This window comes from Mesoplodon mirus (assembly GCF_964341445.2).
Source record: "Mesoplodon mirus genome assembly, chromosome: 1".
In the NCBI taxonomy this organism is placed as follows: Eukaryota; Metazoa; Chordata; class Mammalia; order Artiodactyla; family Ziphiidae; genus Mesoplodon; species Mesoplodon mirus.
In genome coordinates, this window is record NC_138976.1 from 139,249,864 (window position 1) to 139,321,952 (window position 72,089).

The window sequence follows — 72,089 nt, forward strand, 5'->3', positions numbered from 1 at the left end:
TCTGATGTCAATTAAAACACTTGGTTATTCATTTTAATAAATCTTTTTACTTATAAAGATTTGAACTTTTGAAGATTCCAGCTTACTTGTACGTTTCTAAGGGTCAGGTCCTCTCCATTGTTGCCGGCCTAAGGCTTAGTTCACCATATAGCAATGTATATATTGACCTATTTTCCCCTCGACTTTCCGTGATCCCCTACGTCTCACCTTTCTTTGCAGACAAGCCATTTGAAATACCCTTAACTTATTTCACAGCCAATAAGGCTTTGAAATAATGTGTATTTTTTAGGGAAATCTTCTTATATAATTAGGCAGAAAATCTGACCTGCCATAGTTTTCAAAACAGCTTAACTTCACTCTTCTCAATGATTAATCTGTTGTATTACACAACCTTGGTGTATTTAGCTTTAGCAATGACATGTCCTTTAAAAATGTTTTAGAGATCCTACCAGTCTTTGAAAACATCCTCGTGCCTTGTTTCAGTTCCAGTTTTATGTATATTTTCTGCCTTGCACCCGATTGTTCCTACATCTGATGGATGGCCTTGGGAATCTAATTCTGGTATTGATTGTTTTGGCTGATTGTCTCCCCTTGTAGCTGCTTTCTTCATTTTTGTGTAAATTTAGATCATGAGCTCATGTTTAGCTAAACAGCTGACCTTGTAAGAGGTTTAGGTGTGAACGCTCGTAAGTTTCAGCAGAAAGTCGGCAAAGATTTATTTGTGTCCCTCCAATGAGTGGCCCTCAAGGACCCCGTTTTCTACAAGTGTTGGTCCAATACTCCCTCTAGAGGCAGGGGACTCAGACAGGGCTGCTTTGAGGCCCCCGATCTGGGGCAATGGCGGTTGGCGGCCTGTGGCCCGGGAAGGAGCCACTCCGCGTGTGTCCCAGGGACCCATCTGCCTGTGAGCCTCGGTCACCTGGCAGGAAGCTACGATGCCCAGACCTATGCTTAGCTGTGCAGCGAGGTGTACTGCGCGGACAGGTTCCACACACACTTCAAGTAAGAGGGCGGCCTGAGTGGAAAGGTGAGAGTTTGGGCAGCTGTGCAGACAAAGAAAGCGCCCTTTGGCCTGGGCCTAAATGCTTGTGACACTCCACTGGGCATGCCGGGCTCTGAGGGCCCTGCCCTGGGCCCCCTGCTCCCCTGCCCTTTGTTCAGTCAGAGCAGAGATGGCCACACCCATTCCCTCAGTGAGGGCAGTGTTCCAACCTCCCTCAGCCCCGCCCCCTCTCCGCAGGTTACCATGGACTACAGAGGCTGCATTCTGAGGCCAGGGAGTTCCGAGAATGCCAAGGGCAGACATGATGACCTTAAATGATTTCCTCTTGTGTCACTTTTGGTAAACTTTAGGAGCTAGGAAATGGTCCACTTGACAGAAATGTTCAAATTTACTGGCATTTAATATATTCTCTGCTCTAACATTGTCCTGACTCTTTCTGTATATTCTTTACTTATGTTTTGGTTTTCCTTAATCAAAGTGTGTCTTTTAAATCTTTTCAAAGAAGATTCTTTGGACTTACTAAATCACCTGAATTTTATACGTTTTCTGTTGTATTAAGTTCTGCTCATATCTTTATTTAACTTTTTTCTATGTTCTCAGGGTTTATTGTTTTCATCTTCTGATGTCAATTAAAACACTTGGTTATTCATTTTAATAAATCTTTTTACTTATAAGAATTTGAACTTTTGAAGATTCCAGCTTACTTGTACGTTTCTAAGGGTCAGGTCCTCTCCACTGTTGCCGGCCTAAGGCTTAGTTCACCATATAGCAATGTATATATTGACCTATTTTCCCCTCGACTTTCTGTGATCCCCTACATCTCACCTTTCTTTGCAGACAAGCCATTTGAAACACCCTTAACTTATTTCACAGCCAATAAGGCTTTGAAATAATGTTTATTTTTTAGAGAAATCTTCTTATATAATTAGGCAGAAAATCTGACCTGCCATAGTTTTCAAAACAGCATAATTTCACTCTTCTCAATGATTAATCTGTTGTATTACACAACCTTTGTGTATTTAGCTTTATCAATGACATGATCTTTAAAAATGTTTTAGAGATCCTACCAGTCTTTGAAAACATCCTCGTGCCTTGTTTCAGTTCCAGTTTTATGTATATTTTCCTCCTTGCACCCGATTATTCCTACATCTGATGGATGGCCTTGGGAATCTAATTCTGGTATTGATTGTTTTGGCTGATTGTCTCCCCTTATAGCTGCTTTCTTCATTATTTTGTAAATTTAGATCATGAGCTCATGTTTAGCTAAACAGCTGACCTTGTAAGAGGTTTAGGTGTGAACGCTCGTAAGTTTCAGCAGAAAGTCGGCAAAGATTTATTTGTGTCCCTCCAATGAGTGGCCCTCAAGGACCCCGTTTTCTACAAGTGTTGGTCCAATACTCCCTCTAGAGGCAGGGGACTCAGACAGGGCTGCTTTGCCGCCCCAGACCTGTGGCAGGGGCAGTGGGCAGCCTGTGGCCCGGGCAGGAGCCTCTCCGCGTGTGTCCCAGGGACCCATCTGCCTGTGAGCCTCGGTCACCTGGCAGGAAGCTACGATGCCCAGACCTATGCTTAGCTGTGCAGCGAGGTGTACTGCGCGGACAGGTTCCACACACACTTCAAGTAAGAGGGCGGCCTGAGTGGAAAGGTGAGAGTTTGGGCAGCTGTGCAGACAAAGAAAGCGCCCTTTGGCCTGGGCCTAAATGCTTGTGACACTCCACTGGGCCTGCCGGGCTCTGAGGGCCCTGCCCTGGGCCCCCTGCTCCCCTGCCCTTTGTTCAGTCACAGCAGAGATGGCCACACCCACTCCCTCAGTGAGGGCAGTGTTCCAACCTCCCTCAGCCCCGCCCCCTCTCCGCAGGTTACCATGGACTACAGAGGCTGCATTCTGAGGCCAGGGCGTTCCGAGAATGCCAAGGGCAGACATGATGACCTTAAATGATTTCCTCTTGTGTCAGTTTTGGTAAACTTTAGGAGCTAGGAAATGGTCCACTTGACAGAAATGTTCAAATTTACTGGCATTTCATATATTCTCTGCTCTAACATTGTCCTGACTCTTTCTGTATATTCTTTACTTATGTTTTTGTTTTCCTTAATCAAAGTGTGTCGTTTAAATCTTTTCAAAGAAGATTCTTTGGACTTACTAAATCACCTGAATTTTATACGTTTTCTGTTGTATTAAGTTCTGCTCCTATCTTTATTTAACTTTTTTCTATGTTCTCAGGGTTTATTGTTTTCATCTTCTGATGTCAATTAAAACACTTGGTTATTCATTTTAATAAATCTTTTTACTTATAAATATTTGAACTTTTGAAGATTCCAGCTTACTTGTACGTTTCTAAGGGTCAGGTCCTCTCCATTGTTGCCGGCCTAAGGCTTAGTTCACCATATAGCAATGTATATATTGACCTATTTTCCCCTCGACTTTCCGTGATCCCCTACATCTCACCTTTCTTTGCAGACAAGCCATTTGAAACACCCTTAACTTATTTCACAGCCAATAAGGCTTTGAAATAATGTGTATTTTTTAGGGAAATCTTCTTATATAATTAGGCAGAAAATCTGACCTGCCATAGTTTTCAAAACAGCTTAACTTCACTCTTCTCAATGATTAATCTGTTGTATTACACAACCTTGGTGTATTTAGCTTTAGCAATGACATGTCCTTTAAAAATGTTTTAGAGATCCTACCAGTCTTTGAAAACATCCTCGTGCCTTGTTTCAGTTCCAGTTTTATGTATATTTTCTGCCTTGCACCCGATTATTCCTACATCTGATGGATGGCCTTGGGAATCTAATACTTGTATTGATAGTTTTGGCTGATTGTCTCCCCTTGTAGCTGCTTTCTTCATTATTGTGTAAATTTAGATCATGAGCTCATGTTTAGCTAAACAGCTGACCTTGTAAGAGGTTTAGGTGTGAACGCTCGTAAGTTTCAGCAGAAAGTCGGCAAAGATTTATTTGTGTCCCTCCAATGAGTGGCCCTCAAGGACCCCGTTTTCTACAAGTGTTGGTCCAATACTCCCTCTAGAGGCAGGGGACTCAGACAGGGCTGCTTTGAAGCCCCCGATCTGGGGCAATGGCGGTTGGCGGCCTGTGGCCCGGGCAGGAGCCACTCCGCGTGTGTCCCAGGGACCCATCTGCCTGTGAGCCTCGGTCACCTGGCAGGAAGCTACGATGCCCAGACCTATGCTTAGCTGTGCAGCGAGGTGTACTGCGCGGACAGGTTCCACACACACTTCAAGTAAGAGGGCGGCCTGAGTGGAAAGGTGAGAGTTTGGGCAGCTGTGCAGACAAAGAAAGCGCCCTTTGGCCTGGGCCTAAATGCTTGTGACACTCCACTGGGCCTGCCGGGCTCTGAGGGCCCTGCCCTGGACCCCTGCTCCCCTGCCCTTTGTTCAGTCACAGCAGAGATGGCCACACCCATTCCCTCAGTGAGGGCAGTGTTCCAACCTCCCTCAGCCCCGCCCCCTCTCCGCAAGTTACCATGGACTACAGAGGCTGCATTCTGAGGCCAGGGCGTTCCGAGAATGCCAAGGGCAGACATGATGACCTTAAATGATTTCCTCTTGTGTCAGTTTTGGTAAACTTTAGGAGCTAGGAAATGGTCCACTTGACAGAAATGTTCAAATTTACTGGCATTTCATATATTCTCTGCTCTAACATTGTCCTGACTCTTTCTGTATATTCTTTACTTATGTTTTTGTTTTCCTTAATCAAAGTGTGTCTTTTAAATCTTTTCAAAGAAGATTCTTTGGACTTACTAAATCACCTGAATTTTATACGTTTTCTGTTGTATTAAGTTCTGCTCATATCTTTATTTAACTTTTTTCTATATTCTCAGGGTTTATTGTTTTCATCTTCTGATGTCAATTAAAACACTTGGTTATTCATTTTAATAAATCTTTTTACCTATAAAAATTTGAACTTTTGAAGATTCCAGCTTACTTGTACGTTTCAAAGGGTCAGGTCCTCTCCACTGTTGCCGGCCTAAGGCTTAGTTCACCATATAGCAATGTATATATTGACCTATTTTCCCCTCGACTTTCTGTGATCCCCTACATCTCACCTTTCTTTGCAGACAAGCCATTTGAAATACCCTTAACTTATTTCACAGCCAATAAGGCTTTGAAATAATGTTTATTTTTTAGAGAAATCTTCTTATATAATTAGGCAGAAAATCTGACCTGCCATAGTTTTCAAAACAGCATAATTTCACTCTTCTCAATGATTAATCTGTTGTATTACACAACCTTTGTGTATTTAGCTTTATCAATGACATGATCTTTAAAAATGTTTTAGAGATCCTACCAGTCTTTGAAAACATCCTCGTGCCTTGTTTCAGTTCCAGTTTTATGTATATTTTCTGCCTTGCACCCGATTATTCCTACATCTGATGGATGGCCTTGGGAATCTAATTCTGGTATTGATTGTTTTGGCTGATTGTCTCCCCTTATAGCTGCTTTCTTCATTATTGTGTAAATTTAGATCATGAGCTCATGTTTAGCTAAACAGCTGACCTTGTAAGAGGCTTAGGTGTGAATGCTCGTAAGTTTCAGCAGAAAGTCGGCAAAGATTTATTTGTGTCCCTCAATGAGTGGCCCTCAAGGACCCCGTTTTCTACAAGTGTTGGTCCAATACTCCCTCTAGAGGCAGGGGACTCCGACAGGGCTGCATTGCGGCCCCCGATCTGGGGCAGGGGCAGTGGGCGGCGTGTGGCCCGGGCAGGAGCCTCTCCGCGTGTGTCCCAGGGACCCATCTGCCTGTGAGCCTCGGTCACCTGCAGGAAGCTACGATGCCCAGACCTATGCTTAGCTGTGCAGCGAGGTGTACTGCGCGGACAGGTTCCACACACACTTCAAGTAAGAGGGCGGCCTGAGTGGAAAGGTGAGAGTTTGGGCAGCTGTGCAGACAAAGAAAGCGCCCTTTGGCCTGGGCCTAAATGCTTGTGACACTCCACTGGGCCTGCCGGGCTCTGAGGGCCCTGCCCTGGGCCCCCTGCTCCCCTGCCCTTTGTTCAGTCACAGCAGAGATGGCCACACCCACTCCCTCAGTGAGGGCAGTGTTCCAACCTCCCTCAGCCCCGCCCCCTCTCGGCAGGTTACCATGGACTACAGAGGCTGCATTCTGAGGCCAGGGCGTTCCTAGAATGCCAAGGGCAGACATGATGACCTTAAATGATTTCCTCTTGTGTCAGTTTTGGTAAACTTTAGGAGCTAGGAAATGGTCCACTTTCCAGAAATGTTCAAATTTACTGGCATTTCATATATTCTCTGCTCTAACATTGTCCTGACTCTTTCTGTATATTCTTTACTTATGTTTTTGTTTTCCTTAATCAAAGTGTGTCTTTTAAATCTTTTCAAAGAAGATTCTTTGGACTTACTAAATCACCTGAATTTTATACGTTTTCTGTTGTATTAAGTTCTGCTCATATCTTTATTTAACTTTTTTCTATATTCTCAGGGTTTATTGTTTTCATCTTCTGATGTCAATTAAAACACTTGGTTATTCATTTTAATAAATCTTTTTACCTATAAAAATTTGAACTTTTGAAGATTCCAGCTTACTTGTACGTTTCAAAGGGTCAGGTCCTCTCCAGTGTTGCCGGCCTAAGGCTTAGTTCACCATATAGCAATGTATATATTGACCTATTTTCCCCTCGACTTTCTGTGATCCCCTACATCTCACCTTTCTTTGCAGACAAGCCATTTGAAATACCCTTAACTTATTTCACAGCCAATAAGGCTTTGAAATAATGTTTATTTTTTAGAGAAATCTTCTTATATAATTAGGCAGAAAATCTGACCTGCCATAGTTTTCAAAACAGCATAATTTCACACTTCTCAATGATTAATCTGTTGTATTACACAACCTTTGTGTATTTAGCTTTATCAATGACATGATCTTTAAAAATGTTTTAGAGATCCTACCAGTCTTTGAAAACATCCTCGTGCCTTGTTTCAGTTCCAGTTTTATGTATATTTTCTGCCTTGCACCCGATTATTCCTACATCTGATGGATGGCCTTGGGAATCTAATTCTGGTATTGATTGTTTTGGCTGATTGTCTCCCCTTATAGCTGCTTTCTTCATTATTGTGTAAATTTAGATCATGAGCTCATGTTTAGCTAAACAGCTGACCTTGTAAGAGGCTTAGGTGTGAATGCTCGTAAGTTTCAGCAGAAAGTCGGCAAAGATTTATTTGTGTCCCTCAATGAGTGGCCCTCAAGGACCCCGTTTTCTACAAGTGTTGGTCCAATACTCCCTCTAGAGGCAGGGGACTCCGACAGGGCTGCATTGCGGCCCCCGATCTGGGGCAGGGGCAGTGGGCGGCGTGTGGCCCGGGCAGGAGCCTCTCCGCGTGTGTCCCAGGGACCCATCTGCCTGTGAGCCTCGGTCACCTGGCAGGAAGCTACGATGCCCAGACCTATGCTTAGCTGTGCAGCGAGGTGTACTGCGCGGACAGGTTCCACACACACTTCAAGTAAGAGGGTGGCCTGAGTGGAAAGGTGAGAGTTTGGGCAGCTGTGCAGACAAAGAAAGCGCCCTTTGGCCTGGGCCTAAATGCTTGTGACACTCCACTGGGCCTGCCGGGCTCTGAGGGCCCTGCCCTGGGCCCCCTGCTCCCCTGCCCTTTGTTCAGTCACAGCAGAGATGGCCACACCCACTCCCTCAGTGAGGGCAGTGTTCCAACCTCCCTCAGCCCCGCCCCCTCTCCGCAGGTTACCATGGACTACAGAGGCTGCATTCTGAGGCCAGGGAGTTCCGAGAATGCCAAGGGCAGACATGATGACCTTAAATGATTTCCTCTTGTGTCAGTTTTGGTAAACTTTAGGAGCTAGGAAATGGTCCACTTGACAGAAATGTTCAAATTTACTGGCATTTCATATATTCTCTGCTCTAACATTGTCCTGACTCTTTCTGTATATTCTTTACTTATGTTTTGGTTTTCCTTAATCAAAGTGTGTCTTTTAAATCTTTTCAAAGAAGATTCTTTGGACTTACTAAATCACCTGAATTTTATACGTTTTCTGTTGTATTAAGTTCTGCTCCTATCTTTATTTAACTTTTTTCTATGTTCTCAGGGTTTATTGTTTTCATCTTCTGATGTCAATTAAAACACTTGGTTATTCATTTTAATAAATATTTTTACTTATAAAAATTTGAACTTTTGAAGATTCCAGCTTACTTGTACGTTTCTAAGGGTCAGGTCCTGTCCACTGTTGCCGGCCTAAGGCTTAGTTCAACATATAGCAATGTATATATTGACCTATTTTCCCCTCGACTTTCTGTGATCCACTACATCTCACCTTTCTTTGCAGACAAGCCATTTGAAATACCCTTAACTTATTTCACAGCCAATAAGGCTTTGAAATAATGTGTATTTTTTAGAGAAATCTTCTTATATAATTAGGCAGAAAATCTGACCTGCCATAGTTTTCAAAACAGCATAATTTCACTCTTCTCAATGATTAATCTGTTGTATTACACAACCTTTGTGTATTTAGCTTTATCAATGACATGATCTTTAAAAATGTTTTAGAGATCCTACCAGTCTTTGAAAACATCCTCGTGCCTTCTTTCAGTTCCAGTTTTATGTATATTTTCTGCCTTGCACCCGATTATTCCTACATCTGATGGATGGCCTTGGGAATCTAATTCTGGTATTGATTGTTTTGGCTGATTGTCTCCCCTTATAGCTGCTTTCTTCATTATTGTGTAAATTTAGATCATGAGCTCATGTTTAGCTAAACAGCTGACCTTGTAAGAGGCTTAGGTGTGAACGCTCGTAAGTTTCAGCAGAAAGTCGGCAAAGATTTATTTGTGTCCCTCCAATGAGTGGCCCTCAAGGACCCCGTTTTCTACAAGTGTTGGTCCAATACTCCCTCTAGAGGCAGGGGACTCAGAGAGGGCTGCATTGCGGCCCCCGATGTGGGGCAGGGGCAGTGGGCGGCGTGTGGCCCGGGCAGGATCCTCTCCGCGTGTGTCCCAGGGACCCATCTGCCTGTGAGCCTCGGTCACCTGGCAGGAAGCTACGATGCCCAGACCTATGCTTAGCTGTGCAGCGAGGTGTACTGCGCGGACAGGTTCCACACACACTTCAAGTAAGAGGGCGGCCTGAGTGGAAAGGTGAGAGTTTGGGCAGCTGTGCAGACAAAGAAAGCGCCCTTTGGCCTGGGCCTAAATGCTTGTGACACTCCACTGGGCCTGCCGGGCTCTGAGGGCCCTGCCCTGGGCCCACTGCTCCCCTGCCCTTTGTTCAGTCACAGCAGAGATGGCCACACCCACTCCCTCAGTGAGGGCAGTGTTCCAACCTCCCTCTGCCCCGCCCCCTCTCCGCAGGTTACCATGGACTACAGAGGCTGCATTCTGAGGCCAGGGCATTCCGAGAATGCCAAGGGCAGACATGATGACCTTAAATGATTTCCTCTTGTGTCAGTTTTGGTAAACTTTAGGAGCTAGGAAATGGTCCACTTGACAGAAATGTTCAAATTTACTGGCATTTCATATATTCTCTGCTCTAACATTGTCCTGACTCTTTCTGTATATTCTTTACTTATGTTTTTGTTTTCCTTAATCAAAGTGTGTCTTTTAAATCTTTTCAAAGAAGATTCTTTGGACTTACTAAATCACCTGAATTTTATACGTTTTCTGTTGTATTAAGTTCTGCTCCTATCTTTATTTAACTTTTTTCTATGTTCTCAGGGTTTATTGTTTTCATCTTCTGATGTCAATTAAAACACTTGGTTATTCATTTTAATAAATCTTTTTACTTATAAAGATTTGAACTTTTGAAGATTCCAGCTTACTTGTACGTTTCTAAGGGTCAGGTCCTGTCCACTGTTGCCGGCCTAAGGCTTAGTTCACCATATAGCAATGTATATATTGACCTATTTTCCCCTCGACTTTCTGTGATCCACTACATCTCACCTTTCTTTGCAGACAAGCCATTTGAAATACCCTTAACTTATTTCACAGCCAATAAGGCTTTGAAATAATGTGTATTTTTTAGAGAAATCTTCTTATATAATTAGGCAGAAAATCTGACCTGCCATAGTTTTCAAAACAGCATAATTTCACTCTTCTCAATGATTAATCTGTTGTATTACACAACCTTTGTGTATTTAGCTTTATCAATGACATGATCTTTAAAAATGTTTTAGAGATCCTACCAGTCTTTGAAAACATCCTCGTGCCTTGTTTCAGTTCCAGTTTTATGTATATTTTCTGCCTTGCACCCGATTATTCCTACATCTGATGGATGGCCTTGGGAATCTAATTCTGGTATTGATTGTTTTGGCTGATTGTCTCCCCTTATAGCTGCTTTCTTCATTATTGTGTAAATTTAGATCATGAGCTCATGTTTAGCTAAACAGCTGACCTTGTAAGAGGCTTAGGTGTGAACGCTCGTAAGTTTCAGCAGAAAGTCGGCAAAGATTTATTTGTGTCCCTCCAATGAGTGGCCCTCAAGGACCCCGTTTTCTACAAGTGTTGGTCCAATACTCCCTCTAGAGGCAGGGGACTCAGACAGGGCTGCATTGCGGCCCCCGATCTGGGGCAGGGGCAGTGGGCGGCGTGTGGCCCGGGCAGGATCCTCTCCGCGTGTGTCCCAGGGACCCATCTGCCTGTGAGCCTCGGTCACCTGGCAGGAAGCTACGATGCCCAGACCTATGCTTAGCTGTGCAGCGAGGTGTACTGCGCGGACAGGTTCCACACACACTTCAAGTAAGAGGGCGGCCTGAGTGGAAAGGTGAGAGTTTGGGCAGCTGTGCAGACAAAGAAAGCGCCCTTTGGCCTGGGCCTAAATGCTTGTGACACTCCACTGGGCCTGCCGGGCTCTGAGGGCCCTGCCCTGGGCCCCCTGCTCCCCTGCCCTTTGTTCAGTCACAGCAGAGATGGCCACACCCACTCCCTCAGTGAGGGCAGTGTTCCAACCTCCCTCTGCCCCGCCCCCTCTCCGCAGGTTACCATGGACTACAGAGGCTGCATTCTGAGGCCAGGGCGTTCTGAGAATGCCAAGGGCAGACATGATGACCTTAAATGATTTCCTCTTGTGTCAGTTTTGGTAAACTTTAGGAGCTAGGAAATGGTCCACTTGACAGAAATGTTCAAATTTACTGGCATTTCATATATTCTCTGCTCTAACATTGTCCTGACTCTTTCTGTATATTCTTTACTTATGTTTTTGTTTTCCTTAATCAAAGTGTGTCTTTTAAATCTTTTCAAAGAAGATTCTTTGGACTTACTAAATCACCTGAATTTTATACGTTTTCTGTTGTATTAAGTTCTGCTCCTATCTTTATTTAACTTTTTTCTATGTTCTCAGGGTTTATTGTTTTCATCTTCTGATGTCAATTAAAACACTTGGTTATTCATTTTAATAAATATTTTTACTTATAAAAATTTGAACTTTTGAAGATTCCAGCTTACTTGTACGTTTCTAAGGGTCAGGTCCTGTCCACTGTTGCCGGCCTAAGGCTTAGTTCACCATATAGCAATGTATATATTGACCTATTTTCCCCTCGACTTTCTGTGATCCACTACATCTCACCTTTCTTTGCAGACAAGCCATTTGAAATACCCTTAACTTATTTCACAGCCAATAAGGCTTTGAAATAATGTTTATTTTTTAGAGAAATCTTCTTATATAATTAGGCAGAAAATCTGACCTGCCATAGTTTTCAAAACAGCATAATTTCACTCTTCTCAATGATTAATCTGTTGTATTACACAACCTTTGTGTATTTAGCTTTATCAATGACATGATCTTTAAAAATGTTTTAGAGATCCTACCAGTCTTTGAAAACATCCTCGTGCCTTGTTTCAGTTCCAGTTTTATGTATATTTTCTGCCTTGCACCCGATTATTCCTACATCTGATGGATGGCCTTGGGAATCTAATTCTGGTATTGATTGTTTTGGCTGATTGTCTCCCCTTATAGCTGCTTTCTTCATTATTGTGTAAATTTAGATCATGAGCTCATGTTTAGCTAAACAGCTGACCTTGTAAGAGGCTTAGGTGTGAACGCTCGTAAGTTTCAGCAGAAAGTCGGCAAAGATTTATTTGTGTCCCTCCAATGAGTGGCCCTCAAGGACCCCGTTTTCTACAAGTGTTGGTCCAATACTCCCTCTAGAGGCAGGGGACTCAGACAGGGCTGCATTGCGGCCCCCGATCTGGGGCATGGGCAGTGGGCGGCGTGTGGCCCGGGCAGGATCCTCTCCGCGTGTGTCCCAGGGACCCATCTGCCTGTGAGCCTCGGTCACATGGCAGGAAGCTACGATGCCCAGACCTATGCTTAGCTGTGCAGCGAGGTGTACTGCGCGGACAGGTTCCACACACACTTCAAGTAAGAGGGCGGCCTGAGTGGAAAGGTGAGAGTTTGGGCAGCTGTGCAGACAAAGAAAGCGCCCTTTGGCCTGGGCCTAAATGCTTGTGACACTCCACTGGGCCTGCCGGGCTCTGAGGGCCCTGCCCTGGGCCCCCTGCTCCCCTGCCCTTTGTTCAGTCACAGCAGAGATGGCCACACCCACTCCCTCAGTGAGGGCAGTGTTCCAACCTCCCTCTGCCCCGCCCCCTCTCCGCAGATTACCATGGACTACAGAGGCTGCATTCTGAGGCCAGGGCGTTCCGAGAATGCCAAGGGCAGACATGATGACCTTAAATGATTTCCTCTTGTGTCAGTTTTGGTAAACTTTAGGAGCTAGGAAATGGTCCACTTGACAGAAATGTTCAAATTTACTGGCATTTCATATATTCTCTGCTCTAACATTGTCCTGACTCTTTCTGTATATTCTTTACTTATGTTTTTGTTTTCCTTAATCAAAGTGTGTCTTTTAAATCTTTTCAAAGAAGATTCTTTGGACTTACTAAATCACCTGAATTTTATACGTTTTCTGTTGTATTAAGTTCTGCTCCTATCTTTATTTAACTTTTTTCTATGTTCTCAGGGTTTATTGTTTTCATCTTCTGATGTCAATTAAAACACTTGGTTATTCATTTTAATAAATATTTTTACTTATAAAAATTTGAACTTTTGAAGATTCCAGCTTACTTGTACGTTTCTAAGGGTCAGGTCCTGTCCACTGTTGCCGGCCTAAGGCTTAGTTCACCATATAGCAATGTATATATTGACCTATTTTCCCCTCGACTTTCTGTGATCCACTACATCTCACCTTTCTTTGCAGACAAGCCATTTGAAATACCCTTAACTTATTTCACAGCCAATAAGGCTTTGAAATAATGTTTATTTTTTAGAGAAATCTTCTTATATAATTAGGCAGAAAATCTGACCTGCCATAGTTTTCAAAACAGCATAATTTCACTCTTCTCAATGATTAATCTGTTGTATTACACAACCTTTGTGTATTTAGCTTTATCAATGACATGATCTTTAAAAATGTTTTAGAGATCCTACCAGTCTTTGAAAACATCCTCGTGCCTTGTTTCAGTTCCAGTTTTATGTATATTTTCTGCCTTGCACCCGATTATTCCTACATCTGATGGATGGCCTTGGGAATCTAATTCTGGTATTGATTGTTTTGGCTGATTGTCTCCCCTTATAGCTGCTTTCTTCATTATTGTGTAAATTTAGATCATGAGCTCATGTTTAGCTAAACAGCTGACCTTGTAAGAGGCTTAGGTGTGAACGCTCGTAAGTTTCAGCAGAAAGTCGGCAAAGATTTATTTGTGTCCCTCCAATGAGTGGCCCTCAAGGACCCCGTTTTCTACAAGTGTTGGTCCAATACTCCCTCTAGAGGCAGGGGACTCAGACAGGGCTGCATTGCGGCCCCCGATCTGGGGCATGGGCAGTGGGAGGCGTGTGGCCCGGGCAGGATCCTCTCCGCGTGTGTCCCAGGGACCCATCTGCCTGTGAGCCTCGGTCACATGGCAGGAAGCTACGATGCCCAGACCTATGCTTAGCTGTGCAGCGAGGTGTACTGCGCGGACAGGTTCCACACACACTTCAAGTAAGAGGGCGGCCTGAGTGGAAAGGTGAGAGTTTGGGCAGCTGTGCAGACAAAGAAAGCGCCCTTTGGCCTGGGCCTAAATGCTTGTGACACTCCACTGGGCCTGCCGGGCTCTGAGGGCCCTGCCCTGGGCCCCCTGCTCCCCTGCCCTTTGTTCAGTCACAGCAGAGATGGCCACACCCACTCCCTCAGTGAGGGCAGTGTTCCAACCTCCCTCTGCCCCGCCCCCTCTCCGCAGATTACCATGGACTACAGAGGCTGCATTCTGAGGCCAGGGCGTTCCGAGAATGCCAAGGGCAGACATGATGACCTTAAATGATTTCCTCTTGTGTCAGTTTTGGTAAACTTTAGGAGCTAGGAAATGGTCCACTTGACAGAAATGTTCAAATTTACTGGCATTTCATATATTCTCTGCTCTAACATTGTCCTGACTCTTTCTGTATATTCTTTACTTATGTTTTTGTTTTCCTTAATCAAAGTGTGTCTTTTAAATCTTTTCAAAGAAGATTCTTTGGACTTACTAAATCACCTGAATTTTATACGTTTTCTGTTGTATTAAGTTCTGCTCCTATCTTTATTGAACTTTTTTCTATGTTCTCAGGGTTTATTGTTTTCATCTTCTGATGTCAATTAAAACACTTGGTTATTCATTTTAATAAATCTTTTTACCTATAAAAATTTGAACTTTTGAAGATTCCAGCTTACTTGTACGTTTCAAAGGGTCAGGTCCTCTCTACTGTTGCCGGCCTAAGGCTTAGTTCACCATATAGCAATGTATATATTGACCTATTTTCCCCTCGACTTTCTGTGATCCACTACATCTCACCTTTCTTTGCAGACAAGCCATTTGAAATACCCTTAACTTATTTCACAGCCAATAAGGCTTTGAAATAATGTTTATTTTTTAGAGAAATCTTCTTATATAATTAGGCAGAAAATCTGACCTGCCATAGTTTTCAAAACAGCATAATTTCACTCTTCTCAATGATTAATCTGTTGTATTACACAACCTTTGTGTATTTAGCTTTATCAATGACATGATCTTTAAAAATGTTTTAGAGATCCTACCAGTCTTTGAAAACATCCTCGTGCCTTGTTTCAGTTCCAGTTTTATGTATATTTTCTGCCTTGCACCCGATTATTCCTACATCTGATGGATGGCCTTGGGAATCTAATTCTGGTATTGATTGTTTTGGCTGATTGTCTCCCCTTATAGCTGCTTTCTTCATTATTGTGTAAATTTAGATCATGAGCTCATGTTTAGCTAAACAGCTGACCTTGTAAGAGGCTTAGGTGTGAACGCTCGTAAGTTTCAGCAGAAAGTCGGCAAAGATTTATTTGTGTCCCTCCAATGAGTGGCCCTCAAGGACCCCGTTTTCTACAAGTGTTGGTCCAATACTCCCTCTAGAGGCAGGGGACTCAGACAGGGCTGCATTGCGGCCCCCGATCTGGGGCAGGGGCAGTGGGCGGCGTGTGGCCCGGGCAGGATCCTCTCCGCGTGTGTCCCAGGGACCCATCTGCCTGTGAGCCTCGGTCACCTGGCAGGAAGCTACGATGCCCAGACCTATGCTTAGCTGTGCAGCGAGGTGTACTGCGCGGACAGGTTCCACACACACTTCAAGTAAGAGGGCGGCCTGAGTGGAAAGGTGAGAGTTTGGGCAGCTGTGCAGACAAAGAAAGCGCCCTTTGGCCTGGGCCTAAATGCTTGTGACACTCCACTGGGCCTGCCGGGCTCTGAGGGCCCTGCCCTGGGCCCCCTGCTCCCCTGCCCTTTGTTCAGTCACAGCAGAGATGGCCACACCCACTCCCTCAGTGAGGGCAGTGTTCCAACCTCCCTCTGCCCCGCCCCCTCTCCGCAGATTACCATGGACTACAGAGGCTGCATTCTGAGGCCAGGGCGTTCCGAGAATGCCAAGGGCAGACATGATGACCTTAAATGATTTCCTCTTGTGTCAGTTTTGGTAAACTTTAGGAGCTAGGAAATGGTCCACTTGACAGAAATGTTCAAATTTACTGGCATTTCATATATTCTCTGCTCTAACATTGTCCTGACTCTTTCTGTATATTCTTTACTTATGTTTTTGTTTTCCTTAATCAAAGTGTGTCTTTTAAATCTTTTCAAAGAAGATTCTTTGGACTTACTAAATCACCTGAATTTTATACGTTTTCTGTTGTATTAAGTTCTGCTCCTATCTTTATTGAACTTTTTTCTATGTTCTCAGGGTTTATTGTTTTCATCTTCTGATGTCAATTAAAACACTTGGTTATTCATTTTAATAAATCTTTTTACCTATAAAAATTTGAACTTTTGAAGATTCCAGCTTACTTGTACGTTTCAAAGGGTCAGGTCCTCTCTACTGTTGCCGGCCTAAGGCTTAGTTCACCATATAGCAATGTATATATTGACCTATTTTCCCCTCGACTTTCTGTGATCCACTACATCTCACCTTTCTTTGCAGACAAGCCATTTGAAATACCCTTAACTTATTTCACAGCCAATAAGGCTTTGAAATAATGTTTATTTTTTAGAGAAATCTTCTTATATAATTAGGCAGAAAATCTGACCTGCCATAGTTTTCAAAACAGCATAATTTCACTCTTCTCAATGATTAATCTGTTGTATTACACAACCTTTGTGTATTTAGCTTTATCAATGACATGATCTTTAAAAATGTTTTAGAGATCCTACCAGTCTTTGAAAACATCCTCGTGCCTTGTTTCAGTTCCAGTTTTATGTATATTTTCTGCCTTGCACCCGATTATTCCTACATCTGATGGATGGCCTTGGGAATCTAATTCTGGTATTGATTGTTTTGGCTGATTGTCTCCCCTTATAGCTGCTTTCTTCATTATTGTGTAAATTTAGATCATGAGCTCATGTTTAGCTAAACAGCTGACCTTGTAAGAGGCTTAGGTGTGAACGCTCGTAAGTTTCAGCAGAAAGTCGGCAAAGATTTATTTGTGTCCCTCCAATGAGTGGCCCTCAAGGACCCCGTTTTCTACAAGTGTTGGTCCAATACTCCCTCTAGAGGCAGGGGACTCAGACAGGGCTGCATTGCGGCCCCCGATCTGGGGCAGGGGCAGTGGGCGGCGTGTGGCCCGGGCAGGATCCTCTCCGCGTGTGTCCCAGGGACCCATCTGCCTGTGAGCCTCGGTCACCTGGCAGGAAGCTACGATGCCCAGACCTATGCTTAGCTGTGCAGCGAGGTGTACTGCGCGGACAGGTTCCACACACACTTCAAGTAAGAGGGCGGCCTGAGTGGAAAGGTGAGAGTTTGGGCAGCTGTGCAGACAAAGAAAGCGCCCTTTGGCCTGGGCCTAAATGCTTGTGACACTCCACTGGGCCTGCCGGGCTCTGAGGGCCCTGCCCTGGGCCCCCTGCTCCCCTGCCCTTTGTTCAGTCACAGCAGAGATGGCCACACCCACTCCCTCAGTGAGGGCAGTGTTCCAACCTCCCTCTGCCCCGCCCCCTCTCCTCAGATTACCATGGACTACAGAGGCTGCATTCTGAGGCCAGGGCGTTCCGAGAATGCCAAGGGCAGACATGATGACCTTAAATGATTTCCTCTTGTGTCAGTTTTGGTAAACTTTAGGAGCTAGGAAATGGTCCACTTGACAGAAATGTTCAAATTTACTGGCATTTCATATATTCTCTGCTCTAACATTGTCCTGACTCTTTCTGTATATTCTTTACTTATGTTTTTGTTTTCCTTAATCAAAGTGTGTCTTTTAAATCTTTTCAAAGAAGATTCTTTGGACTTACTAAATCACCTGAATTTTATACGTTTTCTGTTGTATTAAGTTCTGCTCATATCTTTATTTAACTTTTTTCTATGTTCTCAGGGTCTATTGTTTTCATCTTCTGATGTCAATTAAAACACTTGGTTATTCATTTTAATAAATCTTTTTACTTATAAAAATTTGAACTTTTGAAGATTCCAGCTTACTTGTACGTTTCTAAGGGTCAGGTCCTGTCCACTGTTGCCGGCCTAAGGCTTAGTTCACCATATAGCAATGTATATATTGACCTATTTTCCCCTCGACTTTCTGTGATCCACTACATCTCACCTTTCTTTGCAGACAAGCCATTTGAAATACCCTTAACTTATTTCACAGCCAATAAGGCTTTGAAATAATGTGTATTTTTTAGAGAAATCTTCTTATATAATTAGGCAGAAAATCTGACCTGCCATAGTTTTCAAAACAGCATAATTTCACTCTTCTCAATGATTAATCTGTTGTATTACACAACCTTTGTGTATTTAGCTTTATCAATGACATGATCTTTAAAAATGTTTTAGAGATCCTACCAGTCTTTGAAAACATCCTCGTGCCTTGTTTCAGTTCCAGTTTTATGTATATTTTCTGCCTTGCACCCGATTATTCCTACATCTGATGGATGGCCTTGGGAATCTAATTCTGGTATTGATTGTTTTGGCTGATTGTCTCCCCTTATAGCTGCTTTCTTCATTATTGTGTAAATTTAGATCATGAGCTCATGTTTAGCTAAACAGCTGACCTTGTAAGAGGCTTAGGTGTGAACGCTCGTAAGTTTCAGCAGAAAGTCGGCAAAGATTTTTTTGTGTCCCTCCAATGAGTGGCCCTCAAGGACCCCGTTTTCTACAAGTGTTGGTCCAATACTCCCTCTAGAGGCAGGGGACTCAGACAGGGCTGCATTGCGGCCCCCGATCTGGGGCAGGGGCAGTGGGCGGCGTGTGGCCCGGGCAGGATCCTCTCCGCGTGTGTCCCAGGGACCCATCTGCCTGTGAGCCTCGGTCACCTGGCAGGAAGCTACGATGCCCAGACCTATGCTTAGCTGTGCAGCGAGGTGTACTGCGCGGACAGGTTCCACACACACTTCAAGTAAGAGGGCGGCCTGAGTGGAAAGGTGAGAGTTTGGGCAGCTGTGCAGACAAAGAAAGCGCCCTTTGGCCTGGGCCTAAATGCTTGTGACACTCCACTGGGCCTGCCGGGCTCTGAGGGCCCTGCCCTGGGCCCCCTGCTCCCCTGCCCTTTGTTCAGTCACAGCAGAGATGGCCACACCCACTCCCTCAGTGAGGGCAGTGTTCCAACCTCCCTCTGCCCCGCCCCCTCTCCGCAGGTTACCATGGACTACAGAGGCTGCATTCTGAGGCCAGGACGTTCCGAGAATGCCAAGGGCAGACATGATGACCTTAAATGATTTCCTCTTGTGTCAGTTTTGGTAAACTTTAGGAGCTAGGAAATGGTCCACTTGACAGAAATGTTCAAATTTACTGGCATTTCATATATTCTCTGCTCTAACATTGTCCTGACTCTTTCTGTATATTCTTTACTTATGTTTTTGTTTTCCTTAATCAAAGTGTGTCTTTTAAATCTTTTCAAAGAAGATTCTTTGGACTTACTAAATCACCTGAATTTTATACGTTTTCTGTTGTATTAAGTTCTGCTCCTATCTTTATTTAACTTTTTTCTATGTTCTCAGGGTTTATTGTTTTCATCTTCTGATGTCAATTAAAACACTTGGTTATTCATTTTAATAAATATTTTTACTTATAAAAATTTGAACTTTTGAAGATTCCAGCTTACTTGTACGTTTCTAAGGGTCAGGTCCTGTCCACTGTTGCCGGCCTAAGGCTTAGTTCACCATATAGCAATGTATATATTGACCTATTTTCCCCTCGACTTTCTGTGATCCACTACATCTCACCTTTCTTTGCAGACAAGCCATTTGAAATACCCTTAACTTATTTCACAGCCAATAAGGCTTTGAAATAATGTTTATTTTTTAGAGAAATCTTCTTATATAATTAGGCAGAAAATCTGACCTGCCATAGTTTTCAAAACAGCATAATTTCACTCTTCTCAATGATTAATCTGTTGTATTACACAACCTTTGTGTATTTAGCTTTATCAATGACATGATTTTTAAAAATGTTTTAGAGATCCTACCAGTCTTTGAAAACATCCTCGTGCCTTGTTTCAGTTCCAGTTTTATGTATATTTTCTGCCTTGCACCCGATTATTCCTACATCTGATGGATGGCCTTGGGAATCTAATTCTGGTATTGATTGTTTTGGCTGATTGTCTCCCCTTATAGCTGCTTTCTTCATTATTGTGTAAATTTAGATCATGAGCTCATGTTTAGCTAAACAGCTGACCTTGTAAGAGGCTTAGGTGTGAACGCTCGTAAGTTTCAGCAGAAAGTCGGCAAAGATTTATTTGTGTCCCTCCAATGAGTGGCCCTCAAGGACCCCGTTTTCTACAAGTGTTGGTCCAATACTCCCTCTAGAGGCAGGGGACTCAGACAGGGCTGCATTGCGGCCCCCGATCTGGGGCAGGGGCAGTGGGCGGCGTGAGGCCCGGGCAGGATCCTCTCCGCGTGTGTCCCAGGGACCCATCTGCCTGTGAGCCTCGGTCACCTGGCAGGAAGCTACGATGCCCAGACCTATGCTTAGCTGTGCAGCGAGGTGTACTGCGCGGACAGGTTCCACACACACTTCAAGTAAGAGGGCGGCCTGAGTGGAAAGGTGAGAGTTTGGGCAGCTGTGCAGACAAAGAAAGCGCCCTTTGGCCTGGGCCTAAATGCTTGTGACACTCCACTGGGCCTGCCGGGCTCTGAGGGCCCTGCCCTGGGCCCCCTGCTCCCCTGCCCTTTGTTCAGTCACAGCAGAGATGGCCACACCCACTCCCTCAGTGAGGGCAGTGTTCCAACCTCCCTCAGCCCCGCCCCCTCTCCGCAGGTTACCATGGACTACAGAGGCTGCTTTCTGAGGCCAGGGCGTTCCGAGAATGCCAAGGGCAGACATGATGACCTTAAATGATTTCCTCTTGTGTCAGTTTTGGTAAACTTTAGGAGCTAGGAAATGGTCCACTTGACAGAAATGTTCAAATTTACTGGCATTTCATATATTCTCTGCTCTAACATTGTCCTGACTCTTTCTGTATATTCTTTACTTATGTTTTTGTTTTCCTTAATCAAAGTGTGTCTTTTAAATCTTTTCAAAGAAGATTCTTTGGACTTACTAAATCACCTGAATTTTATACGTTTTCTGTTGTATTAAGTTCTGCTCTTATCTTTATTTAACTTTTTTCTATGTTCTCAGGGTTTATTGTTTTCATCTTCTGATGTCAATTAAAACACTTGGTTATTCATTTTAATAAATCTTTTTACTTATAAAAATTTGAACTTTTGAAGATTCCAGCTTACTTGTACGTTTCTAAGGGTCAGGTCCTGTCCACTGTTGCCGGCCTAAGGCTTAGTTCACCATATAGCAATGTATATATTGACCTATTTTCCCCTCGACTTTCTGTGATCCACTACATCTCACCTTTCTTTGCAGACAAGCCATTTGAAATACCCTTAACTTATTTCACAGCCAATAAGGCTTTGAAATAATGTTTATTTTTTAGAGAAATCTTCTTATATAATTAGGCAGAAAATCTGACCTGCCATAGTTTTCAAAACAGCATAATTTCACTCTTCTCAATGATTAATCTGTTGTATTACACAACCTTTGTGTATTTAGCTTTATCAATGACATGATCTTTAAAAATGTTTTAGAGATCCTACCAGTCTTTGAAAACATCCTCGTGCCTTGTTTCAGTTCCAGTTTTATGTATATTTTCTGCCTTGCACCCGATTATTCCTACATCTGATGGATGGCCTTGGGAATCTAATTCTGGTATTGATTGTTTTGGCTGATTGTCTCCCCTTATAGCTGCTTTCTTCATTATTGTGTAAATTTAGATCATGAGCTCATGTTTAGCTAAACAGCTGACCTTGTAAGAGGCTTAGTTGTGAACGCTCGTAAGTTTCAGCAGAAAGTCGGCAAAGATTTATTTGTGTCCCTCCAATGAGTGGCCCTCAAGGACCCCGTTTTCTACAAGTGTTGGTCCAATACTCCCTCTAGAGGCAGGGGACTCAGACAGGGCTGCATTGCGGCCCCCGATCTGGGGCAGGGGCAGTGGGCGGCGTGTGGCCCGGGCAGGAGCCTCTCCGCGTGTGTCCCAGGGACCCATCTGCCTGTGAGCCTCGGTCACCTGGCAGGAAGCTACGATGCCCAGACCTATGCTTAGCTGTGCAGCGAGGTGTACTGCGCGGACAGGTTCCACACACACTTCAAGTAAGAGGGCGGCCTGAGTGGAAAGGTGAGAGTTTGGGCAGCTGTGCAGACAAAGAAAGCGCCCTTTGGCCTGGGCCTAAATGCTTGTGACACACCACTGGGCCTGCCGGGCTCTGAGGGCCCTGCCCTGGGCCCCCTGCTCCCCTGCCCTTTGTTCAGTCACAGCAGAGATGGCCACACCCACTCCCTCAGTGAGGGCAGTGTTCCAACCTCCCTCTGCCCCGCCCCCTCTCCGCAGGTTACCATGGACTACAGAGGCTGCATTCTGAGGCCAGGGCGTTCCGAGAATGCCAAGGGCAGACATGATGACCTTAAATGATTTCCTCTTGTGTCAGTTTTGGTAAACTTTAGGAGCTAGGAAATGGTCCACTTGACAGAAATGTTCAAATTTACTGGCATTTCATATATTCTCTGCTCTAACATTGTCCTGACTCTTTCTGTATATTCTTTACTTATGTTTTTGTTTTCCTTAATCAAAGTGTGTCTTTTAAATCTTTTCAAAGAAGATTCTTTGGACTTACTAAATCACCTGAATTTTATACGTTTTCTGTTGTATTAAGTTCTGCTCCTATCTTTATTTAACTTTTTTCTATGTTCTCAGGGTTTATTGTTTTCATCTTCTGATGTCAATTAAAACACTTGGTTATTCATTTTAATAAATATTTTTACTTATAAAAATTTGAACTTTTGAAGATTCCAGCTTACTTGTACGTTTCTAAGGGTTAGGTTCTCTCCACTGTTGCCGGCCTAAGGCTTAGTTCACCATATAGCAATGTATATATTGACCTATTTTCCCCTCGACTTTCTGTGATCCACTACATCTCACCTTTCTTTGTAGACAAGCCATTTGAAATACCCTTAACTTATTTCACAGCCAATAAGGCTTTGAAATAATGTTTATTTTTTAGAGAAATCTTCTTATATAATTAGGCAGAAAATCTGACCTGCCATAGTTTTCAAAACAGCATAATTTCACTCTTCTCAATGATTAATCTGTTGTATTACACAACCTTTGTGTATTTAGCTTTATCAATGACATGATCTTTAAAAATGTTTTAGAGATCCTACCAGTCTTTGAAAACATCCTCGTGCCTTGTTTCAGTTCCAGTTTTATGTATATTTTCTGCCTTGCACCCGATTATTCCTACATCTGATGGATGGCCTTGGGAATCTAATTCTGGTATTGATTGTTTTGGCTGATTGTCTCCCCTTATAGCTGCTTTCTTCATTATTGTGTAAATTTAGATCATGAGCTCATGTTTAGCTAAACAGCTGACCTTATAAGAGGCTTAGGTGTGAACGCTCGTAAGTTTCAGCAGAAAGTCGGCAAAGATTTATTTGTGTCCCTCCAATGAGTGGCCCTCAAGGACCACGTTTTCTACAAGTGTTGGTCCAATACTCCCTCTAGAGGCAGGGGACTCAGACAGGGCTGCATTGCGGCCCCCGATCTGGGGCAGGGGCAGTGGGCGGCGTGTGGCCCGGGCAGGAGCCTCTCCGCGTGTGTCCCAGGGACCCATCTGCCTGTGAGCCTCGGTCACCTGGCAGGAAGCTACGATGCCCAGACCTATGCTTAGCTGTGCAGCGAGGTGTACTGCGTGGACAGGTTCCACACACACTTCAAGTAAGAGGGCGGCCTGAGTGGAAAGGTGAGAGTTTGGGCAGCTGTGCAGACAAAGAAAGCGCCCTTTGGCCTGGGCCTAAATGCTTGTGACACTCCACTGGGCCTGCCGGGCTCTGAGGGCCCTGCCCTGGGCCCCCTGCTCCCCTGCCCTTTGTTCAGTCACAGCAGAGATGGCCACACCCACTCCCTCAGTGAGGGCAGTGTTCCAACCTCCCTCAGCCCCGCCCCCTCTCCGCAGGTTACCATGGACTACAGAGGCTGCATTCTGAGGCCAGGGCGTTCCGAGAATGCCAAGGGCAGACATGATGACCTTAAATGATTTCCTCTTGTGTCAGTTTTGGTAAACTTTAGGAGCTAGGAAATGGTCCACTTGACAGAAATGTTCAAATTTACTGGCATTTCATATATTCTCTGCTCTAACATTGTCCTGACTCTTTCTGTATATTCTTTACTTATGTTTTTGTTTTCCTTAATCAAAGTGTGTCTTTTAAATCTTTTCAAAGAAGATTCTTTGGACTTACTAAATCACCTGAATTTTATACGTTTTCTGTTGTATTAAGTTCTGCTCCTATCTTTATTTAACTTTTTTCTATGTTCTCAGGGTTTATTGTTTTCATCTTCTGATGTCAATTAAAACACTTGGTTATTCATTTTAATAAATCTTTTTACTTATAAAGATTTGAACTTTTCAAGATTCCAGCTTACTTGTACGTTTCTAAGGGTCAGGTCCTCTCCATTGTTGCCGGCCTAAGGCTTAGTTCACCATATAGCAATGTATATATTGACCTATTTTCCCCTCGACTTTCCGTGATCCCCTACATCTCACCTTTCTTTGCAGACAAGCCATTTGAAACACCCTTAACTTATTTCACAGCCAATAAGGCTTTGAAATAATGTGTATTTTTTAGGGAAATCTTCTTATATAATTAGGCAGAAAATCTGACCTGCCATAGTTTTCAAAACAGCTTAACTTCACTCTTCTCAATGATTAATCTGTTGTATTACACAACCTTGGTGTATTTAGCTTTAGCAATGACATGTCCTTTAAAAATGTTTTAGAGATCCTACCAGTCTTTGAAAACATCCTCGTGCCTTGTTTCAGTTCCAGTTTATGTATATTTTTTGCCTTGCACCCGATTATTCCTACATCTGATGGATGGCCTTGGGAATCTAATTCTGGTATTGATTGTTTTGGCTGATTGTCTCCCCTTGTAGCTGCTTTCTTCATTATTGTGTAAATTTAGATCATGAGCTCATGTTTAGCTAAACAGCTGACCTTGTAAGAGGCTTAGTTGTGAACGCTCGTAAGTTTCAGAAGAAAGACGGCAAAGATTTATTTGTTTCCCTCCAATGAGTGGCCCTCAAGGACCCCGTTTTCTACAAGTGTTGGTCCAATACTCCCTCTAGAGGCAGGGGACTCAGACAGGGCTGCTTTGAGGCCCCCGATCTGGGGCAATGGCGGTTGGTGGCCTGTGGCCCGGGCAGGAGCCACTCCGCGTGTGTCCCAGGGACCCATCTGCCTGTGAGCCTCGGTCACCTGGCAGGAAGCTACGATGCCCAGACCTATGCTTAGATGTGCAGCGAGGTGTACTGCGCGGACAGGTTCCACACACACTTCAAGTAAGAGGGCGGCCTGAGTGGAAAGGTGAGAGTTTGGGCAGCTGTGCAGACAAAGAAAGCGCCCTTTGGCCTGGGCCTAAATGCTTGTGACACTCCACTGGGCCTGCCGGGCTCTGAGGGCCCTGCCCTGGGCCCCCTGCTCCCCTGCCCTTTGTTCAGTCACAGCAGAGATGGCCACACCCACTCCCTCAGTGAGGGCAGTGTTCCAAACTCCCTCAGCCCCGCCCCCTCTCCGCAGGTTACCATGGACTACAGAGGCTGCATTCTGAGGCCAGGGCGTTCCGAGAATGCCAAGGGCAGACATGATGACCTTAAATGATTTCCTCTTGTGTCAATTTTGGTAAACTTTAGGAGCTAGGAAATGGTCCACTTGACAGAAATGTTCAAATTTACTGGCATTTCTTATATTCTCTGCTCTAACATTGTCCTGACTCTTTCTGTATATTCTTTACTTATGTTTTTGTTTTCCTTAATCAAAGTGTGTCTTTTAAATCTTTTCAAAGAAGATTCTTTGGACTTACTAAATCACCTGAATTTTATACGTTTTCTGTTGTATTAAGTTCTGCTCATATCTTTATTTAACTTTTTTCTATGTTCTCAGGGTTTATTGTTTTCATCTTCTGATGTCAATTAAAACACTTGGTTATTCATTTTAATAAATCTTTTTACTTATAAAAATTTGAACTTTTGAAGATTCCAGCTTACTTGTACGTTTCTAAGGGTCAGGTCCTCTCCACTGTTGCCGGCCTAAGGCTTAGTTCACCATATAGCAATGTATATATTGACCTATTTTCCCCTCGACTTTCTGTGATCCACTACATCTCACCTTTCTTTGCAGACAAGCCATTTGAAACACCCTTAACTTATTTCACAGCCAATAAGGCTTTGAAATAATGTTTATTTTTTAGAGAAATCTTCTTATATAATTAGGCAGAAAATCTGACCTGCCATAGTTTTCAAAACAGCATAATTTCACTCTTCTCAATGATTAATCTGTTGTATTACACAACCTTTGTGTATTTAGCTTTATCAATGACATGATCTTTAAAAATGTTTTAGAGATCCTACCAGTCTTTGAAAACATCCTCGTGCCTTGTTTCAGTTCCAGTTTTATGTATATTTTCCTCCTTGCACCCGATTATTCCTACATCTGATGGATGGCCTTGGGAATCTAATTCTGGTATTGATTGTTTTGGCTGATTGTCTCCCCTTATAGCTGCTTTCTTCATTATTGTATAAATTTAGATCATGAGCTCATGTTTAGCTAAACAGCTGACCTTGTAAGAGGTTTAGGTGTGAACGCTCGTAAGTTTCAGCAGAAAGTCGGCAAAGATTTATTTGTGTCCCTCCAATGAGTGGCCCTCAAGGACCCCGTTTTCTACAAGTGTTGGTCCAATACTCCCTCTAGAGGCAGGGGACTCAGACAGGGCTGCTTTGCCGCCCCCGATCTGGGGCAGGAGCAGTGGGCAGCCTGTGGCCCGGGCAGGAGCCTCTCCGCGTGTGTCCCAGGGACCCATCTGCCTGTGAGCCTCGGTCACCTGGCAGGAAGCTACGATGCCCAGACCTATGCTTAGCTGTGCAGCGAGGTGTACTGCGCGGACAGGTTCTACACACACTTCAAGTAAGAGGGCGGCCTGAGTGGAAAGGGGAGAGTTTGGGCAGCTGTGCAGACAAAGAAAGCGCCCTTTGGCCTGGGCCTAAATGCTTGTGACACTCCACTGGGCCTGCCGGGCTCTGAGGGCCCTGCCCTGGGCCCCCTGCTCCCCTGCCCTTTGTTCAGTCACAGCAGAGATGGCCACACCCACTCCCTCAGTGAGGGCAGTGTTCCAACCTCCCTCAGCCCCGCCCCCTCTCCGCAGGTTACCATGGACTACAGAGGCTGCATTCTGAGGCCAGGGCGTTCCGAGAATGCCAAGGGCAGACATGATGACCTTAAATGATTTCCTCTTGTGTCAGTTTTGGTAAACTTTAGGAGCTAGGAAATGGTCCACTTGACAGAAATGTTCAAATTTACTGGCATTTCATATATTCTCTGCTCTAACATTGTCCTGACTCTTTCTGTATATTCTTTACTTATGTTTTTGTTTTCCTTAATCAAAGTGTGTCTTTTAAATCTTTTCAAAGAAGATTCTTTGGACTTACTAAATCACCTGAATTTTATACATTTTCTGTTGTATTAAGTTCTGCTCTTATCTTTATTTAACTTTTTTCTATGTTCTCAGGGTTTATTGTTTTCATCTTCTGATGTCAATTAAAACACTTGGTTATTCATTTTAATAAATCTTTTTACTTATAAAGATTTGAACTTTTGAAGATTCCAGCTTACTTGTACGTTTCTAAGGGTCAGGTCCTCTCCATTGTTGCCGGCCTAAGGCTTAGTTCACCATATAGCAATGTATATATTGACCTATTTTCCCCTCGACTTTCCGTGATCCCCTACATCTCACCTTTCTTTGCAGACAAGCCATTTGAAATACCCTTAACTTATTTCACAGCCAATAAGGCGTTGAAATAATGTGTATTTTTTAGGGAAATCTTCTTATATAATTAGGCAGAAAATCTGACCTGCCATAGTTTTCAAAACAGCTTAACTTCACTCTTCTCAATGATTAATCTGTTGTATTACACAACCTTGGTGTATTTAGCTTTAGCAATGACATGTCCTTTAAAAATGTTTTAGAGATCCTACCAGTCTTTGAAAACATCCTCGTGCCTTGTTTCAGTTCCAGTTTTATGTATATTTTCTGCCTTGCACCCGATTGTTCCTACATCTGATGGATGGCCTTGGGAATCTAATTCTGGTATTGATTGTTTTGGCTGATTGTCTCCCCTTGTAGCTGCTTTCTTCATTATTGTGTAAATTTAGATCATGAGCTCATGTTTAGCTAAACAGCTGACCTTGTAAGAGGTTTAGGTGTGAACGCTCGTAAGTTTCAGCAGAAAGTCGGCAAAGATTTATTTGTGTCCCTCCAATGAGTGGCCCTCAAGGACCCCGTTTTCTACAAGTGTTGGTCCAATACTCCCTCTAGAGGCAGGGGACTCAGACAGGGCTGCTTTGAGGCCCCCGATCTGGGGCAATGGCGGTTGGCGGCCTGTGGCCCGGGCAGGAGCCACTCCGCGTGTGTCCCAGGGACCCATCTGCCTGTGAGCCTCGGTCACCTGGCAGGAAGCTACGATGCCCAGACCTATGCTTAGCTGTGCAGCGAGGTGTACTGCGCGGACAGGTTCCACACACACTTCAAGTAAGAGGGCGGCCTGAGTGGAAAGGTGAGAGTTTGGGCAGCTGTGCAGACAAAGAAAGCGCCCTTTGGCCTGGGCCTAAATGCTTGTGACACTCCACTGGGCATGCCGGGCTCTGAGGGCCCTGCCCTGGGCCCCCTGCTCCCCTGCCCTTTGTTCAGTCAGAGCAGAGATGGCCACACCCATTCCCTCAGTGAGGGCAGTGTTCCAACCTCCCTCAGCCCCGCCCCCTCTCCGCAGGTTACCATGGACTACAGAGGCTGCATTCTGAGGCCAGGGCGTTCCGAGAATGCCAAGGGCAGACATGATGACCTTAAATGATTTCCTCTTGTGTCACTTTTCGTAAACTTTAGGAGCTAGGAAATGGTCCACTTGACAGAAATGTTCAAATTTACTGGCATTTAATATATTCTCTGCTCTAACATTGTCCTGACTCTTTCTGTATATTCTTTACTTATGTTTTTGTTTTCCTTAATCAAAGTGTGTCTTTTAAATCTTTTCAAAGAAGATTCTTTGGACTTACTAAATCACCTGAATTTTATACGTTTTCTGTTGTATTAAGTTCTGCTCATATCTTTATTTAACTTTTTTCTATGTTCTCAGGGTTTATTGTTTTCATCTTCTGATGTCAATTAAAACACTTGGTTATTCATTTTAATAAATCTTTTTACTTATAAGAATTTGAACTTTTGAAGATTCCAGCTTACTTGTACGTTTCTAAGGGTCAGGTCCTCTCCACTGTTGCCGGCCTAAGGCTTAGTTCACCATATAGCAATGTATATATTGACCTATTTTCCCCTCGACTTTCTGTGATCCCCTACATCTCACCTTTCTTTGCAGACAAGCCATTTGAAACACCCTTAACTTATTTCACAGCCAATAAGGCTTTGAAATAATGTTTATTTTTTAGAGAAATCTTCTTATATAATTAGGCAGAAAATCTGACCTGCCATAGTTTTCAAAACAGCATAATTTCACTCTTCTCAATGATTAATCTGTTGTATTACACAACCTTTGTGTATTTAGCTTTATCAATGACATGATCTTTAAAAATGTTTTAGAGATCCTACCAGTCTTTGAAAACATCCTCGTGCCTTGTTTCAGTTCCAGTTTTATGTATATTTTCCTCCTTGCACCCGATTATTCCTACATCTGATGGATGGCCTTGGGAATCTAATTCTGGTATTGATTGTTTTGGCTGATTGTCTCCCCTTATAGCTGCTTTCTTCATTATTGTGTAAATTTAGATCATGAGCTCATGTTTAGCTAAACAGCTGACCTTGTAAGAGGTTTAGGTGTGAACGCTCGTAAGTTTCAGCAGAAAGTCGGCAAAGATTTATTTGTGTCCCTCCAATGAGTGGCCCTCAAGGACCCCGTTTTCTACAAGTGTTGGTCCAATACTCCCTCTAGAGGCAGGGGACTCAGACAGGGCTGCTTTGCCGCCCCAGACCTGGGGCAGGGGCAGTGGGCAGCCTGTGGCCCGGGCAGGAGCCTCTCCGCGTGTGTCCCAGGGACCCATCTGCCTGTGAGCCTCGGTCACCTGGCAGGAAGCTACGATGCCCAGACCTATGCTTAGCTGTGCAGCGAGGTGTACTGCGCGGACAGTTTCCACACACACTTCAAGTAAGAGGGCGGCCTGAGTGGAAAGGTGAGAGTTTGGGCAGCTGTGCAGACAAAGAAAGCGCCCTTTGGCCTGGGCCTAAATGCTTGTGACACTCCACTGGGCCTGCCGGGCTCTGAGGGCCCTGCCCTGGGCCCCCTGCTCCCCTGCCCTTTGTTCAGTCACAGCAGAGATGGCCACACCCACTCCCTCAGTGAGGGCAGTGTTCCAACCTCCCTCAGCCCCGCCCCCTCTCCGCAGGTTACCATGGACTACAGAGGCTGCATTCTGAGGCCAGGGCGTTCCGAGAATGCCAAGGGCAGACATGATGACCTTAAATGATTTCCTCTTGTGTCAGTTTTGGTAAACTTTAGGAGCTAGGAAATGTTCCACTTGACAGAAATGTTCAAATTTACTGGCATTTCATATATTCTCTGCTCTAACATTGTCCTGACTCTTTCTGTATATTCTTTACTTATGTTTTTGTTTTCCTTAATCAAAGTGTGTCGTTTAAATCTTTTCAAAGAAGATTCTTTGGACTTACTAAATCACCTGAATTTTATACGTTTTCTGTTGTATTAAGTTCTGCTCCTATCTTTATTTAACTTTTTTCTATGTTCTCAGGGTTTATTGTTTTCATCTTCTGATGTCAATTAAAACACTTGGTTATTCATTTTAATAAATCTTTTTACTTATAAATATTTGAACTTTTGAAGATTCCAGCTTACTTGTACGTTTCTAAGGGTCAGGTCCTCTCCATTGTTGCCGGCCTAAGGCTTAGTTCACCATATAGCAATGTATATATTGACCTATTTTCCCCTCGACTTTCCGTGATCCCCTACATCTCACCTTTCTTTGCAGACAAGCCATTTGAAACACCCTTAACTTATTTCACAGCCAATAAGGCTTTGAAATAATGTGTATTTTTTAGGGAAATCTTCTTATATAATTAGGCAGAAAATCTGACCTGCCATAGTTTTCAAAACAGCTTAAATTCACTCTTCTCAATGATTAATCTGTTGTATTACACAACCTTGGTGTATTTAGCTTTAGCAATGACATGTCCTTTAAAAATGTTTTAGAGATCCTACCAGTCTTTGAAAACATCCTCGTGCCTTGTTTCAGTTCCAGTTTTATGTATATTATCTGCCTTGCACCCGATTATTCCTACATCTGATGGATGGCCTTGGGAATCTAATACTTGTATTGATTGTTTTGGCTGATTGTCTCCCCTTGTAGCTGCTTTCTTCATTATTGTGTAAATTTAGATCATGAGCTCATGTTTAGCTAAACAGCTGACCTTGTAAGAGGTTTAGGTGTGAACGCTCGTAAGTTTCAGCAGAAAGTCGGCAAAGATTTATTTGTGTCCCTCCAATGAGTGGCCCTCAAGGACCCCGTTTTCTACAAGTGTTGGTCCAATACTCCCTCTAGAGGCAGGGGACTCAGACAGGGCTGCTTTGAGGCCCCCGATCTGGGGCAATGGCGGTTGGCGGCCTGTGGCCCTGGCAGGAGCCACTCCGCGTGTGTCCCAGGGACCCATCTGCCTGTGAGCCTCGGTCACCTGGCAGGAAGCTACGATGCCCAGACCTATGCTTAGCTGTGCAGCGAGGTGTACTGCGCGGACAGGTTCCACACACACTTCAAGTAAGAGGGCGGCCTGAGTGGAAAGGTGAGAGTTTGGGCAGCTGTGCAGACAAAGAAAGCGCCCTTTGGCCTGGGCCTAAATGCTTGTGACACTCCACTGGGCCTGCCGGGCTCTGAGGGCCCTGCCCTGGACCCCTGCTCCCCTGCCCTTTGTTCAGTCAGAGCAGAGATGGCCACACCCATTCCCTCAGTGAGGGCAGTGTTCCAAACTCCCTCAGCCCCGCCCCCTCTCCGCAAGTTACCATGGACTACAGAGGCTGCATTCTGAGGCCAGGGCGTTCCGAGAATGCCAAGGGCAGACATGATGACCTTAAATGATTTCCTCTTGTGTCAGTTTTGGTAAACTTTAGGAGCTAGGAAATGGTCCACTTGACAGAAATGTTCAAATTTACTGGCATTTCATATATTCTCTGCTCTAACATTGTCCTGACTCTTTCTGTATATTCTTTACTTATGTTTTTGTTTTCCTTAATCAAAGTGTGTCTTTTAAATCTTTTCAAAGAAGATTCTTTGGACTTACTAAATCACCTGAATTTTATACGTTTTCTGTTGTATTAAGTTCTGCTCCTATCTTTATTTAACTTTTTTCTATGTTCTCAGGGTTTATTGTTTTCATCTTCTGATGTCAATTAAAACACTTGGTTATTCATTTTAATAAATATTTTTACTTATAAAAATTTGAACTTTTGAAGATTCCAGCTTACTTGTACGTTTCTAAGGGTCAGGTCCTGTCCACTGTTGCCGGCCTAAGGCTTAGTTCACCATATAGCAATGTATATATTGACCTATTTTCCCCTCGACTTTCTGTGATCCACTACATCTCACCTTTCTTTGCAGACAAGCCATTTGAAATACCCTTAACTTATTTCACAGCCAATAAGGCTTTGAAATAATGTGTATTTTTTAGAGAAATCTTCTTATATAATTAGGCAGAAAATCTGACCTGCCATAGTTTTCAAAACAGCATAATTTCACTCTTCTCAATGATTAATCTGTTGTATTACACAACCTTTGTGTATTTAGCTTTATCAATGACATGATCTTTAAAAATGTTTTAGAGATCCTACCAGTCTTTGAAAACATCCTCGTGCCTTGTTTCAGTTCCAGGTTTGTGTATATTTTCTGCCTTGCACGCGATTATTCCTACATCTGATGGATGGCCTTGGGAATCTAATTCTGGTATTGATTGTTTTGGCTGATTGTCTCCCCTTATAGCTGCTTTCTTCATTATTGTGTAAATTTAGATCATGAGCTCATGTTTAGCTAAACAGCTGACCTTGTAAGAGGCTTAGGTGTGAACGCTCGTAAGTTTCAGCAGAAAGTCGGCAAAGATTTATTTGTGTCCCTCCAATGAGTGGCCCTCAAGGACCCCGTTTTCTACAAGTGTTGGTCCAATACTCCCTCTAGAGGCAGGGGACTCAGAGAGGGCTGCATTGCGGCCCCCGATCTGGGGCAGGGGCAGTGGGCGGCCTGTGGCCCGGGCAGGAGCCTCTCCGCGTGTGTCCCAGGGACCCATCTGCCTGTGAGCCTCGGTCACCTGGCAGGAAGCTACGATGCCCAGACCTATGCTTAGCTGTGCAGCGAGGTGTACTGCGCGGACAGGTTCCACACACACTTCAAGTAAGAGGGCGGCCTGAGTGGAAAGGTGAGAGTTTGGGCAGCTGTGCAGACAAAGAAAGCGCCCTTTGTCCTGGGCCTAAATGCTTGTGACACTCCACTGGGCCTGCCGGGCTCTGAGGGCCCTGCCCTGGGCCCCCTGCTCCCCTGCCCTTTGTTCAGTCACAGCAGAGATGGCCACACCCACTCCCTCAGTGAGGGCAGTGTTCCAACCTCCCTCTGCCCCGCCCCCTCTCCGCAGGTTACCATGGACTACAGAGGCTGCATTCTGAGGCCAGGGCGTTCCGAGAATGCCAAGGGCAGACATGATGACCTTAAATGATTTCCTCTTGTGTCAGTTTTGGTAAACTTTAGGAGCTAGGAAATGGTCCACTTGACAGAAATGTTCAAATTTACTGGCATTTCATATATTCTCTGCTCTAACATTGTCCTGACTCTTTCTGTATATTCTTTACTTATGTTTTTGTTTTCCTTAATCAAAGTGTGTCTTTTAAATCTTTTCAAAGAAGATTCTTTGGACTTACTAAATCACCTGAATTTTATACGTTTTCTGTTGTATTAAGTTCTGCTCCTATCTTTATTTAACTTTTTTCTATGTTCTCAGGGTTTATTGTTTTCATCTTCTGATGTCAATTTAAACACTTGGTTATTCATTTTAGTAAATATTTTTACTTATAAAAATTTGAACTTTTGAAGATTCCAGCTTACTTGTACGTTTCTAAGGGTCAGGTTCTCTCCACTGTTGCCGGCCTAAGGCTTAGTTCACCATATAGCAATGTATATATTGACCTATTTTCCCCTCGACTTTCTGTGATCCACTACATCTCACCTTTCTTTGCAGACAAGCCATTTGAAATACCCTTAACTTATTTCACAGCCAATAAGGCTTTGAAATAATGTGTATTTTTTAGAGAAATCTTCTTATATAATTAGGCAGAAAATCTGACCTGCCATAGTTTTCAAAACAGCATAATTTCACTCTTCTCAATGATTAATCTGTTGTATTACACAACCTTTGTGTATTTAGCTTTATCAATGACATGATCTTTAAAAATGTTTTAGAGATCCTACCAGTCTTTGAAAACATCCTCGTGCCTTGTTTCAGTTCCAGTTTTATGTATATTTTCTGCCTTGCACCCGATTATTCCTACATCTGATGGATGGCCTTGGGAATCTAATTCTGGTATTGATTGTTTTGGCTGATTGTCTCCCCTTATAGCTGCTTTCTTCATTATTGTGTAAATTTAGATCATGAGCTCATGTTTAGCTAAACAGCTGACCTTGTAAGAGGCTTAGGTGTGAACGCTCGTAAGTTTCAGCAGAAAGTCGGCAAAGATTTATTTGTGTCCCTCCAATGAGTGGCCCTCAAGGACCCCGTTTTCTACAAGTGTTGGTCCAATACTCCCTCTAGAGGCAGGGGACTCAGACAGGGCTGCATTGTGGCCCCCGATCTGGGGCAGGGGCAGTGGGCGGCGTGTGGCCCGGGCAGGATCCTCTCCGCGTGTGTCCCAGGGACCCATCTGCCTGTGAGCCTCGGTCACTTGGCAGGAAGCTACGATGCCCAGACCTATGCTTAGCTGTGCAGCGAGGTGTACTGCGCGGACAGGTTCCACACACACTTCAAGTAAGAGGGCGGCCTGAGTGGAAAGGTGAGAGTTTGGGCAGCTGTGCAGACAAAGAAAGCGCCCTTTGGCCTGGGCCTAAATGCTTGTGACACTCCACTGGGCCTGCCGGGCTCTGAGGGCCCTGCCCTGGGCCCCCTGCTCCCCTGCCCTTTGTTCAGTCACAGCAGAGATGGCCACACCCACTCCCTCAGTGAGGGCAGTGTTCCAACCTCCCTCTGCCCCGCCCCCTCTCCGCAGATTACCATGGACTACAGAGGCTGCATTCTGAGGCCAGGGCGTTCCGAGAATGCCAAGGGCAGACATGATGACCTTAAATGATTTCCTCTTGTGTCAGTTTTGGTAAACTTTAGGAGCTAGGAAATGGTCCACTTGACAGAAATGTTCAAATTTACTGGCATTTCATATATTCTCTGCTCTAACATTGTCCTGACTCTTTCTGTATATTCTTTACTTATGTTTTTGTTTTCCTTAATCAAAGTGTGTCTTTTAAATCTTTTCAAAGAAGATTCTTTGGACTTACTAAATCACCTGAATTTTATACGTTTTCTGTTGTATTAAGTTCTGCTCTTATCTTTATTTAACTTTTTTCTATGTTCTCAGGGTTTATTGTTTTCATCTTCTGATGTCAATTAAAACACTTGGTTATTCATTTTAATAAATCTTTTTACCTATAAAAATTTGAACTTTTGAAGATTCCAGCTTACTTGTACGTTTCAAAGGGTCAGGTCCTCTCCACTGTTGCCGGCCTAAGGCTTAGTTCACCATATAGCAATGTATATATTGACCTATTTTCCCCTCGACTTTCTGTGATCCACTACATCTCACCTTTCTTTGCAGACAAGCCATTTGAAATACCCTTAACTTATTTCACAGCCAATAAGGCTTTGAAATAATGTTTATTTTTTAGAGAAATCTTCTTATATAATTAGGCAGAAAATCTGACCTGCCATAGTTTTCAAAACAGCATAATTTCACTCTTCTCAATGATTAATCTGTTGTATTACACAACCTTTGTGTATTTAGCTTTATCAATGACATGATCTTTAAAAATGTTTTAGAGATCCTACCAGTCTTTGAAAACATCCTCGTGCCTTGTTTCAGTTCCAGTTTTATGTATATTTTCTGCCTTGCACCCGATTATTCCTACATCTGATGGATGGCCTTGGGAATCTAATTCTGGTATTGATTGTTTTGGCTGATTGTCTCCCCTTATAGCTGCTTTCTTCATTATTGTGTAAATTTAGATCATGAGCTCATGTTTAGCTGAACAGCTGACCTTGTAAGAGGCTTAGGTGTGAACGCTCGTAAGTTTCAGCAGAAAGTCGGCAAAGATTTATTTGTGTCCCTCCAATGAGTGGCCCTCAAGGACCCCGTTTTCTACAAGTGTTGGTCCAATACTCCCTCTAGAGGCAGGGGACTCAGACAGGGCTGCATTGCGGCCCCCGATCTGGGGCAGGGGCAGTGGGCGGCGTGTGGCCCGGGCAGGAGCCTCTCCGCGTGTGTCCCAGGGACCCATCTGCCTGTGAGCCTCAGTCACCTGGCAGGAAGCTACGATGCCCAGACCTATGCTTAGCTGTGCAGCGAGGTGTACTGCGCGGACAGGTTCCACACACACTTCAAGTAAGAGGGCGGCCTGAGTGGAAAGGTGAGAGTTTGGGCAGCTGTGCAGACAAAGAAAGCGCCCTTTGGCCTGGGCCTAAATGCTTGTGACACACCACTGGGCCTGCCTGGCTCTGAGGGCCCTGCCCTGGGCCCCCTGCTCCCCTGCCCTTTGTTCAGTCACAGCAGAGATGGCCACACCCACTCCCTCAGTGAGGGCAGTGTTCCAACCTCCCTCAGCCCCGCCCCCTCTCCGCAGATTACCATGGACTACAGAGGCTGCATTCTGAGGCCAGGGCGTTCCGAGAATGCCAAGGGCAGACATGATGACCTTAAATGATTTCCTCTTGTGTCAGTTTTGGTAAACTTTAGGAGCTAGGAAATGGTCCACTTGACAGAAATGTTCAAATTTACTGGCATTTCATATATTCTCTGCTCTAACATTGTCCTGACTCTTTCTGTATATTCTTTACTTATGTTTTTGTTTTCCTTAATCAAAGTGTGTCTTTTAAATCTTTTCAAAGAAGATTCTTTGGACTTACTAAATCACCTGAATTTTATACGTTTTCTGTTGTATTAAGTTCTGCTCCTATCTTTATTTAACTTTTTTCTATGTTCTCAGGGTTTATTGTTTTCATCTTCTGATGTCAATTAAAACACTTGGTTATTCATTTTAATAAATATTTTTACTTATAAAAATTTGAACTTTTGAAGATTCCAGCTTACTTGTACGTTTCTAAGGGTCAGGTTCTCTCCACTGTTGCCGGCCTAAGGCTTAGTTCACCATATAGCAATGTATATATTGACCTATTTTCCCCTCGACTTTCTGTGATCCACTACATCTCACCTTTCTTTGTAGACAAGCCATTTGAAATACCCTTAACTTATTTCACAGCCAATAAGGCTTTGAAATAATGTTTATTTTTTAGAGAAATCTTCTTATATAATTAGGCAGAAAATCTGACCTGCCATAGTTTTCAAAACAGCATAATTTCACTCTTCTCAATGATTAATCTGTTGTATTACACAACCTTTGTGTATTTAGCTTTATCAATGACATGATCTTTAAAAATGTTTTAGAGATCCTACCAGTCTTTGAAAACATCCTCGTGCCTTGTTTCAGTTCCAGTTTTATGTATATTTTCTGCCTTGCACCCGATTATTCCTACATCTGATGGATGGCCTTGGGAATCTAATTCTGGTATTGATTGTTTTGGCTGATTGTCTCCCCTTATAGCTGCTTTCTTCATTATTGTGTAAATTTAGATCATGAGCTCATGTTTAGCTAAACAGCTGACCTTGTAAGAGGCCTAGGTGTGAACGCTCGTAAGTTTCAGCAGAAAGTCGGCAAAGATTTATTTGTGTCCCTCCAATGAGTGGCCCTCAAGGACCCCGTTTTCTACAAGTGTTGGTCCAATACTCCCTCTAGAGGCAGGGGACTCAGACAGGGCTGCATTGCGGCCCCCGATCTGGGGCAGGGGCAGTGGGCGGCGTGTGGCCCGGGCAGGAGCCTCTCCGCGTGTGTCCCAGGGACCCATCTGCCTGTGAGCCTCGGTCACCTGGCAGGAAGCTACGATGCCCAGACCTATGCTTAGCTGTGCAGCGAGGTGTACTGCGCGGACAGGTTCCACACACACTTCAAGTAAGAGGGCGGCCTGAGTGGAAAGGTGAGAGTTTGGGCAGCTGTGCAGACAAAGAAAGCGCCCTTTGGCCTGGGCCTAAATGCTTGTGACACTCCACTGGGCCTGCCGGGCTCTGAGGGCCCTGCCCTGGGCCCCCTGCTCCCCTGCCCTTTGTTCAGTCACAGCAGAGATGGCCACACCCACTCCCTCAGTGAGGGCAGTGTTCCAACCTCCCTCAGCCCCGCCCCCTCTCCGCAGATTACCATGGACTACAGAGGCTGCATTCTGAGGCCAGGGCGTTCCGAGAATGCCAAGGGCAGACATGATGACCTTAAATGATTTCCTCTTGTGTCAGTTTTGGTAAACTTTAGGAGCTAGGAAATGGTCCACTTGACAGAAATGTTCAAATTTACTGGCATTTCATATATTCTCTGCTCTAACATTGTCCTGACTCTTTCTGTATATTCTTTACTTATGTTTTTGTTTTCCTTAATCAAAGTGTGTCTTTTAAATCTTTTCAAAGAAGATTCTTTGGACTTACTAAATCACCTGAATTTTATACGTTTTCTGTTGTATTAAGTTCTGCTCCTATCTTTATTTAACTTTTTTCTATGTTCTCAGGGTTTATTGTTTTCATCTTCTGATGTCAATTAAAACACTTGGTTATTCATTTTAATAAATCTTTTTACTTATAAAAATTTGAACTTTTGAAGATTCCAGCTTACTTGTACGTTTCTAAGGGTCAGGTCCTGTCCACTGTTGCCGGCCTAAGGCTTAGTTCACCATATAGCAATGTATATATTGACCTATTTTCCCCTCGACTTTCTGTGATCCACTACATCTCACCTTTCTTTGCAGACAAGCCATTTGAAATACCCTTAACTTATTTCACAGCCAATAAGGCTTTGAAATAATGTTTATTTTTTAGAGAAATCTTCTTATATAATTAGGCAGAAAATCTGACCTGCCATAGTTTTCAAAACAGCATAATTTCACTCTTCTCAATGATTAATCTGTTGTATTACACAACCTTTGTGTATTTAGCTTTATCAATGACATGATCTTTAAAAATGTTTTAGAGAACCTACCAGTCTTTGAAAACATCCTCGTGCCTTGTTTCAGTTCCAGTTTATGTATATTTTCTGCCTTGCACCCGATTATTCCTACATCTGATGGATGGCCTTGGGAATCTAATTCTGGTATTGATTGTTTTGGCTGATTGTCTCCCCTTATAGCTGCTTTCTTCATTATTGTGTAAATTTAGATCATGAGCTCATGTTTAGCTGAACAGCTGACCTTGTAAGAGGCTTAGGTGTGAACGCTCGTAAGTTTCAGCAGAAAGTCGGCAAAGATTTATTTGTGTCCCTCCAATGAGTGGCCCTCAAGGACCCCGTTTTCTACAAGTGTTGGTCCAATACTCCCTCTAGAGGCAGGGGACTCAGACAGGGCTGCATTGCGGCCCCCGATCTGGGGCAGGGGCAGTGGGCGGCGTGTGGCCCGGGCAGGAGCCTCTCCGCGTGTGTCCCAGGGACCCATCTGCCTGTGAGCCTCGGTCACCTGGCAGGAAGCTACGATGCCCAGACCTATGCTTAGCTGTGCAGCGAGGTGTACTGCACGGACAGGTTCCACACACACTTCAAGTAAGAGGGCGGCCTGAGTGGAAAGGTGAGAGTTTGGGCAGCTGTGCAGACAAAGAAAGCGCCCTTTGGCCTGGGCCTAAATGCTTGTGACACTCCACTGGGCCTGCCGGGCTCTGAGGGCCCTGCCCTGGGCCCCCTGCTCCCCTGCCCTTTGTTCAGTCACAGCAGAGATGGCCACACCCACTCCCTCAGTGAGGGCAGTGTTCCAACCTCCCTCAGCCCCGCCCCCTCTCCGCAGGTTACCATGGACTACAGAGGCTGCATTCTGAGGCCAGGGCGTTCCGAGAATGCCAAGGGCAGACATGATGACCTTAAATGATTTCCTCTTGTGTCAGTTTTGGTAAACTTTAGGAGCTAGGAAATGGTCCACTTGACAGAAATGTTCAAATTTACTGGCATTTCATATATTCTCTGCTCTAACATTGTCCTGACTCTTTCTGTATATTCTTTACTTATGTTTTTGTTTTCCTTAATCAAAGTGTGTCTTTTAAATCTTTTCAAAGAAGATTCTTTGGACTTACTAAATCACCTGAATTTTATACGTTTTCTGTTGTATTAAGTTCTGCTCCTATCTTTATTTAACTTTTTTCTATGTTCTCAGGGTTTATTGTTTTCATCTTCTGATGTCAATTAAAACACTTGGTTATTCATTTTAATAAATCTTTTTACTTATAAAAATTTGAACTTTTGAAGATTCCAGCTTACTTGTACGTTTCTAAGGGTCAGGTCCTGTCCACTGTTGCCGGCCTAAGGCTTAGTTCACCATATAGCAATGTATATATTGACCTATTTTCCCCTCGACTTTCTGTGATCCACTACATCTCACCTTTCTTTGCAGACAAGCCATTTGAAATACCCTTAACTTATTTCACAGCCAATAAGGCTTTGAAATAATGTGTATTTTTTAGAGAAATCTTCTTATATAATTAGGCAGAAAATCTGACCTGCCATAGTTTTCAAAACAGCATAATTTCACTCTTCTCAATGATTAATCTGTTGTATTACACAACCTTTGTGTATTTAGCTTTATCAATGACATGTCCTTTAAAAATGTTTTAGAGATCCTACCAGTCTTTGAAAACATCCTCGTGCCTTGTTTCAGTTCCAGTTTTATGTATATTTTCTGCCTTGCACCCGATTATTCCTACATCTGATGGATGGCCTTGGGAATCTAATTCTGGTATTGATTGTTTTGGCTGATTGTCTCCCCTTGTAGCTGCTTTCTTCATTATTGTGTAAATTTAGATCATGAGCTCATGTTTAGCTAAACAGCTGACCTTGTAAGAGGCTTAGGTGTGAACGCTCGTAATTTTCAGCAGAAAGACGGCAAAGATTTATTTGTGTCCCTCCAATGAGTGGCCCTCAAGGACCCCGTTTTCTACAAGTGTTGGTCCAATACTCCCTCTAGAGGCAGGGGACTCCGACAGGGCTGCTTTGCGGCCCCCGATCTGGGGCAGGGGCAGTGTGCGGCATGTGGCCTGGGCAGGAGCCTCTCCGCGTGTGTCCCAGGGACCCATCTGCCTGTGAGCCTCGGTCACCTGGCAGGAAGCTACGATGCCCAGACCTATGCTTAGCTGTGCAGCGAGGTGTACTGCACGGACAGGTTCCACACACACTTCAAGTAAGAGGGCGGCCTGAGTGGAAAGGTGAGAGTTTGGGCAGCTGTGCAGACAAAGAAAGCGCCATTTGGCCTGGGCCTAAATGCTTCTGACACTCCACTGGGCCTGCCGGGCTCTGAGGGCCCTGCCCTGGGCCCCCTGCTCCCCTGCCCTTTGTTCAGTCACAGCAGAGATGGCCACACCCACTCCCTCAGTGAGGGAAGTGTTCCAACCTCCCTCAGCCACGCCCCTTCTCCGCAGGTTACCATGGACTACAGAGGCTGCATTCTGAGGCCAGGGCGTTCCGAGAATGCCAAGGGCAGACATGATGACCTTAAATGATTTCCTCTTGTGTCAGTGTTGGTAAACTTTAGGAGCTAGGAAATGGTCCACTTGACAGAAATGTTCAAATTTACTGGCATTTCATATATTCTCTGCTCTAACATTGTCCTGACTCTTTCTGTATATTCTTTACTTATGTTTTTGTTTTCCTTAATCAAAGTGTGTCTTTTAAATCTTTTCAAAGAAGATTCTTTGGACTTACTAAATCACCTCAATTTTATACGTTTTCTGTTGTATTAAGTTCTGCTCCTATCTTTATTTAACTTTTTTCTATGTTCTCAGGGTTTATTCTTTTCATCTTCTGATGTCAATTAAAACACTTGGTTATTCATTTTAATAAATCTTTTTACTTTTAAATTTTGAACTTTTGAAGATTCCAGCTTACTTGTACGTTTCTAAGGGTCAGGTCCTCTCCACTGTTGCCGGCCTAAGGCTTAGTTTACCATATAACAATGTATATATTGACCTATTTTCCCCTCGACTTTCTGTGATCCACTACATCTCACCTTTCTTTGCAGACAAGCCATTTGAAATACCCTTAACTTATTTCACAGCCAATAAGGCTTTGAAATAATGTGTATTTTTTAGAGAAATCTTCTTATATAATTAGGCAGAAAATCTGACCTGCCATAGTTTTCAAAACAGCATAATTTCACTCTTCTCAATGATTAATCTGTTGTATTACACAACCTTTGTGTATTTAGCTTTATCAATGACATGTCCTTTAAAAATGTTTTAGAGATCCTACCAGTCTTTGAAAACATCCTCGTACCTTGTTTCAGTTCCAGTTTTATGTATATTTTCTGCCTTGCACCCGATTATTCCTACATCTGATGGATGGCCTTGGGAATCTAATTCTGGTATTGATTGTTTTGGCTGATTGTCTCCCCTTGTAGCTGCTTTCTTCATTATTGTGTAAATTTAGATCATGAGCTCATGTTTAGCTAAACAGCTGACCTTGTAAGAGGCTTAGGTGTGAACGCTCGTAAGTTTCAGAAGAAAGACGGCAAATATTTATTTGTGTCCCACCAATGAGTGGCCCTCAAGGACCCCGTGTTCTACAAGTGTTGGTCCAATACACCCTCTAGAGGCAGGGGACTCCGACAGGGCTGCTTTGCGGCCCACGAACTGGGGCAGGTGCAGTGGGCGGCCTGTGGCCCGGGCAGGAGCCTCTCCACGTGTGTCCCAGGGACCCATCTGCCTGTGAGCCTCGGTCACCTGGCAGGAAGCTACGATGCCCAGACCTATGCTTAGCTGTGCAGCGAGGTGTACTGCGCGGACAGGTTCCACACACACTTCAAGTAAGAGGGCGGCCTGAGTGGAAAGGTGAGAGTTTGGGCAGCTGTGCAGACAAAAATGCGCCCTTTGGCATGGGCCTAAATGCTTGTGACACTCCACTGGGCCTGCCGGGCTCTGAGGGCCCTGCCCTGGGCCCCCTGCTCCCCTGCCCTTTGTTCAGTCACAGCGGAGATGGCCACAACCACTCCCTCAGTGAGGGCAGTGTTCCAACCTCCCTCAGCCCCGCCCCCTCTCCGCAGGTTACCATGGACTACAGAGGCTGCATTCTGAGGCCAGGGCGTTCCGAGAATGCCAAGGGCAGACATGATGACCTTAAATGATTTCCTCTTGTGTCAGTTTTGGTAAACTTTAGGAGCTAGGAAATGGTCCACTTGACAGAAATGTTCAAATTTACTGGCATTTCATATATTCTCTGCTCTAACATTGTCCTGACTCTTTCTGTATATTCTTTACTTATGTTTTTGTTTTCCTTAATCAAAGTGTGTCTTTTAAATCTTTTCAAAGAAGATTCTTTGGACTTACTAAATCACCTGAATTTTATACGTTTTCTGTTGTATTAAGTTCTGCTCATATCTTTATTTAAATTTTTTCTATGTTCTTAGGGTTTATTCTTTTCATCTTCTGATGTCAATTAAAACACTTGGTTATTCATTTTAATAAATCTTTTTACTTATAAAAATTTGAACTTTTGAAGATTCCAGCTTACTTGTACGTTTCTAAGGGTCAGGTCCTCTCCACTGTTGCAGGCCTAAGGCTTAGTTCACCATATAGCAATGTATATATTGACATATTTTCCCCTCGACTTTCTGTGATCCCCTACATCTCACCTTTCTTTGCAGACAAGCCATTTGAAACACCCTTAACTTATTTCACAGCCAATAAGGCTTTGAAATAATGTTTATTTTTTAGAGAAATATTCTTATATAATTAGGCAGAAAATCTGACCTGCCATAGTTTTCAAAACAGCATAATTTCACTCTTCTCAATGATTAATCTGTTGTATTACACAACCTTTGTGTATTTAGCTTTATCAATGACATGTCCTTTAAAAATGTTTTAGAGATCCTACCAGTCTTTGAAAACATCCTCGTGCCTTGTTTCAGTTCCAGGTTTGTGTATATTTTCTGCCTTTCACCCGATTATTCCTACATCTGATGGATGGCCTGGGGAATCTAATTCTGGTATTGATTGTTTTGGCTGATTGTCTCCCCTTGTAGCTGCTTTCTTCATTATTGTGTAAATTTAGATCATGAGCTCATGTTTAGCTAAACAGCTGACCTTGTAAGAGGTTTAGGTGTGAACGCTCGTATGTTTCAGAAGAAAGACGGCAAAGATTTATTTGTTTCCCTCCAATGAGTGGCCCTCAAGGACCCCGTTTTCTACAAGTGTTGGTCCAATACTCCCTCTAGAGGCAGGGGATTCCGACAGGGCTGCTTTGCGGCCCCCGATCTGGGGCAGGGGCAGTGGGCGGCCTGTGGCCCGGGCAGGAGCCTCTCCGCGTGTGTCCCAGGGACACATCTGCCTGTGAGCCTCGGTCACCTGGCAGGAAGCTACGATGCCCAGACCTATGCTTAGCTGTGCAGCGAGGTGTACTGCGCGGACAGGTTCCACACACACTTCAAGTAAGAGGGCGGCCTGAGTGGAAAGGTGAGAGTTTGGGCAGCTGTGCAGACAAAGAAAGCGCCCTTTGGCCTGGGCCTAAATGCTTGTGACACTCCACTGGGCCTGCCGGGCTCTGAGGGCCCTGCCCTGGGCCCCCTGCTCCCCTGCCCTTTGTTCAGTCACAGCAGAGATGGCCACACCCACTCCCTCAGTGAGGGCAGTGTTCCAACCTCCCTCAGCCCCGCCCCCTCTCCGCAGGTTACCATGGACTACAGAGGCTGCATTCTGAGGCCAGGGTGTTCTGAGAATGCCAAGGGCAGACATGATGACCTTAAATGATTACCTCTTGTGTCAGTTTTGGTAAACTTTAGGAGCTAGGAAATGGTCCACTTGACAGAAATGTTCAAATTTACTGGCATTTCATATATTCTCTGCTCTAACATTGTCCTGACTCTTTCTGTATATTCTTTACTTATGTTTTTGTTTTCCTTAATCAAAGTGTGTCTTTTAAATCTTTTCAAAGAAGATTCTTTGGACTTACTAAATCACCTGAATTTTATACGTTTTCTGTTGTATTAAGTTCTGCTCATATCTTTATTTAACTTTTTTCTATGTTCTAAGGGTTTATTGTTTTCATCTTCTGATGTCAATTAAAACACTTGGTTATTCATTTTAATAAATCTTTTTACTTATAAAGATTTGAACTTTTGAAGATTCCAGCTTACTTGTACGTTTCAAAGGGTCAGGTCCTCTCCACTGTTGCCGGCCTAAGGCTTAGTTCCCCATATAGCAATGTATATATTGACCTATTTTGCCCTCGACTTTCTGTGATTCCCTACATCTCACCTTTCTTTGCAGACAAGCCATTTGAAATACCCTTAACTTATTTCACAGCCAATAAGGCTTTGAAATAATGTGTATTTTTTAGAGAAATCTTCTTATATAATTAGGCAGAAAATCTGACCTGCCATAGTTTTCAAAACAGCATAATTTCACTCTTCTCAATGATTAATCGGTTGTATTACACAACCTTTGTGTATTTAGCTTTATCAATGACATGTCCTTTAAAAATGTTTTAGAGATCCTACCAGTCTTTGAAAACATCCTCGTGCCTTGTTTCAGTTCCAGTTTTGTGTATATTTTCTGCCTTGCACCCGATTATTCCTACATCTGATGGATGGCCTGGGGAATCTAATTCTGGTATTGATTGTTTTGGCTGATTGTCTCCACTTGTAGCTGCTTTCTTCATTATTGTGTAAATTTAGATCATGAGCTCATGTTTAGCTAAACAGCTGACCTTGTAAGTGGTTTATGTGTGAACGCTCGTATGTTTCAGAAGAAAGACGGCAAAGATTTATTTGTGTCCCTCCAATGAGTGGCCCTCAAGGACCCCGTTTTGTACAAGTGTTGGTCCAATACTCCCTCTAGAGGCAGGGGACTCCGACAGGGCTGCTTTTCGGCCCCCGATCTGGGGCTGGGGCAGTGGGCGGCCTGTGGCCCGGGCAGGAGCCTCTCCGCGTGTGTCCCAGGGACACATCTGCCTGTGAGCCTCGGTCACCTGGCAGGAAGCTACGATGCCCAGACCTATGCTTCGCTGTGCAGCGAGGTGTACTGCGCGGACAGGTTCCACACACACTTCAAGTAAGAGGGCGGCCTGAGTGGAAAGGTGAGAATTTGGGCAGCTGTGCAGACAAAGAAAGCGCCCTTTGGCCTGGGCCTAAATGCTTGTGACACTCCACTGGGCCTGCCGGGCTCTGAGGGCCCTGCCCTGGGCCCCCTGCTCCCCTGCCCTTTGTTCAGTCACAGCAGAGATGGCCACACCCACTCCCTCAGTGAGGGCAGTGTTCCAAACTCCCTCAGCCCCGCCCCCTCTCCGCAGGTTACCATGGACTACAGAGGCTGCATTCTGAGGCCAGGGTGTTCCGAGAATGCCAAGGGCAGACATGATGACCTTAAATGATTTCCTCTTGTGTCAGTTTTGGTAAACTTTAGGAGCTAGGAAATGGTCCACTTGACAGAAATGTTCAAATTTACTGGCATTTCATATATTCTCTGCTCTAACATTGTCCTGACTCTTTCTGTATATTCTTTACTTATGTTTTTGTTTTCCTTAATCAAAGTGTGTCTTTTATATCTTTTCAAAGAAGATTCTTTGGACTTACTAAATCACCTGAATTTTATACGTTTTCTGTTGTATTAAGTTCTGCTCATATCTTTATTTAACTTTTTTCTATGTTCTAAGGGTTTATTCTTTTCATCTTCTGATGTCAATTAAAACACTTGGTTATTCATTTTAATAAATCTTTTTACTTATAAAGATTTGAACTTTTGAAGATTCCAGCTTACTTGTACGTTTCAAAGGGTCAGGTCCTCTCCACTGTTGCCGGCCTAAGGCTTAGTTCCCCATATAGCAATGTATATATTGACCTATTTTGCCCTCGACTTTCTGTGATTCCCTACATCTCACCTTTCTTTGCAGACAAGCCATTGGAAATACCCTTAACTTATTTCACAGCCAATAAGGCTTTGAAATAATGTGTATTTTTTAGAGAAATCTTCTTATATAATTAGGCAGAAAATCTGACCTGCCATAGTTTTCAAAACAGCATAATTTCACTCTTCTCAATCATTAATCTGTTGTATTACACAACCTTTGTGTATTTAGCTTTATCAATGACATGTCCTTTAAAAATGTTTTAGAGATCCTACCAGTCTTTGAAAACATCCTCGTGCCTTGTTTCAGTTCCAGTTTTATGTATATTTTCTGCCTTGCACCCGATTATTCCTACATCTGATGGATGGCCTGGGGAATCTAATTCTGGTATTGATTGTTTTGGCTGATTGTCTCCACTTGTAGCTGCTTTCTTCATTATTGTGTAAATTTAGATCATGAGCTCATGTTTAGCTAAACAGCTGACCTTGTAAGAGGCTTAGGTGTGAACGCTCGTAAGTTTCAGAAGAAAGACGGCAAAGATTTATTTGTGTCCCTCCAATGAGTGGCCCTCAAGGACCCCGTGTTCTACAAGTGTTGGTCCAATACACCCTCTAGAGGCAGGGGACTCCGACAGGGCTGCTTTGCGGCCCCCGATCTGGGGCAGGGTCAGTGGGCGGCCTGTGGCCAGGGCAGGAACCTCTCCGCGTGTGTCCCAGGGACACATCTGCCTGTGAGCATCGGTCACCTGGCAGGAAGCTACGATGCCCAGACCTATGGTTCGCTGTGCAGCGAGGTGTACTGCGCGGACAGGTTCCACACACACTTCAAGTAAGAGGGCGGCCTGAGTGGAAAGGTGAGAGTTTGGGCAGCTGTGCAGACAAAGAAAGCGCCCTTTGGCCTGGGCCTAAATGCTTGTGACACTCCACTGGGCCTGCCGGGCTCTGAGGGCCCTGCCCTGGGCCCCCTGCTCCCCTGCCCTTTGTTCAGTCACAGCAGAGATGGCCACACCCACTCCCTCAGTGAGGGCAGTGTTCCAACCTCCCTCAGCCCCGCCCCCTCTCCGCAGGTTACCATGGACAAGAGAGGCTGCATTCTGAGGCCAGGGTGTTCCGAGAATGCCAAGGGCAGACATGATGACCTTAAATGATTTCCTCTTGTGTCAGTTTTGGTAAACTTTAGGAGCTAGGAAATGGTCCACTTGACAGAAATGTTCAAATTTACTGGCATTTCATATATTCTCTGCTCTAACATTGTCCTGACTCTTTCTGTATATTCTTTACTTATGTTTTGGTTTTCCTTAATCAAAGTGTGTCTTTTCAATCTTTTCAAAGAAGATTCTTTGGACTTACTAAATCACCTGAATTTTATACGTTTTCTGTTGTATTAAGTTCTGCTCATATCTTTATTTAACTTTTTTCTATGTTCTCAGGGTTTATTGTTTTCATCTTCTGATGTCAATTAAAACACTTGGTTATTCATTTTAATAAATCTTTTTACTTATAAAGATTTGAACTTTTGAAGATTCCAGCTTACTTGTACGTTTCAAAGGGTCAGGTCCTCTCCACTGTTGCCGGCCTAAGGCTTAGTTCCCCATATAGCAATGTATATATTGACCTATTTTGCCCTCGACTTTCTGTGATTCCCTACATCTCACCTTTCTTTGCAGACAAGCCATTTGAAATACCCTTAACTTATTTCACAGCCAATAAGGCTTTGAAATAATGTGTATTTTTTAGAGAAATCTTCTTAAATAATTAGGCAGAAAATCTGACCTGCCATAGTTTTCAAAACAGCATAATTTCACTCTTCTCAATGATTAATCTGTTGTATTACACAACCTTTGTGTATTTAGCTTTATCAATGACATGTCCTTTAAAAATGTTTTAGAGATCCTACCAGTCTTTGAAAACATCCTCGTGCCTTGTTTCAGTTCCAGTTTTGTGTATATTTTCTGCCTTGCACCCGATTATTCCTACATCTGATGGATGGCCTGGGGAATCTAATTCTGGTATTGATTGTTTTGGCTGATTGTCTCCCCTTGTAGCTGCTTTCTTCATTATTGTGTAAATTTAGATCATGAGCTCATGTTTAGCGAAACAGCTGACCTTGTAAGAGGTTTATGTGTGAACGCTCGTAAGTTTCAGCAGAAAGTCGGCAAAGATTTATTTGTGTCCCTCCAATGAGTGGCCCGCAAGGACCCCGTTTTCTACAAGTGTTGGTCCAATACTCCCTCTAGAGGCAGGGGACTCAGACAGGGCTGCTTTGCGGCCCCCGATCTGGGGCAGGGGCATTGGGCGGCCTGTGACATGGGCAGGAGCCTCTCCGCGTGTGTCCCAGGGACCCATCTGCCTGCGAACTTCGGTCACCTGGCAGGAAGCTACGATGCCCAGACCTATGCTTAGCTGTGCAGCACGGTATACTGCACGGACACGTTCCACACACACTTCAAGTAAGAGGGCGGCCTGAGTGGAAAGGTGAGAGTTTGGGCAGCTGTGCAGACAAAGAAGGCGCCCTTTGGCCTGGGCCTAAAAGCTTGTGACACTCCACTGGGCCTGCCGGGCTCTGAGGGCCCTGCCCTGGGCCCCCTGCTCCCCTGCCCTTTGTTCAGTCACAGCAGAGATGGCCACACCCACTCCCTCAGTGAGGGCAGTGTTCCAACCTCCCTCAGCCCCGCCCCCTCTCCGCAGGTTACCATGGACTACAGAGGCTGCATTCTGAGGCCAGGGCGTTCCAAGAATGCCAAGGGCAGACATGATGACCTTAAATGATTTCCTCTTGTGAAAGTTTTGGTAAACTTTAGGAGCTAGGAAATGGTCCACTTGACAGAAATGTTCAAATTTACTGGCATTTCATATATTCTCTGCTCTAACATTGTCCTGACTCTTTCTGTATATTCTTTACTTATGTTTTGGTTTTCCTTAATCAAAGTGTGTCTTTTAATTCTTTTCAAAGAAGATTCTTTGGACTTACTAAATCACCTGAATTTTATACGTTTTCTGTTGTATTAAGTTCTGCTCATATCTTTATTTATCTTTTCTCTATGTTCTCAGGGTTTATTGTTTTCATCTTCTGATGTCAATTAAAACACTTGGTTATTCATTTTAATAAATCTTTGTACTTATAAAGATTTGAACTTTTGAAGACTCCAGCTTACTTGTACGTGTCTAAGGGTCAGGTCCTCTCCATTGTTGCTGGCCTAAGGCTTAGTTCACCATACAGCAATGTATATATTGACCTATTTTCCCCTCGACTTTCTGTGATTCCCTACATCTCACCTTTCTTTGCAGACAAGCCATTTGAAATACCCTTAACTTATTTCACAGCCAATAAGTCTTTGAAATAATGTGTATTTTTTAGAGAAATCTTCTTATATAATTAGGCAGAAAATCTGACCTGCCATAGTTTTCAAAACAGCATAATTTCACTCTTCTCAATGATTAATCTGTTGTATTACACAACCTTGGAGTATTTAGCTTTATCAATGACATGTCCTTGAAAAATATTTTAGAGATCCTACCAGTCTTTGAAAACATCCTTGTGCCTTGTTTCAGTTCCAGTTTGATGTATATTTTCTGCCTTGTACCCGATTATTCCTACATCTGATGGATGGCCTTGGGAATCTAATTCTGGTATTGATGGTTTTGGCTGATTGTCTCCCCTTGTAGCTGCTTTCTTCAATATTGTGTAAATTTAGATCATGAGCTCATGTTTAGCTAAACAGCTGACCTTGTAAGAGGCTTAGGTGTGAACGCTCGTAAGTTTCAGCAGAAAGTCGGCAAAGATTTATTTGTGTCCCTTAATGAGTGGCCCGCAAGGACCCCGTTTTCTACAAGTGTTGGTCCAATACTCCCTCTAGAGGCAGGGGACTCAGACAGGGCTGCTTTGCGGCCCCCGATCTGGGGCAGGGGCATTGGGCGGCCTGTGACATGGGCAGGAGCCTCTCCGCGTGTGTCCCAGGGACCCATCTGCCTGCGAACTTCGGTCACCTGGCAGGAAGCTACGATGCCCAGACCTATGCTTAGCTGTGCAGCACGGTATACTGCACGGACACGTTCCACACACACTTCAAGTAAGAGGGCGGCCTGAGTGGAAAGGTGAGAGTTTGGGCAGCTGTGCAGACAAAGAAGGCGCCCTTTGGCCTGGGCCTAAAAGCTTGTGACACTCCACTGGGCCTGCCGGGCTCTGAGGGCCCTGCCCTGGGCCCCCTGCTCCCCTGCCCTTTGTTCAGTCACAGCAGAGATGGCCACACCCACTCCCTCAGTGAGGGCAGTGTTCCAACCTCCCTCAGCCCCGCCCCCTCTCCGCAGGTTACCATGGACTACAGAGGCTGCATTCTGAGGCCAGGGCGTTCCGAGAATGCCAAGGGCAGACATGATGACCTTAAATGATTTCCTCTTGTGTCAGTGTTGGTAAACTTTAGGAGCTAGGAAATGGTCCACTTGACAGAAATGTTCAAATTTACTGGCATTTCATATATTGTCTGCTCTAACATTGTCCTGACTCTTTCTGTATATTCTTTACTTATGTTTTGGTTTTCCTTAATCAAAGTGTGTCTTTTAAATCTTTTCAAAGAAGATTCTTTGGACTTACTAAATCACCTGAATTTTATACGTTTTCTGTTGTATTAAGTTCTGCTCATATCTTTATTTATCTTTTCTCTATGTTCTCAGGGTTTATTGTTTTCATCTTCTGATGTCAATTAAAACACTTGGTTATTCATTTTAATAAATCTTTTTACTTATAAAGATTTGAACTTTTGAAGATTCCAGCTTACTTGTACGTGTCTAAGGGTCAGGTCCTCTCCATTGTTGCTGGCCTAAGGCTTAGTTCACCATACAGCAATGTATATATTGACCTATTTTCCCCTCGACTTTCTGTGATTCCCTACATCTCACCTTTCTTTGCAGACAAGCCATTTGAAATACCCTTAACTTATTTCACAGCCAATAAGTCTTTGAAATAATGTGTATTTTTTAGAGAAATCTTCTTATATAATTAGGCAGAAAATCTGACCTGCCATAGTTTTCAAAACAGCATAATTTCACTCTTCTCAATGATTAATCTGTTGTATTACACAACCTTTGATTATTTAGCTTTATCAATGACATGTCCTTGAAAAATGTTTTAGAGATCCTACCAGTCTTTGAAAACATCCTTGTGCCTTGTTTCAGTTCCAGTTTGATGTATATTTTCTGCCTTGCACCCGATTATTCCTACATCTGATGGATGGCCTTGGGAATCTAATTCTGGTATTGATTGTTTTTGCTGATTGTCTCCCCTTGTAGCTGCTTTCTTCATTATTGTGTAAATTTAGATCATGAGCTCATGTTTAGCTAAACACCTGACCTTGTAAGAGGCTTAGGTGTGAACGCTCGTAAGTTTCAGCAGAAAGTCGGCAAAGATTTATTTGTGTCCCTCCAATGAGTGGCCCGCAAGGACCCCGTTTCTACAAGTGTTGCTCCAATACTCCCTCTAGAGGCAGGGGACTCAGACAGGGCTGCTTTGCGTCCCCCGATCTGGGGCAGGGGCAGTGGGCGGCCTGTGACCCGGGCAGGAGCCCCTCCGCGTGTGTCCCAGGGACCCATCTGCCTGCGAACATCAGTCACCTGGCAGGAAGCTACGATGCCCAGAACTATGCTTAGCTGTGTAGCGCGGTGTACTGCGCGGACACGTTCCACACACACTTCAAGTAAGTGGGCGGCCTCAGTGGAAAGGTGAGAGTTTGGGCAGCTGTGCAGACAAAGAAGGCGCCCTTTGGCCTGGGCCTAAAATCTTGTGACACTCCACTGGGCCTGCCGGGCTCTGAGGGCCCTGCCCTGGGTCCCCTGCTCCCCTGCCCTTTGTTCAGTCACAGCAGAGATGGCCACACCCACTCCCTCAGTGAGGGCAGTGTTCCAACCTCCCTCAGCTCCGCCCCCTCTCCGCAGGTTACCATGGACTACAGAGGCTGCATTCTGAGGCCAGGGCCTTCCGAGAATGCCAAGGGCAGACATGATGACCTTAAATGATTTCCTCTTGTGTCAGTGTTGGTAAACTTTAGGAGCTAGGAAATGGTCCACTTGACAGAAATGTTCAAATTTACTGGCATTTCATATATTCTCTGCTCTAACATTGTCCTGACTCTTTCTGTATATTCTTTACTTATGTTTTGGTTTTCCTTAATCAAAGTGTGTCTTTTAATTCTTTTCAAAGAAGATTCTTTGGACTTACTAAATCACCTGAATTTTATACGTTTTCTGTTGTATTAAGTTCTGCTCATATCTTTATTTATCTTTTCTCTATGTTCTCAGGGTTTATTGTTTTCATCTTCTGATGTCAATTAAAACACTTGGTTATTCATTTTAATAAATCTTTGTACTTATAAAGATTTGAACTTTTGAAGACTCCAGCTTACTTGTACGTGTCTAAGGGTCAGGTCCTCTCCATTGTTGCTGGCCTAAGGCTTAGTTCACCATACAGCAATGTATATATTGACCTATTTTCCACTCGACTTTCTGTGATTCCCTACATCTCACCTTTCTTTGCAGACAAGCCATTTGAAATACCCTTAACTTATTTCACAGCCAATAAGTCTTTGAAATAATGTGTATTTTTTTAGAGAAATCTTCTTATATAATTAGGCAGAAAATCTGACCTGCCATAGTTTTCAAAACAGCATAATTTCACTCTTCTCAATGATTAATCTGTTGTATTACACAACCTTGGAGTATTTAGCTTTATCAATGACATGTCCTTGAAAAATATTTTAGAGATCCTACCAGTCTTTGAAAACATCCTTGTGCCTTGTTTCAGTTCCAGTTTGATGTATATTTTCTGCCTTGTACCCGATTATTCCTACATCTGATGGATGGCCTTGGGAATCTAATTCTGGTATTGATGGTTTTGGCTGATTGTCTCCCCTTGTAGCTGCTTTCTTCAATATTGTGTAAATTTAGATCATGAGCTCATGTTTAGCTAAACAGCTGACCTTGTAAGAGGCTTAGGTGTGAACGCTCGTAAGTTTCAGCAGAAAGTCGGCAAAGATTTATTTGTGTCCCTCCAATGAGTGGCCCGCAAGGACCCCGTTTTCTACAAGTGTTGGTCCAATACTCCCTCTAGAGGCAGGGGACTCAGACAGGGCTGCTTTGCGGCCCCCGATCTGGGGCAGGGGCATTGGGCGGCCTGTGACATGGGCAGGAGCCTCTCCGCGTGTGTCCCAGGGACCCATCTGCCTGCGAACTTCGGTCACCTGGCAGGAAGCTACGATGCCCAGACCTATGCTTAGCTGTGCAGCACGGTATACTGCACGGACACGTTCCACACACACTTCAAGTAAGAGGGCGGCCTGAGTGGAAAGGTGAGAGTTTGGGCAGCTGTGCAGACAAAGAAGGCGCCCTTTGGCCTGGGCCTAAAAGCTTGTGACACTCCACTGGGCCTGCCGGGCTCTGAGGGCCCTGCCCTGGGCCCCCTGCTCCCCTGCCCTTTGTTCAGTCACAGCAGAGATGGCCACACCCACTCCCTCAGTGAGGGCAGTGTTCCAACCTCCCTCAGCTCCGCCCCCTCTCCGCAGGTTACCATGGACTACAGAGGCTGCATTCTGAGGCCAGGGCCTTCCGAGAATGCCAAGGGCAGACATGATGACCTTAAATGATTTCCTCTTGTGTCAGTGTTGGTAAACTTTAGGAGCTAGGAAATGGTCCACTTGACAGAAATGTTCAAATTTACTGGCATTTCATATATTCTCTGCTCTAACATTGTCCTGACTCTTTCTGTATATTCTTTACTTATGTTTTGGTTTTCCTTAATCAAAGTGTGTCTTTTAATTCTTTTCAAAGAAGATTCTTTGGACTTACTAAATCACCTGAATTTTATACGTTTTCTGTTGTATTAAGTTCTGCTCATATCTTTATTTATCTTTTCTCTATGTTCTCAGGGTTTATTGTTTTCATCTTCTGATGTCAATTAAAACACTTGGTTATTCATTTTAATAAATCTTTGTACTTATAAAGATTTGAACTTTTGAAGACTCCAGCTTACTTGTACGTGTCTAAGGGTCAGGTCCTCTCCATTGTTGCTGGCCTAAGGCTTAGTTCACCATACAGCAATGTATATATTGACCTATTTTCCCCTCGACTTTCTGTGATTCCCTACATCTCACCTTTCTTTGCAGACAAGCCATTTGAAATACCCTTAACTTATTTCACAGCCAATAAGTCTTTGAAATAATGTGTATTTTTTAGAGAAATCTTCTTATATAATTAGGCAGAAAATCTGACCTGCCATAGTTTTCAAAACAGCATAATTTCACTCTTCTCAATGATTAATCTGTTGTATTACACAACCTTGGAGTATTTAGCTTTATCAATGACATGTCCTTGAAAAATATTTTAGAGATCCTACCAGTCTTTGAAAACATCCTTGTGCCTTGTTTCAGTTCCAGTTTGATGTATATTTTCTGCCTTGTACCCGATTATTCCTACATCTGATGGATGGCCTTGGGAATCTAATTCTGGTATTGATGGTTTTGGCTGATTGTCTCCCCTTGTAGCTGCTTTCTTCAATATTGTGTAAATTTAGATCATGAGCTCATGTTTAGCTAAACAGCTGACCTTGTAAGAGGCTTAGGTGTGAACGCTCGTAAGTTTCAGCAGAAAGTCGGCAAAGATTTATTTGTGTCCCTCCAATGAGTGGCCCGCAAGGACCCCGTTTTCTACAAGTGTTGGTCCAATACTCCCTCTAGAGGCAGGGGACTCAGACAGGGCTGCTTTGCGGCCCCCGATCTGGGGCAGGGGCATTGGGCGGCCTGTGACATGGGCAGGAGCCTCTCCGCGTGTGTCCCAGGGACCCATCTGCCTGCGAACTTCGGTCACCTGGCAGGAAGCTACGATGCCCAGACCTATGCTTAGCTGTGCAGCACGGTATACTGCACGGACACGTTCCACACACACTTCAAGTAAGAGGGCGGCCTGAGTGGAAAGGTGAGAGTTTGGGCAGCTGTGCAGACAAAGAAGGCGCCCTTTGGCCTGGGCCTAAAAGCTTGTGACACTCCACTGGGCCTGCCGGGCTCTGAGGGCCCTGCCCTGGGCCCCCTGCTCCCCTGCCCTTTGTTCAGTCACAGCAGAGATGGCCACACCCACTCCCTCAGTGAGGGCAGTGTTCCAACCTCCCTCAGCCCCGCCCCCTCTCCGCAGGTTACCATGGACTACAGAGGCTGCATTCTGAGGCCAGGGCGTTCCGAGAATGCCAAGGGCAGACATGATGACCTTAAATGATTTCCTCTTGTGTCAGTGTTGGTAAACTTTAGGAGCTAGGAAATGGTCCACTTGACAGAAATGTTCAAATTTACTGGCATTTCATATATTGTCTGCTCTAACATTGTCCTGACTCTTTCTGTATATTCTTTACTTATGTTTTGGTTTTCCTTAATCAAAGTGTGTCTTTTAAATCTTTTCAAAGAAGATTCTTTGGACTTACTAAATCACCTGAATTTTATACGTTTTCTGTTGTATTAAGTTCTGCTCATATCTTTATTTATCTTTTCTCTATGTTCTCAGGGTTTATTGTTTTCATCTTCTGATGTCAATTAAAACACTTGGTTATTCATTTTAATAAATCTTTTTACTTATAAAGATTTGAACTTTTGAAGATTCCAGCTTACTTGTACGTGTCTAAGGGTCAGGTCCTCTCCATTGTTGCTGGCCTAAGGCTTAGTTCACCATACAGCAATGTATATATTGACCTATTTTCCCCTCGACTTTCTGTGATTCCCTACATCTCACCTTTCTTTGCAGACAAGCCATTTGAAATACCCTTAACTTATTTCACAGCCAATAAGTCTTTGAAATAATGTGTATTTTTTAGAGAAATCTTCTTATATAATTAGGCAGAAAATCTGACCTGCCATAGTTTTCAAAACAGCATAATTTCACTCTTCTCAATGATTAATCTGTTGTATTACACAACCTTTGATTATTTAGCTTTATCAATGACATGTCCTTTAAAAATGTTTTAGAGATCCTACCAGTCTTTGAAAACATCCTTGTGCCTTGTTTCAGTTCCAGTTTGATGTATATTTTCTGCCTTGCACCCGATTATTCCTACATCTGATGGATGGCCTTGGGAATCTAATTCTGGTATTGATTGTTTTTGCTGATTGTCTCCCCTTGTAGCTGCTTTCTTCATTATTGTGTAAATTTAGATCATGAGCTCATGTTTAGCTAAACACCTGACCTTGTAAGAGGCTTAGGTGTGAAGGCTCGTAAGTTTCAGCAGAAAGTCGGCAAAGATTTATTTGTGTCCCTCCAATGAGTGGCCCGCAAGGACCCCGTTTCTACAAGTGTTGCTCCAATACTCCCTCTAGAGGCAGGGGACTCAGACAGGGCTGCTTTGCGGCCCCCGATCTGGGGCAGGGGCAGTGGGCGGCCTGTGACCCGGGCAGGAGCCCCTCCGCGTGTGTCCCAGGGACCCATCTGCCTGCGAACTTCAGTCACCTGGCAGGAAGCTACGATGCCCAGAACTATGCTTAGCTGTGTAGCGCGGTGTACTGCGCGGACACGTTCCACACACACTTCAAGTAAGAGGGCGGCCTGAGTGGAAAGGTGAGAGTTTGGGCAGCTGTGCAGACAAAGAAGGCGCCCTTTGGCCTGGGCCTAAAATCTTGTGACACTCCACTGGGCCTGCCGGGCTCTGAGGGCCCTGCCCTGGGTCCCCTGCTCCCCTGCCCTTTGTTCAGTCACAGCAGAGATGGCCACACCCACTCCCTCAGTGAGGGCAGTGTTCCAACCTCCCTCAGCTCCGCCCCCTCTCCGCAGGTTACCATGGACTACAGAGGCTGCATTCTGAGGCCAGGGCCTTCCGAGAATGCCAAGGGCAGACATGATGACCTTAAATGATTTCCTCTTGTGTCAGTGTTGGTAAACTTTAGGAGCTAGGAAATGGTCCACTTGACAGAAATGTTCAAATTTACTGGCATTTCATATATTCTCTGCTCTAACATTGTCCTGACTCTTTCTGTATATTCTTTACTTATGTTTTGGTTTTCCTTAATCAAAGTGTGTCTTTTAATTCTTTTCAAAGAAGATTCTTTGGACTTACTAAATCACCTGAATTTTATACGTTTTCTGTTGTATTAAGTTCTGCTCATATCTTTATTTATCTTTTCTCTATGTTCTCAGGGTTTATTGTTTTCATCTTCTGATGTCAATTAAAACACTTGGTTATTCATTTTAATAAATCTTTGTACTTATAAAGATTTGAACTTTTGAAGACTCCAGCTTACTTGTACGTGTCTAAGGGTCAGGTCCTCTCCATTGTTGCTGGCCTAAGGCTTAGTTCACCATACAGCAATGTATATATTGACCTATTTTCCCCTCGACTTTCTGTGATTCCCTACATCTCACCTTTCTTTGCAGACAAGCCATTTGAAATACCCTTAACTTATTTCACAGCCAATAAGTCTTTGAAATAATGTGTATTTTTTAGAGAAATCTTCTTATATAATTAGGCAGAAAATCTGACCTGCCATAGTTTTCAAAACAGCATAATTTCACTCTTCTCAATGATTAATCTGTTGTATTACACAACCTTGGAGTATTTAGCTTTATCAATGACATGTCCTTGAAAAATATTTTAGAGATCCTACCAGTCTTTGAAAACATCCTTGTGCCTTGTTTCAGTTCCAGTTTGATGTATATTTTCTGCCTTGTACCCGATTATTCCTACATCTGATGGATGGCCTTGGGAATCTAATTCTGGTATTGATGGTTTTGGCTGATTGTCTCCCCTTGTAGCTGCTTTCTTCAATATTGTGTAAATTTAGATCATGAGCTCATGTTTAGCTAAACAGCTGACCTTGTAAGAGGCTTAGGTGTGAACGCTCATAAGTTTCAGCAGAAAGTCGGCAAAGATTTATTTGTGTCCCTCCAATGAGTGGCCCGCAAGGACCCCGTTTTCTACAAGTGTTGGTCCAATACTCCCTCTAGAGGCAGGGGACTCAGACAGGGCTGCTTTGCGGCCCCCGATCTGGGGCAGGGGCATTGGGCGGCCTGTGACATGGGCAGGAGCCTCTCCGCGTGTGTCCCAGGGACCCATCTGCCTGCGAACTTCGGTCACCTGGCAGGAAGCTACGATGCCCAGACCTATGCTTAGCTGTGCAGCACGGTATACTGCACGGACACGTTCCACACACACTTCAAGTAAGAGGGCGGCCTGAGTGGAAAGGTGAGAGTTTGGGCAGCTGTGCAGACAAAGAAGGCGCCCTTTGGCCTGGGCCTAAAAGCTTGTGACACTCCACTGGGCCTGCCGGGCTCTGAGGGCCCTGCCCTGGGCCCCCTGCTCCCCTGCCCTTTGTTCAGTCACAGCAGAGATGGCCACACCCACTCCCTCAGTGAGGGCAGTGTTCCAACCTCCCTCAGCCCCGCCCCCTCTCCGCAGGTTACCATGGACTACAGAGGCTGCATTCTGAGGCCAGGGTGTTCCGAGAATGCCAAGGGCAGACATGATGACCTTAAATGATTTCCTCTTGTGTCAGTGTTGGTAAACTTTAGGAGCTAGGAAATGGTCCACTTGACAGAAATGTTCAAATTTACTGGCATTTCATATATTCTCTGCTCTAACATTGTCCTGACTCTTTCTGTATATTCTTTACTTATGTTTTGGTTTTCCTTAATCAAAGTGTGTCTTTTAAATCTTTTCAAAGAAGATTCTTTGGACTTACTAAATCACCTGAATTTTATACGTTTTCTGTTGTATTAAGTTCTGCTCATATCTTTATTTATCTTTTCTCTATGTTCTCAGGGTTTATTGTTTTCATCTTCTGATGTCAATTAAAACACTTGGTTATTCATTTTAATAAATCTTTTTACTTATAAAGATTTGAACTTTTGAAGATTCCAGCTTACTTGTACGTGTCTAAGGGTCAGGTCCTCTCCATTGTTGCTGGCCTAAGGCTTAGTTCACCATACAGCAATGTATATATTGACCTATTTTCCCCTCGACTTTCTGTGATTCCCTACATCTCACCTTTCTTTGCAGACAAGCCATTTGAAATACCCTTAACTTATTTCACAGCCAATAAGTCTTTGAAATAATGTGTATTTTTTAGAGAAATCTTCTTATATAATTAGGCAGAAAATCTGACCTGCCATAGTTTTCAAAACAGCATAATTTCACTCTTCTCAATGATTAATCTGTTGTATTACACAACCTTTGATTATTTAGCTTTATCAATGACATGTCCTTTAAAAATGTTTTAGAGATCCTACCAGTCTTTGAAAACATCCTTGTGCCTTGTTTCAGTTCCAGTTTGATGTATATTTTCTGCCTTGCACCCGATTATTCCTACATCTGATGGATGGCCTTGGGAATCTAATTCTGGTATTGATTGTTTTTGCTGATTGTCTCCCCTTGTAGCTGCTTTCTTCATTATTGTGTAAATTTAGATCATGAGCTCATGTTTAGCTAAACACCTGACCTTGTAAGAGGCTTAGGTGTGGAGGCTCGTAAGTTTCAGCAGAAAGTCGGCAAAGATTTATTTGTGTCCCTCCAATGAGTGGCCCGCAAGGACCCCGTTTCTACAAGTGTTGGTCCAATACTCCCTCTAGAGGCAGGGGACTCAGACAGGGCTGCTTTGCGGCCCCCGATCTGGGGCAGGGGCAGTGGGCGGCCTGTGACCCGGGCAGGAGCCCCTCCGCGTGTGTCCCAGGGACCCATCTGCCTGCGAACTTCAGTCACCTGGCAGGAAGCTACGATGCCCAGAACTATGCTTAGCTGTGTAGCGCGGTGTACTGCGCGGACACGTTCCACACACACTTCAAGTAAGAGGGCGGCCTGAGTGGAAAGGTGAGAGTTTGGGCAGCTGTGCAGACAAAGAAGGCGCCCTTTGGCCTGGGCCTAAAATCTTGTGACACTCCACTGGGCCTGCCGGGCTCTGAGGGCCCTGCCCTGGGTCCCCTGCTCCCCTGCCCTTTGTTCAGTCACAGCAGAGTTGGCCACACCCACTCCCTCAGTGAGGGCAGTGTTCCAACCTCCCTCAGCTCCGCCCCCTCTCCGCAGGTTACCATGGACTACAGAGGCTGCATTCTGAGGCCAGGGCCTTCCGAGAATGCCAAGGGCAGACATGATGACCTTAAATGATTTCCTCTTGTGTCAGTGTTGGTAAACTTTAGGAGCTAGGAAATGGTCCACTTGACAGAAATGTTCAAATTTACTGGCATTTCATATATTCTCTGCTCTAACATTGTCCTGACTCTTTCTGTATATTCTTTACTTATGTTTTGGTTTTCCTTAATCAAAGTGTGTCTTTTAATTCTTTTCAAAGAAGATTCTTTGGACTTACTAAATCACCTGAATTTTATACGTTTTCTGTTGTATTAAGTTCTGCTCATATCTTTATTTATCTTTTCTCTATGTTCTCAGGGTTTATTGTTTTCATCTTCTGATGTCAATTAAAACACTTGGTTATTCATTTTAATAAATCTTTGTACTTATAAAGATTTGAACTTTTGAAGACTCCAGCTTACTTGTACGTGTCTAAGGGTCAGGTCCTCTCCATTGTTGCTGGCCTAAGGCTTAGTTCACCATACAGCAATGTATATATTGACCTATTTTCCCCTCGACTTTCTGTGATTCCCTACATCTCACCTTTCTTTGCAGACAAGCCATTTGAAATACCCTTAACTTATTTCACAGCCAATAAGTCTTTGAAATAATGTGTATTTTTTAGAGAAATCTTCTTATATAATTAGGCAGAAAATCTGACCTGCCATAGTTTTCAAAACAGCATAATTTCACTCTTCTCAATGATTAATCTGTTGTATTACACAACCTTGGAGTATTTAGCTTTATCAATGACATGTCCTTGAAAAATATTTTAGAGATCCTACCAGTCTTTGAAAACATCCTTGTGCCTTGTTTCAGTTCCAGTTTGATGTATATTTTCTGCCTTGTACCCGATTATTCCTACATCTGATGGATGGCCTTGGGAATCTAATTCTGGTATTGATGGTTTTGGCTGATTGTCTCCCCTTGTAGCTGCTTTCTTCAATATTGTGTAAATTTAGATCATGAGCTCATGTTTAGCTAAACAGCTGACCTTGTAAGAGGCTTAGGTGTGAACGCTCGTAAGTTTCAGCAGAAAGTCGGCAAAGATTTATTTGTGTCCCTCCAATGAGTGGCCCGCAAGGACCCCGTTTTCTACAAGTGTTGGTCCAATACTCCCTCTAGAGGCAGGGGACTCAGACAGGGCTGCTTTGCGGCCCCCGATCTGGGGCAGGGGCATTGGGCGGCCTGTGACATGGGCAGGAGCCTCTCCGCGTGTGTCCCAGGGACCCATCTGCCTGCGAACTTCGGTCACCTGGCAGGAAGCTACGATGCCCAGACCTATGCTTAGCTGTGCAGCACGGTATACTGCACGGACACGTTCCACACACACTTCAAGTAAGAGGGCGGCCTGAGTGGAAAGGTGAGAGTTTGGGCAGCTGTGCAGACAAAGAAGGCGCCCTTTGGCCTGGGCCTAAAAGCTTGTGACACTCCACTGGGCCTGCCGGGCTCTGAGGGCCCTGCCCTGGGCCCCCTGCTCCCCTGCCCTTTGTTCAGTCACAGCAGAGATGGCCACACCCACTCCCTCAGTGAGGGCAGTGTTCCAACCTCCCTCAGCCCCGCCCCCTCTCCGCAGGTTACCATGGACTACAGAGGCTGCATTCTGAGGCCAGGGCGTTCCGAGAATGCCAAGGGCAGACATGATGACCTTAAATGATTTCCTCTTGTGTCAGTGTTGGTAAACTTTAGGAGCTAGGAAATGGTCCACTTGACAGAAATGTTCAAATTTACTGGCATTTCATATATTGTCTGCTCTAACATTGTCCTGACTCTTTCTGTATATTCTTTACTTATGTTTTGGTTTTCCTTAATCAAAGTGTGTCTTTTAAATCTTTTCAAAGAAGATTCTTTGGACTTACTAAATCACCTGAATTTTATACGTTTTCTGTTGTATTAAGTTCTGCTCATATCTTTATTTATCTTTTCTCTATGTTCTCAGGGTTTATTGTTTTCATCTTCTGATGTCAATTAAAACACTTGGTTATTCATTTTAATAAATCTTTTTACTTATAAAGATTTGAACTTTTGAAGATTCCAGCTTACTTGTACGTGTCTAAGGGTCAGGTCCTCTCCATTGTTGCTGGCCTAAGGCTTAGTTCACCATACAGCAATGTATATATTGACCTATTTTAACCTCGACTTTCTGTGATTCCCTACATCTCACCTTTCTTTGCAGACAAGCCATTTGAAATACCCTTAACTTATTTCACAGCCAATAAGTCTTTGAAATAATGTGTATTTTTTAGAGAAATCTTCTTATATAATTAGGCAGAAAATCTGACCTGCCATAGTTTTCAAAACAGCATAATTTCACTCTTCTCAATGATTAATCTGTTGTATTACACAACCTTTGATTATTTAGCTTTATCAATGACATGTCCTTGAAAAATGTTTTAGAGATCCTACCAGTCTTTGAAAACATCCTTGTGCCTTGTTTCAGTTCCAGTTTGATGTATATTTTCTGCCTTGCACCCGATTATTCCTACATCTGATGGATGGCCTTGGGAATCTAATTCTGGTATTGATTGTTTTTGCTGATTGTCTCCCCTTGTAGCTGCTTTCTTCATTATTGTGTAAATTTAGATCATGAGCTCATGTTTAGCTAAACACCTGACCTTGTAAGAGGCTTAGGTGTGAACGCTCGTAAGTTTCAGCAGAAAGTCGGCAAAGATTTATTTGTGTCCCTCCAATGAGTGGCCCGCAAGGACCCCGTTTCTACAAGTGTTGCTCCAATACTCCCTCTAGAGGCAGGGGACTCAGACAGGGCTGCTTTGCGGCCCCCGATCTGGGGCAGGGGCAGTGGGCGGCCTGTGACCCGGGCAGGAGCCCCTCCGCGTGTGTCCCAGGGACCCATCTGCCTGCGAACTTCAGTCACCTGGCAGGAAGCTACGATGCCCAGAACTATGCTTAGCTGTGTAGCGCGGTGTACTGCGCGGACACGTTCCACACACACTTCAAGTAAGAGGGAGGCCTGAGTGGAAAGGTGAGAGTTTGGGCAGCTGTGCAGACAAAGAAGGCGCCCTTTGGCCTGGGCCTAAAATCTTGTGACACTCCACTGGGCCTGCCGGGCTCTGAGGGCCCTGCCCTGGGTCCCCTGCTCCCCTGCCCTTTGTTCAGTCACAGCAGAGATGGCCACACCCACTCCCTCAGTGAGGGCAGTGTTCCAAACTCCCTCAGCTCCGCCCCCTCTCCGCAGGTTACCATGGACTACAGAGGCTGCATTCTGAGGCCAGGGCCTTCCGAGAATGCCAAGGGCAGACATGATGACCTTAAATGATTTCCTCTTGTGTCAGTGTTGGTAAACTTTAGGAGCTAGGAAATGGTCCACTTGACAGAAATGTTCAAATTTACTGGCATTTCATATATTGTCTGCTCTAACATTGTCCTGACTCTTTCTGTATATTCTTTACTTATGTTTTGGTTTTCCTTAATCAAAGTGTGTCTTTTAAATCTTTTCAAAGAAGATTCTTTGGACTTACTAAATCACCTGAATTTTATACGTTTTCTGTTGTATTAAGTTCTGCTCATATCTTTATTTATCTTTTCTCTATGTTCTCAGGGTTTATTGTTTTCATCTTCTGATGTCAATTAAAACACTTGGTTATTCATTTTAATAAATCTTTTTACTTATAAAGATTTGAACTTTTGAAGATTCCAGCTTACTTGTACGTGTCTAAGGGTCAGGTCCTCTCCATTGTTGCTGGCCTAAGGCTTAGTTCACCATACAGCAATGTATATATTGACCTATTTTCCCCTCGACTTTCTGTGATTCCCTACATCTCACCTTTCTTTGCAGACAAGCCATTTGAAATACCCTTAACTTATTTCACAGCCAATAAGTCTTTGAAATAATGTGTATTTTTTAGAGAAATCTTCTTATATAATTAGGCAGAAAATCTGACCTGCCATAGTTTTCAAAACAGCATAATTTCACTCTTCTCAATGATTAATCTGTTGTATTACACAACCTTTGATTATTTAGCTTTATCAATGACATGTCCTTTAAAAATGTTTTAGAGATCCTACCAGTCTTTGAAAACATCCTTGTGCCTTGTTTCAGTTCCAGTTTGATGTATATTTTCTGCCTTGCACCCGATTATTCCTACATCTGATGGATGGCCTTGGGAATCTAATTCTGGTATTGATTGTTTTTGCTGATTGTCTCCCCTTGTAGCTGCTTTCTTCATTATTGTGTAAATTTAGATCATGAGCTCATGTTTAGCTAAACACCTGACCTTGTAAGAGGCTTAGGTGTGAAGGCTCGTAAGTTTCAGCAGAAAGTCGGCAAAGATTTATTTGTGTCCCTCCAATGAGTGGCCCGCAAGGACCCCGTTTCTACAAGTGTTGGTCCAATACTCCCTCTAGAGGCAGGGGACTCAGACAGGGCTGCTTTGCGGCCCCCGATCTGGGGCAGGGGCAGTGGGCGGCCTGTGACCCGGGCAGGAGCCCCTCCGCGTGTGTCCCAGGGACCCATCTGCCTGCGAACTTCAGTCACCTGGCAGGAAGCTACGATGCCCAGAACTATGCTTAGCTGTGTAGCGCGGTGTACTGCGCGGACACGTTCCACACACACTTCAAGTAAGAGGGCGGCCTGAGTGGAAAGGTGAGAGTTTGGGCAGCTGTGCAGACAAAGAAGGCGCCCTTTGGCCTGGGCCTAAAATCTTGTGACACTCCACTGGGCCTGCCGGGCTCTGAGGGCCCTGCCCTGGGTCCCCTGCTCCCCTGCCCTTTGTTCAGTCACAGCAGAGATGGCCACACCCACTCCCTCAGTGAGGGCAGTGTTCCAACCTCCCTCAGCTCCGCCCCCTCTCCGCAGGTTACCATGGACTACAGAGGCTGCATTCTGAGGCCAGGGCCTTCCGAGAATGCCAAGGGCAGACATGATGACCTTAAATGATTTCCTCTTGTGTCAGTGTTGGTAAACTTTAGGAGCTAGGAAATGGTCCACTTGACAGAAATGTTCAAATTTACTGGCATTTCATATATTCTCTGCTCTAACATTGTCCTGACTCTTTCTGTATATTCTTTACTTATGTTTTGGTTTTCCTTAATCAAAGTGTGTCTTTTAATTCTTTTCAAAGAAGATTCTTTGGACTTACTAAATCACCTGAATTTTATACGTTTTCTGTTGTATTAAGTTCTGCTCATATCTTTATTTATCTTTTCTCTATGTTCTCAGGGTTTATTGTTTTCATCTTCTGATGTCAATTAAAACACTTGGTTATTCATTTTAATAAATCTTTGTACTTATAAAGATTTGAACTTTTGAAGACTCCAGCTTACTTGTACGTGTCTAAGGGTCAGGTCCTCTCCATTGTTGCTGGCCTAAGGCTTAGTTCACCATACAGCAATGTATATATTGACCTATTTTCCCCTCGACTTTCTGTGATTCCCTACATCTCACCTTTCTTTGCAGACAAGCCATTTGAAATACCCTTAACTTATTTCACAGCCAATAAGTCTTTGAAATAATGTGTATTTTTTAGAGAAATCTTCTTATATAATTAGGCAGAAAATCTGACCTGCCATAGTTTTCAAAACAGCATAATTTCACTCTTCTCAATGATTAATCTGTTGTATTACACAACCTTGGAGTATTTAGCTTTATCAATGACATGTCCTTGAAAAATATTTTAGAGATCCTACCAGTCTTTGAAAACATCCTTGTGCCTTGTTTCAGTTCCAGTTTGATGTATATTTTCTGCCTTGTACCCGATTATTCCTACATCTGATGGATGGCCTTGGGAATCTAATTCTGGTATTGATGGTTTTGGCTGATTGTCTCCCCTTGTAGCTGCTTTCTTCAATATTGTGTAAATTTAGATCATGAGCTCATGTTTAGCTAAACAGCTGACCTTGTAAGAGGCTTAGGTGTGAACGCTCGTAAGTTTCAGCAGAAAGTCGGCAAAGATTTATTTGTGTCCCTCCAATGAGTGGCCCGCAAGGACCCCGTTTTCTACAAGTGTTGGTCCAATACTCCCTCTAGAGGCAGGGGACTCAGACAGGGCTGCTTTGCGGCCCCCGATCTGGGGCAGGGGCATTGGGCGGCCTGTGACATGGGCAGGAGCCTCTCCGCGTGTGTCCCAGGGACCCATCTGCCTGCGAACTTCGGTCACCTGGCAGGAAGCTACGATGCCCAGACCTATGCTTAGCTGTGCAGCACGGTATACTGCACGGACACGTTCCACACACACTTCAAGTAAGAGGGCGGCCTGAGTGGAAAGGTGAGAGTTTGGGCAGCTGTGCAGACAAAGAAGGCGCCCTTTGGCCTGGGCCTAAAAGCTTGTGACACTCCACTGGGCCTGCCGGGCTCTGAGGGCCCTGCCCTGGGCCCCCTGCTCCCCTGCCCTTTGTTCAGTCACAGCAGAGATGGCCACACCCACTCCCTCAGTGAGGGCAGTGTTCCAACCTCCCTCAGCCCCGCCCCCTCTCCGCAGGTTACCATGGACTACAGAGGCTGCATTCTGAGGCCAGGGCGTTCCGAGAATGCCAAGGGCAGACATGATGACCTTAAATGATTTCCTCTTGTGTCAGTGTTGGTAAACTTTAGGAGCTAGGAAATGGTCCACTTGACAGAAATGTTCAAATTTACTGGCATTTCATATATTGTCTGCTCTAACATTGTCCTGACTCTTTCTGTATATTCTTTACTTATGTTTTGGTTTTCCTTAATCAAAGTGTGTCTTTTAAATCTTTTCAAAGAAGATTCTTTGGACTTACTAAATCACCTGAATTTTATACGTTTTCTGTTGTATTAAGTTCTGCTCATATCTTTATTTATCTTTTCTCTATGTTCTCAGGGTTTATTGTTTTCATCTTCTGATGTCAATTAAAACACTTGGTTATTCATTTTAATAAATCTTTTTACTTATAAAGATTTGAACTTTTGAAGATTCCAGCTTACTTGTACGTGTCTAAGGGTCAGGTCCTCTCCATTGTTGCTGGCCTAAGGCTTAGTTCACCATACAGCAATGTATATATTGACCTATTTTAACCTCGACTTTCTGTGATTCCCTACATCTCACCTTTCTTTGCAGACAAGCCATTTGAAATACCCTTAACTTATTTCACAGCCAATAAGTCTTTGAAATAATGTGTATTTTTTAGAGAAATCTTCTTATATAATTAGGCAGAAAATCTGACCTGCCATAGTTTTCAAAACAGCATAATTTCACTCTTCTCAATGATTAATCTGTTGTATTACACAACCTTTGATTATTTAGCTTTATCAATGACATGTCCTTGAAAAATGTTTTAGAGATCCTACCAGTCTTTGAAAACATCCTTGTGCCTTGTTTCAGTTCCAGTTTGATGTATATTTTCTGCCTTGCACCCGATTATTCCTACATCTGATGGATGGCCTTGGGAATCTAATTCTGGTATTGATTGTTTTTGCTGATTGTCTCCCCTTGTAGCTGCTTTCTTCATTATTGTGTAAATTTAGATCATGAGCTCATGTTTAGCTAAACACCTGACCTTGTAAGAGGCTTAGGTGTGAACGCTCGTAAGTTTCAGCAGAAAGTCGGCAAAGATTTATTTGTGTCCCTCCAATGAGTGGCCCGCAAGGACCCCGTTTCTACAAGTGTTGCTCCAATACTCCCTCTAGAGGCAGGGGACTCAGACAGGGCTGCTTTGCGGCCCCCGATCTGGGGCAGGGGCAGTGGGCGGCCTGTGACCCGGGCAGGAGCCCCTCCGCGTGTGTCCCAGGGACCCATCTGCCTGCGAACTTCAGTCACCTGGCAGGAAGCTACGATGCCCAGAACTATGCTTAGCTGTGTAGCGCGGTGTACTGCGCGGACACGTTCCACACACACTTCAAGTAAGAGGGAGGCCTGAGTGGAAAGGTGAGAGTTTGGGCAGCTGTGCAGACAAGGAAGGCGCCCTTTGGCCTGGGCCTAAAATCTTGTGACACTCCACTGGGCCTGCCGGGCTCTGAGGGCCCTGCCCTGGGTCCCCTGCTCCCCTGCCCTTTGTTCAGTCACAGCAGAGATGGCCACACCCACTCCCTCAGTGAGGGCAGTGTTCCAAACTCCCTCAGCTCCGCCCCCTCTCCGCAGGTTACCATGGACTACAGAGGCTGCATTCTGAGGCCAGGGCCTTCCGAGAATGCCAAGGGCAGACATGATGACCTTAAATGATTTCCTCTTGTGTCAGTGTTGGTAAACTTTAGGAGCTAGGAAATGGTCCACTTGACAGAAATGTTCAAATTTACTGGCATTTCATATATTCTCTGCTCTAACATTGTCCTGACTCTTTCTGTATATTCTTTACTTATGTTTTGGTTTTCCTTAATCAAAGTGTGTCTTTTAATTCTTTTCAAAGAAGATTCTTTGGACTTACTAAATCACCTGAATTTTATACGTTTTCTGTTGTATTAAGTTCTGCTCATATCTTTATTTATCTTTTCTCTATGTTCTCAGGGTTTATTGTTTTCATCTTCTGATGTCAATTAAAACACTTGGTTATTCATTTTAATAAATCTTTGTACTTATAAAGATTTGAACTTTTGAAGACTCCAGCTTACTTGTACGTGTCTAAGGGTCAGGTCCTCTCCATTGTTGCTGGCCTAAGGCTTAGTTCACCATACAGCAATGTATATATTGACCTATTTTCCCCTCGACTTTCTGTGATTCCCTACATCTCACCTTTCTTTGCAGACAAGCCATTTGAAATACCCTTAACTTATTTCACAGCCAATAAGTCTTTGAAATAATGTGTATTTTTTAGAGAAATCTTCTTATATAATTAGGCAGAAAATCTGACCTGCCATAGTTTTCAAAACAGCATAATTTCACTCTTCTCAATGATTAATCTGTTGTATTACACAACTTTGGAGTATTTAGCTTTATCAATGACATGTCCTTGAAAAATATTTTAGAGATCCTACCAGTCTTTGAAAACATCCTTGTGCCTTGTTTCAGTTCCAGTTTGATGTATATTTTCTGCCTTGTACCCGATTATTCCTACATCTGATGGATGGCCTTGGGAATCTAATTCTGGTATTGATGGTTTTGGCTGATTGTCTCCCCTTGTAGCTGCTTTCTTCAATATTGTGTAAATTTAGATCATGAGCTCATGTTTAGCTAAACAGCTGACCTTGTAAGAGGCTTAGGTGTGAACACTCGTAAGTTTCAGCAGAAAGTCGGCGAAGATTTATTTGTGTCCCTCCAATGAGTGGCCCGCAAGGACCCCGTTTTCTACAAGTGTTGGTCCAATACTCCCTCTAGAGGCAGGGGACTCAGACAGGGCTGCTTTGCGGCCCCCGATCTGGGGCAGGGGCATTGGGCGGCCTGTGACATGGGCAGGAGCCTCTCCGCGTGTGTCCCAGGGACCCATCTGCCTGCGAACTTCGGTCACCTGGCAGGAAGCTACGATGCCCAGACCTATGCTTAGCTGTGCAGCCCGGTATACTGCACGGACACGTTCCACACACACTTCAAGTAAGAGGGCGGCCTGAGTGGAAAGGTGAGAGTTTGGGCAGCTGTGCAGACAAAGAAGGCGCCCTTTGGCCTGGGCCTAAAAGCTTGTGACACTCCACTGGGCCTGCCGGGCTCTGAGGGCCCTGCCCTGGGCCCCCTGCTCCCCTGCACTTTGTTCAGTCACAGCAGAGATGGCCACACCCACTCCCTCAGTGAGGGCAGTGTTCCAACCTCCCTCAGCCCCGCCCCCTCTCCGCAGGTTACCATGGACTACAGAGGCTGCATTCTGAGGCCAGGGCGTACCGAGAATGCCAAGGGCAGACATGATGACCTTAAATGATTTCCTCTTGTGTCAGTGTTGGTAAACTTTAGGAGCTAGGAAATGGTCCACTTGACAGAAATGTTCAAATTTACTGGCATTTCATATATTGTCTGCTCTAACATTGTCCTGACTCTTTCTGTATATTCTTTACTTATGTTTTGGTTTTCCTTAATCAAAGTGTGTCTTTTAAATCTTTTCAAAGAAGATTCTTTGGACTTACTAAATCACCTGAATTTTATACGTTTTCTGTTGTATTAAGTTCTGCTCATATCTTTATTTATCTTTTCTCTATGTTCTCAGGGTTTATTGTTTTCATCTTCTGATGTCAATTAAAACACTTGGTTATTCATTTTAATAAATCTTTTTACTTATAAAGATTTGAACTTTTGAAGATTCCAGCTTACTTGTACGTGTCTAAGGGTCAGGTCCTCTCCATTGTTGCTGGCCTAAGGCTTAGTTCACCATACAGCAATGTATATATTGACCTATTTTAACCTCGACTTTCTGTGATTCCCTACATCTCACCTTTCTTTGCAGACAAGCCATTTGAAATACCCTTAACTTATTTCACAGCCAATAAGTCTTTGAAATAATGTGTATTTTTTAGAGAAATCTTCTTATATAATTAGGCAGAAAATCTGACCTGCCATAGTTTTCAAAACAGCATAATTTCACTCTTCTCAATGATTAATCTGTTGTATTACACAACCTTTGATTATTTAGCTTTATCAATGACATGTCCTTGAAAAATGTTTTAGAGATCCTACCAGTCTTTGAAAACATCCTTGTGCCTTGTTTCAGTTCCAGTTTGATGTATATTTTCTGCCTTGCACCCGATTATTCCTACATCTGATGGATGGCCTTGGGAATCTAATTCTGGTATTGATTGTTTTTGCTGATTGTCTCCCCTTGTAGCTGCTTTCTTCATTATTGTGTAAATTTAGATCATGAGCTCATGTTTAGCTAAACACCTGACCTTGTAAGAGGCTTAGGTGTGAACGCTCGTAAGTTTCAGCAGAAAGTCGGCAAAGATTTATTTGTGTCCCTCCAATGAGTGGCCCGCAAGGACCCCGTTTCTACAAGTGTTGCTCCAATACT